At 39.9% G+C, this 70,247-nt stretch overlaps 7 protein-coding genes across 16 annotated transcripts in view; 3 read left to right on the top strand and 4 right to left on the bottom strand.

Moving 5' to 3' along the window:
- The window catches only part of LOC116250446 (cytochrome c biogenesis protein CCS1, chloroplastic), a 4,309-nt gene extending 1,338 nt beyond the window's left edge, over positions 1 to 2,971 (bottom strand). Inside the window, exons 1-5 of the mRNA XM_031624064.2 lie at positions 2,472 to 2,971; positions 1,592 to 1,811; positions 1,335 to 1,446; positions 527 to 799; positions 1 to 162 (exon numbers count right to left, since the gene is read on the bottom strand). The exon at positions 1 to 162 is cut by the window's left edge and continues 104 nt beyond it. Coding sequence (XP_031479924.1) covers positions 1 to 162; positions 527 to 799; positions 1,335 to 1,446; positions 1,592 to 1,811; positions 2,472 to 2,874 — 1,170 coding nt within the window. The 5' untranslated portion in view covers positions 2,875 to 2,971. The remainder of the gene's footprint in view (positions 163 to 526; positions 800 to 1,334; positions 1,447 to 1,591; positions 1,812 to 2,471) is intronic.
- A 7,918-nt stretch (positions 2,972 to 10,889) lies between these two features.
- Positions 10,890 to 12,423, bottom strand: LOC116251620 (probable galacturonosyltransferase-like 1). The gene has a single exon (XM_031625988.2). It carries the CDS (start codon positions 12,221 to 12,223, stop codon positions 11,177 to 11,179), a length of 1,047 nt encoding a protein of 348 aa, XP_031481848.1. The 5' UTR covers positions 12,224 to 12,423; the 3' UTR covers positions 10,890 to 11,176.
- Positions 12,424 to 25,813: 13,390 nt separating this feature from the next.
- On the bottom strand, positions 25,814 to 27,524 carry LOC116249759 (uncharacterized). 2 transcript variants are annotated; one of them, XM_031623010.1, is made up of 2 exons: positions 27,196 to 27,524; positions 25,814 to 26,682 (listed from the first exon to the last, which is right to left on the bottom strand). In XM_031623010.1, the coding sequence occupies exon 2, from the start codon at positions 26,650 to 26,652 to the stop codon at positions 25,984 to 25,986; it is 669 nt and encodes a 222-aa protein (XP_031478870.1). In that variant the 5' UTR covers positions 26,653 to 26,682; positions 27,196 to 27,524; the 3' UTR covers positions 25,814 to 25,983. The 2 variants fall into 2 exon arrangements, with proteins under 2 accessions (XP_031478870.1, XP_031478873.1); XM_031623013.2 differs by lacking the exon at positions 27,196 to 27,524 and adding an exon at positions 26,866 to 27,170.
- An 8,972-nt stretch (positions 27,525 to 36,496) lies between these two features.
- Positions 36,497 to 38,118, top strand: LOC116250204 (elongation of fatty acids protein 3-like). Its single transcript, XM_031623698.2, has one exon. The coding sequence runs from the start codon at positions 37,002 to 37,004 to the stop codon at positions 37,896 to 37,898; it is 897 nt and encodes a 298-aa protein (XP_031479558.1). The 5' UTR covers positions 36,497 to 37,001; the 3' UTR covers positions 37,899 to 38,118.
- Positions 38,119 to 41,589: 3,471 nt separating this feature from the next.
- On the top strand, positions 41,590 to 46,821 carry LOC116250203 (probable 1-acyl-sn-glycerol-3-phosphate acyltransferase 5). 8 transcript variants are annotated; one of them, XM_031623693.2, is made up of 5 exons: positions 41,628 to 41,742; positions 42,585 to 42,662; positions 42,812 to 43,771; positions 45,251 to 45,381; positions 46,317 to 46,821. In XM_031623693.2, exons 3-5 carry the CDS (start codon positions 43,071 to 43,073, stop codon positions 46,736 to 46,738), a joined length of 1,254 nt encoding a protein of 417 aa, XP_031479553.1. In that variant the 5' UTR covers positions 41,628 to 41,742; positions 42,585 to 42,662; positions 42,812 to 43,070; the 3' UTR covers positions 46,739 to 46,821. The 8 variants fall into 8 exon arrangements, with proteins under 8 accessions (XP_049932858.1, XP_031479553.1, XP_049932856.1 ...); XM_050076899.1 differs by lacking the exon at positions 42,585 to 42,662 and having other exon boundaries at positions 41,634 to 41,742; positions 42,812 to 42,876; positions 43,077 to 43,771; XM_031623694.2 differs by having other exon boundaries at positions 41,665 to 41,742; positions 42,592 to 42,662.
- A 2,538-nt stretch (positions 46,822 to 49,359) lies between these two features.
- Positions 49,360 to 51,011, top strand: LOC116250205 (pathogenesis-related thaumatin-like protein 3.5). Of its 2 annotated transcripts, XM_050076903.1 has the most exons (3): positions 49,360 to 49,928; positions 50,033 to 50,130; positions 50,230 to 51,011. In XM_050076903.1, the coding sequence occupies exons 2-3, from the start codon at positions 50,076 to 50,078 to the stop codon at positions 50,904 to 50,906; spliced, it is 732 nt and encodes a 243-aa protein (XP_049932860.1). In that variant the 5' UTR covers positions 49,360 to 49,928; positions 50,033 to 50,075; the 3' UTR covers positions 50,907 to 51,011. The 2 variants fall into 2 exon arrangements, with proteins under 2 accessions (XP_049932860.1, XP_031479559.2); XM_031623699.2 differs by having other exon boundaries at positions 49,360 to 50,130.
- Positions 51,012 to 55,860: 4,849 nt separating this feature from the next.
- Positions 55,861 to 65,615, bottom strand: LOC116250202 (uncharacterized). The gene is made up of 17 exons (XM_031623691.2): positions 65,141 to 65,615; positions 63,810 to 64,160; positions 63,570 to 63,710; positions 62,256 to 62,388; positions 61,618 to 61,731; positions 61,423 to 61,496; positions 61,273 to 61,347; positions 60,298 to 60,390; positions 60,079 to 60,139; positions 59,642 to 59,974; positions 58,481 to 58,607; positions 58,295 to 58,394; positions 58,008 to 58,077; positions 57,743 to 57,895; positions 57,406 to 57,501; positions 56,911 to 57,227; positions 55,861 to 56,427 (listed from the first exon to the last, which is right to left on the bottom strand). The coding sequence occupies exons 1-17, from the start codon at positions 65,222 to 65,224 to the stop codon at positions 56,218 to 56,220; spliced, it is 2,532 nt and encodes an 843-aa protein (XP_031479551.1). The 5' UTR covers positions 65,225 to 65,615; the 3' UTR covers positions 55,861 to 56,217.
- Positions 65,616 to 70,247: the final 4,632 nt, after the last annotated feature.

Here is a 70,247-nt window from a genome sequence, read left to right as displayed (position 1 = left end):
TCCTTCATTATTCTTTGAGACTTGCAAAGCAGAGAAGCCCCAATCTGTCTGATAGATTGTAAAACCACCAAATCTCAGTGGGTCATTCACACTGATTGTTTTCCTCATCACTTCTTTACCCGCCAAGTCAAAGAGAGAGAGGTCAGTGTAAAATTGTGAAACCTGAACAAGGCCAACAACGTCGCAACCACATCATTCAATATAGTGAAGCACCACAAACAAGATATAGATCACTAATCAACGATAGAAAAATATCTGAAGGAGTGTCAGCTGGTTATGCATCTACTACCCTCCATGTCTCTGAGAAAGAGAATAATATACTATATTGTAACAATTATGTAGATCTTGGTAACAAACCAGTGAGGACCTAAAAGGATGTGGACAGATTATCACATAGACCTTCATATGGCTGATCTAACATGTCCAGTTCCTCTAATCTAAGCAGCATGGCGGAGTGGTTATGGAACACGAATCATGAATGATGCCATGCCTAGGAAAAATTCGATGAACGAAAGTATTGGCATACCTCACCACTGTCATAATAGTCCATATAGAACTTGTTCACGTGAACTTCTGTGTTAAAAAATCGTGTGGGATTTGAAAGAAAACCAGTTGGGTTCATTACATCTCCTACAACGAAGTTGAGTCCTTGAGGAACAGTAACTGAGCCTCTGTAACTGCCAACAGCACTAAGGGTCCCTCCTGCCATAATAAGCAGCATTGCAATATGGACACCTATGGGTGCAAATCGACCAGCCAAACCCTTGAAAGCATATAAAGATGGCCCTTTCAAGAACACCTGCACAGCTTAGTTCTTCAAATAGTTAGTTAACCATGTAAAGATTAAATTTTAAGCATGATTTTGAAATGTCAATTGAAACCAAGAAGGTCAATCTGATTCTTAAAGCCAAACTCCTTTGAATTACATAAGCCATAGGGCCAAAAGCATCAACTATCATGATTTAGTGTTGTAAGATGCATCTGTCATTGATTTGATGGTTCCGAGCACAAAATTAGCAAACATATCAAGCTACAGTACAATAATAGTGATATGGTCTAATGGGTGGTTAACCGTTATGGCGACTCTCAGACATGATTGTGAAATGTGAATTGAAATCAACAAGTTCAATCTGATTCTTCAAGGCAAACTACTTTTGAATTATATAAACCCACAGGGCCAAGAGTCCTAAGTATCATGTTTAATATTTGGAGATGTGCTGAAAATGTGTCAGTGATTTGATGGTCCCAAGCACAAAAACAATGAATGCATCGAGTTACATTACAATAACAATGCACATTTATGCATTTGCAGCAATAACAAGTAACCCCTATACCTCGTATCCTGCACTCATCAGAATAACTCCCAAATCTTGAATGGATGCTCTCGGTAGAGTGTCCGAAAACTCCTGCTTACGAATAGCTTCAGCTGAGCTCATGAAGGACCATCTGCACATGATACCAGGGTATCAGCTATGTCAAACTCGTATGTTCTCTAAAACGAAGTGCAAAATCAAAAATCATTTCTTTCAGATCCCTACATGTTTGTGAAGACTGTGCAGATTATAAAGTGTAAGGATGTAGACGGGAACACCTTCGTGCAACTTTGACCAAAGGAATTTGTGTTGTATAGGTGCACGCCATGAGTGATGCAGCCAGGAGAGCCAGCATTCCTAGAAAAAGAGGGGATGAATACACATGGTCGAAACCAAGGCCTAATACCCATCTCCAGGTCAAGAACCCCATTACAGGACTATCTTCTGGAAAATTCTGGAAATAGAATTCTGGCTTCTCGCCCTGATCTATGACAGTGCCTGCAGACGCAAAGCACAAAAATGAACACGTGCAATAATTAACTAGTTTCAGTTTGCAAGACATGAGAAATGGTATAAGAAGATGATAGCATGCAATAGTTGAGGGTCTAGGCAGGCAAGCACAGTGACGTGGTCACTAAGTTTGGTGGCTTCAGTTGACGATTTTGATTTCTTTTCCATAATTCCAGTGACTACTTTTAGTGAAGATGGAAGGTGCTAAAAAATTACCAAGGCAGAGAATGTACATTGTTTGTGTATGCTGAACGTAAGTTTTTTCTTTCTTTCTTAGTGCTATCTAATGGAGCATTTTCACATGAAATTAATCTCCTCAGACACAATGTATTGGGTTCAAAATGTTCATTGCGAGGCTTTCCTTGTAGCCGCGGTATGAGAAGAGTCACGGAAAGTTGGAGGAAATATCTGAACTACATAAACTGGAGAAACTACTGCTGTTACCAGTTACCAAATTGCTTGATAGGATGACATACCAACTGCAAAAGCCACTTTTGGAAATCCATATCTTTTGGAGTTAAAGCAACACAAGCAAGATAGAAACAAAGGGAAACCGATTACTATATCTGTACAGCACAAGGCCATTAACAGACAGAGTCGGTTTTAAGACTGCGTCAACGATAAAAAGACGAGCAAACTAAAACGTACCAACAGCCATGAGGGCAGCGATGGAAAACATTTCTCCAATTGCCAACGGGAGGTTGGACAGGAGAGCCAGCACCTTTCTCGGCACCTTCTTCGCGAACCCAGGAATCGGAATTCCAGAGCCTTGCTTCGGATTGGCCCCAATTTCTCCATCTCCGGCGTTAGCTTCGGAGAGCGAGGGCGCGGGCGGAGGCGCGTTCTTGAGGATTATCTTACTGGGTGCACGTCCATTTGTTGTTCCATCGGTTTCTTTCGGGGTTTTGAGTTGAGACCACACGGGAGTCGTGAATGGCGCTGCTGTCCTCTGGTTAGGGCGGTTTAAATGAATGATTGGCTTGAAGGTGGAAGGAAGAAGAGGAAGAGCTCGGGTTCTAAGGACGAAAAAAGGTTTTGAGGTGCACGCCATTAACGAACCTCGAGCTCCCACCACCCACCGATTGACGCTTTTAGGAGGGCAGCGGGAAAAGGGGAGGAGGGGGATAAGGTTGGAGGATATTTTCGCTTTCAGATGCTAAATCACATTTCTAAGTGGATCTAATATCTGCACCCTCCACATTATCGATGGACGGTAGGCTTAGCGCCACTTTCTTTTAGCCGACTCAAGTGAAACTGACGTGTATGGTGCAACCCGGCGGCAAGGCATCTTACATTTCAAGAATGGAATGGATTTGTTTCACTAAATCTGAGATCCACAATGTATTCGTGGATTTATGGTCAGATTCCTCCGACCCAACGTTGAGTCCAGGAGTCTTAAAAGTTGAAAAAAAAATCAGGACAATACCAACCAAGCCTCTTTTTTTCCTTTTTTTTTTTTCTTTTGGTTTTCGCTTTGAGATTGATCATCCCATCAAAAGTTTCCTCGTTGATGTAGAACTTGTAAGCAAGATTCCAAAAAAAAAAAAAAAAGTAAACATCAGAAGGAGAATTTTGTTAAAAAGGGCGAAAATCTCTCCTTGACGATCGACACTCTTTTTCAGCCTGAAAAATTTTCAGAACTAATTCTTTTCACCAACACGAGCAAGTAATTGCCTACATGTTTGATCAAAAATTTCAATAAGACATAGCCTTTTCTTCCTTCGACATTCTAATCAAGGAAAAGATAAAAACAATTTCATTCTAACTAGAGAGAAAGGAAAAAGATATTTACTCTTTCCTACGCACAAGATGCCCATGCAACCACCAAAATCACAGTTTTGACCTACCGTCCTAATACTCAAAATAAGACAACACTGAGTCTTCAGTTTCCGCTCAGCCAGTGCCTTTTTAAAGTTGCCGGAAGAAGTTGCAGTTTACTTCTCGATCCGATCAAAGTGCTGGATTTGGTTCTACAATAGTTGTAATTAATCAAATATATGGAAATTATGTCCGCTCCTGCTTCTGATAAAATTAAAAAGGAACAAGCCGCATGTCGGTTTTGCTATAAGAGATTATACAGGTTTCTTCTTTATTAAGGTGGACTCAACACCCCCCGCATGAAGAGGATTAGCATCAATAAGCCATGGACCCGAAATGAGATGCAGACCATGAGATCCACATCAACTACTCAAACCAATGTCATAACATAAGCAATTCTATACTTTTGCATCAACTAACGTGCACTCTGCGTTTCGAACCCGTGATCTCCCATCAACTCGATTAATTTAACCACATAAAATCGAGTTGTCCAAAATCTTTTATGCACACCGACGAACTCCTTCGCCCATTAAATGCAATGGAAGAAGAACCAAGTTGTTTGCGATCTAGAACCGAACATGAAGCTGCCTAATTTCTATGTTTTGCGATCCCCTGCAACTCCACGAATTCATGCAGGAGTTTCAATATAGACAAAACGCATTTTTGTTAATCTTTTTTAAAATGTTTCTAATTGATCTTCAAGGATAAAAATTTGTCAAACGAAGCTATTTTATTTCACAAAATAACAAAAATACCTGAAATAGAGAGAGAGATGAACGAGTCAAGAGGACTCAGCAGGACTTCACTTCTTTTAAGAAGGTCCATGCTACAAAAAAAACTTACTAAATATTTCATGGTAACAGGCCTTTCGGGTGAGCGAGAGGTATTAATCCCACTGCCCGAAAAAGGCCCGAAGGCCCCCCCCATTTCCCCTGCCTCCGGGGTTCTAAGCTGTGTCGGTGTCAGCGATAGCAATGGTGCACCCTTCAGCTTGGATGTACCGTCTTAAGACACATGAACATAGCGCCTACGAGAATCGAACTAGAGACCTGCCTTAATACGGCCCCTAACTCGACCAGCTATTGAAGGTCTTTCGTTTAAAAATGATCGTAGCAAGCCTATTAAGGAGCACGTACATACAAAGGAGTTACCAAATATTTGGTCGTATAAGAAAACAAGCTTGACTTTGAAGGACTTTGATTAACAATTGTGTGTGTGATATATATATATATATATATATAGAGTACAATATCTCAGAAGAAGGGATGAAAAGTCAGGCGACATTAGCGGAGTAATTGCTAAGGTGGTCGGACTCAGGAAGGACTGATTGTCTATCTAAGCTACCGACCTCAATCATCCTCTTTGGCGTGACTCGATCTGCTTCTTCTTCCCATCCCACTTGTGCGGACATACGTCCACGTTTCTTTCATGCGGCCTACAAAGAAATCAATTTCCATCATCTCAATTCCTTTGAAAATTTCAACCACCATTGATCAACCAAAATAATTCTCCTTCAGGAAAGAAAAAGGAATCCAGAGAAAGAGATCAGCCACACACTCCTCGGCTAGAGACAGCAGATTAGATTGATTAATGTCCAGTAGTAGATAACTAACTTACTCATATATACCTACCCGCTTCTTGCTAGATCTTCATCATGATCAGATTAAATTGTCAAGAGGATCACCGGGGAGTTGCTTATGAGAACGAGAGAAGGGTGGAACGCAAATCCGGCGCGTGTTCTTCGTTGCTGTCCCCCTATTGCTAGATCTTCATCATGATCAGTTGAAATTGGCAAGAGGGTTTACCAGACGATCGTCGGTAATAATTCTTACCGATGTTTATAAAACGTCGTTGCAGATTATCACCTATGTGTAAATAGTCACCGTTAATGTTATTACCGACGTTCAAAGTCAGTAAGAATCTATTCAGCTACGTTTAGCACATGGCGATGAAGAAGATTTACAGCGGCGGTGATCGTTTTTACCAACAAACCGTTTACCAATGTATAGAGAAAACGTTGGTAAATTCTTTATCGGACACTTGGACCACATTTACTAACGTTTTCTTGCGGTCAATAATGTACTTATTTTTTTTCCATAGTGTCAACACTACGGGAAAGAGCGAGCGGCGAGAAAGGTCCATGAGTGTCGGTAGCGGCGGAGGGTCATTGTCATCAAACAGTCGCATACTCTGTTCATGAATCACTTGGTTGCGAACAGTGGACACTTCGCTAGTCACTAGTCACGTCAAGCCAAGCTCTAATTAGCCTTCGGCTATCAATGTCATTTTCCTCTATGTGCGTGTGACTTCGTGTTTGATGACTACTCTGCTTAGGCACCGGTCCTGCGACGTTTACTGTGAGCTCCCTAGCTTTGATAAAAAGAAATCTAAATGGGGAAAAGAAATAACAGATAATAATAAGATACATAAATCATTTAATCTTAAGCTTATTGTGAAGATACAGTCATAATATTAATAACTTATGTCTTCCATATTTTATACGCCGAGTGTTTTCATGGAGATCATTCCTCAAATTACCAAAACCGCGCCCAGGCTTCTCTAGAAGATAATCACCAAGGTTATTATCTCAGATAGCAGCTGTCCAAATACGAAGCAGTAATGATCCTTGCTGGTCATGTGCAAATACAACTCTCGATGCAGTGGCTTTTCTGTATATTGGATCCTAATTCCTATATGAGATATATTTGAAGAGTGAAGCTCTAGAAAAGTATAGTGTAGCGAAGTGATTAACCTTATTCAAGGTAAGTTTCAACTGAAACCAGACATCCTCTTTTGTTTCATTACCATTCTGGTTCAATCCGATGGATAAGAAAATGCCAAACCTATGGCTAGAATCCATTGCTCTAGTCTATAGTACTTGGAAAAATTTGAACCGAAAATGACTGGTGCGTGACTTGTATGGCCATGGATCTTTTAATTAAAGAAGAAGATGTGGACCCTAGCTAGCACTCCAAAATGTTTAGCTAGGCCTTAATAACCATACGATCTATAACAATGTGGACATATATTGCAGCAGCTCCATGGATTTACGAATTAGTTCCAAGTCAGTAATGTATGTACCATATTATTTGGAAGGAGCTTCCCAATTCCATGGTCATTTTGCTTTCCCGGAGTTCCATCATCAGTTGCTTGATCTAAGGCCCCAGTCGTCAGTACCTCAACAAGAAAAGTCAAAACAAGCATAAAAGATGTGCTTCCCATTCCACCCACATTAAAGATATTTTTCAAATTGATGGTGACTGGTCTTCTCTTCTTTAAAAGGGCTTGTCGCCTTTCTCTTGCATCAAATAATTGGAGAAAAATTTATCAAAGTCCCGCCCCATTTTGGTGGGGAGGAGGACTGCTCCTGCAGTTCACAAGAAATGCAGCCAAAGTTGCTGAACTTGGTCGCGTTTGGTGTGATAGAGATCGTTGCAGTTTGTGAACATGGTCATGCACAGTCATGAATCTGTTCGCTGATCATAGCAATATGGTGATGGCATTATACTGTCAGTATCTTCTTTCTATTTTTTGTTGTTTGATGTTTTTCAAACGATTCCTCTGCCTCGATCGGCACAGTAAATTAACCCAATTCTCTCCATTCATAAATCTACCAGCAAAAAGTCTACTGAAAGGAAGGAAGAGCGTCGGTCTTTACAGGTAAAAGAAAGCTTTTAAAATCTGAACAATTATTGAGCTTCTTTTTTCCGTCGATCATGACATGTTATACTAGGAGGGGGACAAGAGGAATATAGGACAGTTGATAAACGAAGTCGGCGATATATCACCGAGTCCGTCATCGTTTAGCGTCTAATTCATATGCATTTAAAATGATTTTAGACCTGGGATATACTTCTCGTTACCTAGGTTTTGCTGCAGTTTTCTGGAGCGCCATTAATTTAGAAATGCCTCCTCTGGCACTAAGGGAATTACTTTGATTGACAACTTTCAAAATCAAACGACAGCCGATGTTCACACTCCCTTTAGCCAAATTCTCTCCCCTTTTTGCAAATCAAGCTGTAAAGACTACTCCATGCTTTGCTTTAAAATGACTACACCATGGTTATATGTATATAATAATTGACATGTTCAAGTTTTACATATATACGTGGTACCTTACTTAAATTTATCGCTCCACCAGTATTAAAAGCCTCAGCTTAAGTCTTAGTTCTGTCATTCTGCATTCCCATGTGAATGATTCTGTGGCCACGACTCATACCATGGAACAGTTTTCTTCAATAGAAATAATAGATGTTTGCGAAGGAATCGTGTCTAGGTTTTGGGAATGCAAAATGCTCACAATACCATTATTTATTGTGATGCGTTTCTTAATCTGAGTGGATAAAATTTCTATTCTTTCATTAAACTGAAGGTCATTAACTACGTGGGTGGAGTTCTTCTTGGCAGGAAGAATCATTAACTAAAAAAAATAGTTTATATTACGGCAACAGTTATTATGCAACAGAGCTGCATGCTCATAGTCGAGCTGCACACCTGAAGGCAGAGCCCATTGTAATATAATTTAAGTCTCATCATGATTATCTCAGCTAGATTACAGGCGTTTGATCCCTCCCAACCCAATTTGAATATGAGGTTTATGACAAGGGTGTCGGAACCACGAGTTCCTCTATTTTTTTTTTTTTTCTCTCTTTTTAGATCAGCTCGTTGCAGAAACTCTCTTAAACTATTGCTATTATCATTTAAGAAACTCCTGATAAAGTACTATTATTGCACAGTAAAATATTAAAACTAGAACATAAGAATCGAGATGCGAGCAGCCAGGCGATGGAGGCATTGCTAAAAAGATGGAGAAGAAAGCGCCGGCCCGCGGGTGGGGAACCCCTGCGCGTCCTCATGTGTTCGCGAGCAGCAGCTGATTCATGTGCAAATCTCTGAGCTTCACATGGGCAGCGCGCCAAGTGTTCGACCTAATCGCCGCTATAGGCCAAAGATCTGGGATCCCACGAGTCAATATATATCGTCCCCCTGCCCCTGCTCTGCACCGACACTTTCACTTAGACCAGAGTCCAGCACACCATGACGTCCCTGCCTCCTTCGGAGTCCGTTCAGTTCTGTGATCACACCCCGACCCGGCCATCCACTCAATGATGTTGTATGTTGTAGCACAATAATGGTCCATCGTAGGTGTAACCATTAAAAAAAGAAAAAAAATAAAGGAAAAAAAACTTTATGTATAGTTTTAATTGGTTGGTGCATTAATGTTGAGATGGACTTTATTATTATTTTTTTTTTCTGAACCACGACCATGTTCATGAATATATAATAAAAAAGAACTTTGCAGATTCAGCCATTAATCTGAAGAAAAAAATTAAATCCGGCACTTGTTAACTCTACAAAACGAACTTGGAATAAGCTGCTTTGGCCCGTTCTGGGATACGTCGCCATAGGATTGAAACCTAAACGGATTGAGTTGGGTTTGTCAAGAACCTGGTCCATCTTGGACAAAGAAGTAACGGACAAGTACATGAGATCGATCGACCTGACCTCGACACGGGTGGTTCGGATCTAACATATATGGTTCACGACGGGCCTTGTTTTTCTGCTGTCCTCCATATGTGTGGCCGTGGTCCGAGACCGTGTCCGTTTCAGCCCGGACCACTGTGTGCCCAAGTCCCTTCGGATATGAATGATTTGTAAGGTAGCACTCCGGAGTGCTTGGCAAAGGTTTTAGACCCAGATCCAAATTTAGAATAAGTCACCATCGGTTTTAAACTTTTACAGTCAAATCAAGATCCGATCCATTTCAGGAGAGGCGTTCAGTCATGACAAATGAGACAGCAGTCCGGTACAATGAGCTAAGCATTAGGTCACAAAGCGGTTCCACTCTCAGCCTAGGCTCAACAGAATAGGCCCAGTGGGACCAAACCGGGCTCACCGGCGCCCTTTGGTGGGTTCATAAAGTTTCGCACCTGCCATGACTTGGCTATGTCTATCGCTTTGCTTTGCGATTCGAATATCAAGTCTAGAGGCGGCCAGCGAATGGTGCTGCACTGCAAGAAGGTACATTTTCATGGATCTGTTGGTGGTTTGGTAAAAGGGGTACCGCCCTCATTCTTATCTACTTGATTCGTCCTTCCAAACTCCCACGTAACTTTTGAGGGCTACAGAAGGAGTTGGCCTTTCTTTTCATTAGCAAGCCCTTCACCTAACTCATGAGAGGTAGAAACTTAACAAGGAAAAAAATGCCACCAACTTTATATTTCGGTTTCCTGATAAATTAACCTATCTTTTATTGGGGACATTAACATACTTTTATGATGCATTGATGTCAGACCCCCCCACATGTATTTCATGAAATTTGTGAGCTTTATGTTATTTCCTCTTATCTGACTTGCAATTATTGATAGCTATGTTTAGTTTTTTATTGTATAATTTTACCATGATTGGCGTTATGCGGAGCCGACGGAAAAGAGACTCGAAGCGATTGAAAGAAAATTAAAGACGAGCCCAGTTCGAATTGACCCATGAAAACGAAGCAGGACCACCATCTGGGTCCACCTGCGTAAGTCGCTTAAAATTTTTGGACGGAACCATTTGGTTCATCGATGCCCTCCGGCCAACTTGAACCATCAAATAGCTACTCAATCCATCTCTATTCCAAGTGAAAACGAAACTCATCGACCGTAAGTTCCTTCTCCGGCCGGCTCCGGTGATCCATTTGTCTGATGATCACTAGCGCCATTCCAACTCTAAATCTCGGCGAAAGATGACGCTAGTTAAGTTTAACTAGCCGAGTGGAATCCCATCTTGTTCGAGGGCGCAGAACTTCGATGTAAGCGGAGGAATCTGATTACAAATTTTCCATGACAGAGGAGTAACACCTAACCATATATGGGTGCGCAGCAAGGAAAGGTTGGTCCGGACAGCAGGTGGAGGTTATATGGCACCTTCTTACTCCACTGGACATGAACAGTTTTCTTGCTCGAAAAGCAATTTGGTATTTACCAAAGTTAGAGAAGCAAGATAGGAAGCAGGGAGTTTAAATTAACCTGACCATTAAAGATTGGTCGACCGGGTTTAAACGAGTGACGTGCAGCAAGAATCTTGGTAGAACGTGAGAAAGTAATTGCAGAGGGAACCATGTCTCCTGCTGTTCTTATTCTTAACACATGAAGCTGTAAAATTTATGTTGGTTGTCAGTCGAAAGAGAACTCTTTTTAGTGTGATCAACATGAACATTGCTACAATAATTCAAAATTTAAAAGGTTGGGAGTTCAAATTTACAAGAAGAAGCGGAAGGAAAATACAGGAACTTTCTCTTGCAGTAAACAATGGCCAAAATGGAATATACACACATATGAAAGCCTCTCGCATGAGCTCGGAGGTCTTCTCTCCATTTTTTTACATATTAAACAGAAGTTTATTGTCCCCCATATTTCCTTTCATTTTGGAGTTTCAAAAGTTAATATGTGAAAAAAAAAAGAAGCAGAAATTTCCCAGAAAAAAAAAAAAAAAAAAAAAAGTAGTAGTAGTAGTAGTACCCTCAACTCAGACGGCCGAGCGGTGGCTCATGGCTACGAGTCCAAGACGAAGGGGGTTTGGAAGAGATCGTAGGGAGCCCAGAGCGCGTCGAGTGGGCACGGCCTGTTGGCGTCGAGCCGCGCCCACGGCTTCCCCTTCCCGCTCCAGTGTAGGAGGCTGACCCGGCCGGGGTGTAGATTCCGGCACAGACCCCTGAGGTTGTCCCCTCCCAGCCCGTGCTGGTTCCACCGGTGATCCACCGGCGCTATCCGCCCCGCGAACACCAGCAGGAAGGGCGGCAGAGACCCCAGCTCGTAGATCCTCATACGCTTCTGCATCTCCATCCACTCCTCGATCCGCGCCGTGTATTCGCCCTCCCGCCAGCGCCGGAGGTCGATCACCATCACTCCCGTGTTGAAATAGCAGGCGTTGCGGCCGGCGAACGTCAGGGACAGCGTTGGGCTGGACCAGAAGGCCGGGGTGAAGTAATTGGTGAAGTTGGCGTTGCAGTATTCGGGCGCTGCCAGGACGGAGCTCTCGCCGAGCGGCGTCGCCCACAACTTGGCGATGTCGTCCACCAGAACCAGATCGGAGTCGAGGTAGACGACGCGGGAGACGCACGCGGGGAGCAGCCCCGCCAGGTAGATCCTCGCGTAGTTTAGAGGCCTGTCCAGAGCCGGCCGGATCGACGCCGAGATTCGACCCGCCACCACCGCTGCGTCGAAATGGTACACTCGGAACCGTAGGTAGGGGAACGTAGAGGTAATCGCGCGGCGGAGCTCCGCCTCCTCGTTCTCATCACCGGCGGTAATAAAATGAAAAGCTACGTTTTCAGGACAGGCAGAGTGCTGGACGATAGAAAGGATAGCAGCCATGGAACCACGAAGATACTCTGCATCCAGTGTCATCGCGATATGGGTCAGCCCATCGTCGCAGACATCACCGCCACCTCCGCCGAGAACCGCACAACTTGGCGAGTTATAGAATTGAGAGGCTTCCCTAAACTTGGTTGACACATGGGCAGGAGCAGCAGCAGCGGCGGCAGAGTATTGTGCCAATAGACAGAGCACCACCAATGCGGTTATGGCGACCTTTATCATCGCCGCCACTCCCCAAAGCTCTCCCTTCCCTGACTCACAGTAATCTTTTTATCTATCTTCTCCGCGTGTTTTTGAGCTCTGCCTTTCTCTCCTTCCCCTGCACCTCCCCACTCTCGGAATCGCTTCAATAATGAGAGGATGGAGAGTTGGCGGCGAGAGGGCGCTGGGGATTCACCGATGCCGCACGGCTTCATCTGGGGCTCTTAAATAAGGAGGCGCTTTCGCTTCTTCCGAATTCTGCATGTGCAGGGAAATGACGAAAACATCCTTAGTAGAAAGAGAGAAGAACGCGGTTTAGAGCGACGGTGCCGAGCTTTGACTCAAAACGAAAACTGTGTGTGTGTGGGTGTGAAAATGAGGAGGGAAAATAGAACGCGTAGAGGAAAAAGAGGAGAAAAAAGGGGAAAAGAAAAGATGCACAAACTTCGCAAGATTGTTCAATAGTTCTTACATTTTTTTTTTCTCATTTATCCTCGCATTTTCCCTTTTCTTTTTTTTTTTTGGGGATTTGGTTGTCTAATGACGTCAGATGACGCCAGCTTGCCGGTTGCTCAGTAAAGCAAAGCAAACCCCAAATCTACAAATTTGGATTTGGTTCAAGATCCATTGAGATTTGGACCCGGTTGGTTCCCGTATCACTTTCCCTCATGTGATGCCTGGCTTTTTGTTTGATGATGAAGGCAAAAGGCGTCCCCTTTCTTTCTAGAGAGATTGCTTCCCTCCTTCCTTCCGTTGCCCCATCGTTTTCCCCCTTTTGTTTCTTCACTTAATGAAGATAGATGGTTGGTTGGATTGGGATCGAGCTTCCCCTTCCACATCTCCCATCTTTTTTTTTTTTCTTTTTTCGGGTTGAGGCTTTGAAAAGGTAGAGTTGCCACTTGTCTGCAATTTTAGTCGTGGGATCTCCGGATATGATGAAACTACTGATGCTGGTTAGATTTTTTGCTCATTATGCAGCAGTTAAGATGTCATGCTCTTCCGGTTCCAACCATCCATCCAAACCCATTTATTTAACAACTTCTATCCTTCTTCTTATCTTCGTTTCTTTTTTTTTTTTTTTCCCTTCAACTGCTCTGTATCATCTGAACCGTCCATCTACCATTTGGACGGCTGGAGCTGTGGTTGCTTTTTCTCTCAAGTTGGTCACAGAATTTAATGGAGGGCCTTCCATTTTCCCTAATTTTTTGGGGCATGCTGCCTGTTTGCAGCAAGCTGAATTCCCCTGCTGTTGCCATCTTCCATTCCCCTCGATCAAGCTGATCAATGCCAACAATCAAGACGTGTTTGGGCATGGGAAAAAAATGATTAGTTCAAGAAAAATTGAGTGAATTCATGAAATCTGCTCATGAGACGTGTGTGCTTCAGGTTTTCTAACTTTTGTTCGCCTTCGCATGTAAGTAGAGAGTTTTATTTGTCCAGTCTTTAACCAAATGAAATGAAAAACTTATGTTGTTTGACTAATATTCCATAGCCTTTTATTTTCTTGTTCCTTACACAAGGAACGGACCTAAAATGTAGGACTGAGTCGCATACTCACCAGTTGAAAACTCTCAGCTGTGAAGTTGTGAAAGATTCACAAACAATGTGATGAAAGGTGACTGTAGTTGCAATTCAGCAAATGACGGACATCCTTGAGGTGTGATGATGAGATCTCGTTTTCTAAAGTATATGTATATGGGCAGAAGTTGGCGATCTCATTACCCACAAATTTTCTCTTAAAAAAATGAAGATCAGAAAGCGACGCTGGTGTAAGAACTCAGGATACATGTGCTCGTTGGACCCACAATTTTGTTTCAGAAAAGAAGTTATTGATTGATTTTTTTGGGAAAAAATTGTGTCAAGTATTAACTTTTTTGCACTCAATCATATGAATGGTCTTCATGTTTATGAACTGTTGGGTGTAGTCAGTGGAGTCAGAAAATTTTAGTTTAAAATTTTTAAGAGACACCAATGTATAAACAAGAAAAATTGCACAAAAATATCTATATAAAATAAGAAGTTTTTTTAGGTTCGCCTGGGCAATTAGCCAATTACCTACAGGTAGCTCGCACCTGCCTCTGCCTTACCTATGCTTGTTTTCGTTAATCAAGTCTATCTTCTCGAGAAGATATTATAGTTTTCATTTTTTAAGATTAGACGTGGTGTGGGAAGAAAAATAATGGTTGCCGGTTATTACAGAAGTGCTGTCATTCATTGGTTTTAACTGAAACTTCACTTTCTGCAATAGCGACAGAGGGAGGCCTTTGTTATCCAGTTTGGGGGAGAAAACGAAGCCCCTTCATCAAATCTGTGTTCTTCAACAAAGAAGATAACCTTCCTACTTCTACACCGAGGCAGACAGATCCTGCGGTCTCCTTAAATCATTCCCCACGAAGACAATGACGATGACAATACCACCATGCTTTTTAGCTTCATTCATGGAAATGTCGGCACCGTCACATTAAGTAGTCATGGCACTCGCCCACCCTAATCCATCTCCCCTCTTTAGCAACTAAATACACACATACACTCTATTTTTACTGTCAAATATTTCATATAAATAAGCTTTTAATTGAACAAAACCATAAAATTATGCTAAGAAGTTGTTTGAAACTGCTATTATTTCTGAAATTCGTTTTTTTTTTCACTTTTCGTGAATTAGTAAAATATTACTGGTAGTGCGGATCACTTGAAATATTATTTGTTTTCTAAGAGAATGCTACCAAGTATCATCAGAAGTGGCGGGAGTTTCTGTCTTTCCTTATACTTTGAGGGTCTAAGATTGCTTCAGAACTTGAGTATAATGCAGAACACCCATCAATTGAACTGTGGTATATTTACATTTACAACTCAAAGGAATGAATAGCACTTACAAGAAATTGAACTGACTAACTTGACTTTCAACACTCCACCAATCAAACAAATTACTTTACACCCATCATGGCTACCCCTTCTTAATTAACATATTTGAAATTTCAAAATCTATCCCAGGTTATATTATTTCTTCTTTTCTCTCTTCGCCGGGGAGAGTGTGAGAGACAGGGACTACATGTATTGTGTCAGACCCAATTGGCTCGGCGATATTATAATCTTTGACTGTTTTCAAGTCTCACATCCTCCTTTTTCCAAACGCGTCTCAGAGGATATAAATGTTTCAATAATTATTTCAACTGTTCAAGGAGATTGTGTTCGCCTAGTACAGACAAAAACCAGGCAGAGGATGAGGAAGATCAGGACCAGAAAAGATACGAAAGGAGTGAATATCTCCGCAGAAGCTTCCCTCGAGGATACATGCCTCTTCATATATGCCGCTGTCTGTACTCCTCTCCTCGATAAGTTACTGCTGCATGCCCTACCCATCTCCGTTACGTCTACTGCACGATATCCATCTACCAAGATTGGCCACTCAAAGTTTCTGCAAACGAAAGTTTGTGCTTCTTTTGATTATGATCAGTTGATTGCTATACCCTAATTAATCCTGATGCATTAGAATTATAACTGCCAACTGGTCTTTGCTTTAATTTCACTTTTTCAAATCATGTTGGCCTGCAACTGGAGGCAGGTTGCTGTTCATGCATCCTGCCATGCAGATCGATGCTGTGTAGAAGGAGAAAAATACAAGAAGCCATTTTGGATAGTTTTCCTTTACTTGGACTACGAATTCAAGTTGAGTTGGGATAAGAAGCAGAAAATGCTGAACGACCCTTTGTCACATTGCATAGGAATGAATCATTCACTAGGTTTAGTGGATAAGAAGATACAAAAATAAAATAGAATATATCATGTTAGACTCCATGCTGGGTTGTATTCATATGCCCACTTTTGAATGGCACGTTCTTGCAAGGGGGAGGTAATCCATATCCTAAAGCTGTTCTAGCAGCCAAGCCGCCAGCCACGGTGCATATTCAAACTAATCAACTAAATCTGATATGAATTTAAACCATTGTTGTCGAATATGTAAGTGGTAAACCGGTTCAATTTAAGGGTAGCACATGTCATACCCTACTCATTTTGGTTACTTTGTGAAATATTTTGAAGTTTTTTTATGTATTGGAGTTATTTTTATACCTTTTTGCCCTTGTTTTTTTTTAAAAAAAAATTAAAAGCTGTATATAGTAGTCCTTTGTTTGGCTCATAACCAAATTAGCAAAATGTGGCAGCCTACCATCTTTTATTTTGGTAACAGTGCTGACTCAAACCCAATTCATGTAGAGTTTCAAAGTAAATGTTTATATATATATAATCTGTCAGGCCATCAGTTCAGTTGATAAAATTATTAGACTCATCAGCTTTAACATGGTTAAAAAGAAATTTACATGTCAAATTTTAACTAGAGTTGTCTCTTGTCAGAGGAGAACGTTCGGTCATCCCCTGCCACAGGAAGAGGAAGTTTCCTCATTCTGCAAAGTCAGCTGCCAAATTCTGCCGACAACGTTCTTTCATATCATTGTAGCGGCCAAGATGATTGACGCCCAGGCCACTTGGTGGCGCTATAACTTGATTTTGATAGCTGTTGATTTTTCTCCCTCTACGGACACTTAATATATGTATATATATATATATACCTAAAATTGTCTTTTTCAACTTTATGTCTTTGAGAAAAAAGAAGAAATTACTGTTCAATTTCATTCACTGCCAACCTTGAAGCACGAGCCATCGCCCACGCAAGTAATAGAACAGTGAATCGTGTTATCGCTAGATCACAGCATACTGTTAAAAAGAAATTGGTTCTTTGAATCGAATGGTCCGGGCCGTCGACTCCCATCAATTGGCCAATTCATCGTCTCAGTTGAATCGCTTGTGAATAGATAATAAATAAATAAATACAAAAGTTATATTATTTAAACTTGATTGTAATTAATAATAGTCTTTAAAAACTGCTTCTCTCTCTCTCTCATACATGTAACATATGGCCTAATTCATAAACAATTATAAACAAAACTATTCAATTCAACCAATTCTCTGAATGTTTTCGCTGGCCGTTCCTATTCAAAACTACTACTGTGCATACACCAAACCCGACCTAATCAAAATCGGGTCTTCCCTTTCTCTTGTACCGTTGTACGTACCTTCTTCATCCTTCGTTTCTTTCCCTTGTCAAAAATATAATGGCCCACATGCTTGCAGATATGCACTCTCATATTGTTTATTATTTGTTTGCATTGAATGACAATTTCAGTGACAGCGAAACTTTTTCTTTTCAAAAACTTCGTTAGCGATGACTTCGGCCGGTCACAAGAATAAATATTTTAACATGACCAACCCACCTTCCCTTTTTTTTTTTTTTTCCTTTTTACGCATCACAAAAGTTCAAGTTGGTTGTAGCAATGGAAGCACAACTTGTCTAAAAAATGAAAGTATGAATTAACATTTGTAATGTTTCTCGAACAACTTCAGTACTTGTTTTAATCATAATTTATTCTTTAGTTTGTAAATGGGGCAAGCAGTCTGCCTAAAAAGGTTCTAAAAACTAATACTACTACGAATACCTAGTATGGTCTTGGAAAAAATGAAGAGCGAGTCTCTTTTGGCTTCCCCATCTGCTTTGGCACTCCAAAAGTTGAACTGCAGTCCACCTTTCAGGTTACAAAACTCTCGTAGCTCATCAGCCCTCAAGCGCTTAACCATCTTACAAGCAATGACTTTTAAATTGGAAATCAAACACAAAGATCTCGGTCTTCAAACTCCCAATATATTTAATACAAAAAATAAACTTCTCATCTGATTCGCAGAAGACTCTGTTTACTTAGTAGGAAGAAAATTTACATACTTGCAGGAGTTAATTTATTCCAAACATGAGTAGGCAATGTCACTATATCAGGCATTCATCAAGAAGTGAAAAAAATTCAATGCTTTCTTTTATTATAGCAAAAAGGTGGGCTCCTAGACGATCAAAATTCTCAAATTAAAAAGAAAACAAAAGAAGGTATGGATTCTCTCTGGCCTTGGAAAGAGAAGACCGCCTCTATCATTCACACATCTTAGATGCCCTTCCACTTGATTCGGATCATTCTCGAACAGGCTGGACTGCAATATGTGAACCCCACCTACGCTCCTCCCATCATCATATTCTTTTCCACCGCTCCGTGTGAACTCGCAACGAGATTTTTTCCTTTTGCACTTGTATAGAACTCTCAAACGCGTCTTAGATGGCGTGCCTCTGTCTTCAAAAACTAGGCGTCTAATTTATATTAAGTTCATGTTATATCCATCGATCTAGCAGCTTTCATCTTTATTGGCCTCTTCACTCAATTAATATCATGGTGGCCTTACATTACATTACATTCCAGACAACCTTCTCGATTCAATCCAAGGAAAAGGAAGGATGGTTCTCCGCCCTTTTAGACACCGGCATTGCAATAGTACAGTAGAAACTCGAAAATAAAAGTAGAAAAATCCTCCCTCCTGACATACAGCAAAAGAGAGAAGAAAGTAAGAAATGGAACCTTAAAAAGTAAGATCTTAGTAACTTGCTCTGGATTTTAGAACACTTAAATTGGCAAAGAAGCATGCTATTGCAGGGAAATCTTGGAAAAAATGTTTAGAAAAAGTGATGGTGGGGAATGGTTGAAAGTCCATAGTCACAAAAAACTTTCTACCCTTTTATTAAACTAAACGGTGAAGGGTTTGTGGGCATGCGTCCCGTATGGTTTTGGGAAAAACAGTTATCGAGAATGAGTTTATATAAGAAATCCCATGCAAGCTTCTCCGCTTTTTTAATAAGAAAATATATCTGGACACATTCTGCTTCTTTGTGGAAATGGGCATTATCCAAATCATTTCTCTATCAAAATCCTTTATATATATATTGGTGGATTGATTCTTAACGTACCAGTCGCATGCATTGCATGTACGAGTCTAAATTAATTAAGGTTAGTAGACTGCCTAAAACTAAAAGATTCGCTCTTAAAAGGACTTGAAGGATAAGATTTGCACTAGATCAAAAAACTCTGAATCTTCTGCTACTCTTTGGCGTTCACTTTCAGCCCGAACAAACCCTTCCGAGTTCCAGCAGGAGCCCTGATAAACTGACAGAACCGCCATGGGAAACCTTTCAGCAGGGCCGCAGATGCTGATCCCAAAGAATAACCATAGGCGACGTCTGTGTTGTATGGCATTCTGCGATTAACATTTAATTGCTTCTGGGTTTGCGTGTACCAGTAGAAACACCTTTCCCTTCTCCATCAATTGGCTGGCACGGAAAGGAAAAGGCCTGCTCCCTTCTCCACTCTATCGAAAAGGCTGCTCCTTTTTGTTCTTGTTCAAGTGAAGTATCCAAAACCTGCAACGAAGGCTCTGGCACCCATCCAGTGTACTTTCTAAGCAGTTCAATTTGATCTGTTGCTATCTTTCTTTTTTGCCAGGCTTTCGATGGAATCACGGCATCGTTCCACCGTCTGTGATGCCCACGCCGACCAGCGTAGTAATAATTTCTCGTGCAGGAAATATTTTCTATATTGAAAAACTTATTGTGCGGCGGTCGTCGACAGATCGGGCAAAGCTGGCCCGGCCCGGCTGACCCTTACATCGATAGAATCTCATATTGATCGAACAGAACACGACGAAACAGCCATTTTACTTTTCAAAACGAAATAAAGTGAAATAAATTACTGTCGTAGGGTTCCTTGAAAACTTATTGTAACTTCAAAACGTTAGTTTGTGTTTGATGACGCAATGAAAGGAACGACGTTTTGTTTGGATGACAAAATAAAACGCATCCTTCTTTTTTCCCTGTAAATAACTCGAATGAGGCCAATAATTCTTGTCCCAGGGGAAGCACCCCTTTTGTCAAAACTGGATTTTTCGTCAACATAGTTTTGACCATACTCAAATACTATACTTAAGAGCATCACCCAAACACACTTCAATTTTTCAGACCTTTGGTTTAGTCTGACAAATGGAACAATTTGTAACTGTTGAACGACTTTGCCCAAAAGTTGAGAAAAAATCATAAAACGCTTTTAAAGTATTCCATTTACCAAGCGAACATTTAAGGTCATGTTGGTAGTACATAATGTTTAAGAAACACGCCTTATTGTTTTGTACCGTAAGGTCATGTTCGTAGCGCCTAGACTTGTAGGCCGGTATGCTCCATTGCGTGAACTATATAATATAGCTCGTCACTGTAACGTAGTTCACTACGCTAAAAGAAGCTAAATTTACTTTCAAGCTCAAATGTTTACGGAGAATGAATATCATTTTCCTAACCGGCATTCCAGGCACGCCAGCCCCGTCTCCCCTTTTCCATGGGATGGCCAGTTTCGTGGGAAAATTGTTTTCTCCCATAGGAGAGGCGATGGCACCTCCTTTCCCTGAAAGGGAGAGTCGTCGTTGATTAATCTGGCGCCACTGAAGTTCTTCCACAGGTGCATGCCCCGTCTCAGGTGAAGAACACAACCCCTTTCTCACATGGAAGGGAGAGCTATTTCTAGAAAAATGCAGAAACTGATTCCTCATTTTCCATGACGTCTATGAAGTTGCAAACCTTTCCCCCGGAGGCTGAAAACAAATGCCTATACCTTAAGATCCTAAGATAGTGACTATTATTTTCGAGCAAAGGCAGGCTATTTTCATGGAAATTTTGAACTACCTCCTATTTTTTCGATGCAATTCGGCGGGAATTCTGCGTGCCCATACATTTTACTGAGCATAAAATAGGATAGATGAGGATACAAGATATTTCACGGAAACGGCTAGCCAGAGAATCAGTTTTGCATCAACCCGTATATGTCCCCATTTACATCGAAATGCGCCAACAAAAAATAATACCTCGTTCTACGTATGTATATAATTTTATGAGTCATAATGTGCTGGCATGATCTATGTTAAATTGTTTAATTGACAGCCCCTCAAATAATATGAAATTCAATCCATGTTTGATTGCCCGAACCGTGCGCCATGTTTTTCTTTCGAAACTTGCCTCTACGACAGGCCCCAACGCGTGATTAGTTGCCTTTTACTCCGAGACTTTTACTTTCAAGACTTAAAACTTTATACAAGCCCTAAACCTTCTAACCGTTTGTTTGATTGCCTTGTGTTTAGAAAAAAAACAACATTTACAGGTGAAGCGGAAGCTATTCATGCAATCAAACAAGGCCTCAAAGGTAAGCATGCAAGGCTAAAGCTCACGAGGAAACGGCAATGAATTTGTTATTGATTCGAAACAGCCTCTTAACAGTTACATAACCAAATCTGCCTAACCCACGTGACAGTCCAAGAGACATGCGGAGGGTCGTAGCAATGACCAGCGGAGGTGAAGGCTTCACCTGAAAAGCAAAACATGCCAAAGGATATGCCTGACTTGCAAAGATCGTCCGATCGTTTGCAAACCTACCTTGTGAAGAACGCAGAGGTTTTTTTTTTGCAAATTCAAACACCAATCGGTTCTTCTATTTGTGATCAACCGAAAACATGTTACACGAACTACCCTCACCAAGAAATTGTAATGTGGTGTTCGCAGCTATATTTGGGATTTCTGAAAATCAAGCATCTATCCACCTTTAACCATATAGAATTGAGACATAACAAATGCTGTATCGCATGGTGCTCCACGAGCTCCACACATAAAGAACCATATCCGATGCCAAACACATTCACAACGAGCAGAAGATGATAAAAGGGAAATGAAGAAGACAGCCACATCCCAGCTGGAACAAAGAATGCGTCTTGCATCTGTTAACGGGGATCAGGACCTCACAAAAAGAAGGTAAACTATAAAAGAAGATCTTAAGGGCAACAAAGGTTTGGTCAACACTAGCGCTGGACAACGCTACCTGTAATCCACTTGGCCGCCAGAGAGAAATGACAGGAGAGAAAAAGAAAAAGGCCGTGCAGTAAGTGCACCAAATAACCGAGAAAACTGCGCCGCACGAGGACTAAAACGCACAGATAAGGTGCAGACCAGCAATCACGCTTTATATCAGTTTATGCCAAACACGTACACAGATATTGGTTCTTCACTTCAACTTGAAGACCTTCAAGTTTGTTGCTCTAACATCTATTATATGCTCTGCTCAAATTGTCACAACAAAGGTCAAACGGAAAACAGCTTGAAACAAGCATCGGACTTAAAAACTTTGAAACGCTTTTGTTAAATCATTTCATCATGGGAAAAAAGAAAAGGTGCAGTTGGATTACTTAGCCTGAATAAATGAAACTAAGCGAAGTTCCGCCACTTCCGCCCATATGGACAGGTTTTCATAAATAGAAGCACTAGCCCAAGCCAAAGCAACACGGAGGCAAATGAAAAAGTAAAACTACAAGGTTGGATGTACCAAAGGCAACAAGCAACAATTCCAGGCAAGTTGATGGTGCTACAACTTGTCTGGAAGGAGCGACACCTCGATTGTGAACCAACCACTTGACCATGGTCACCTTGAGTTGTCCAGTAACAAACTTAACAAGGTAGGGTGACTACAAAAAGAAGGATCCCATTAGGCCATCCAGCCATCCCCCTTGAAAGGTCACATGGCCTAGGTCCATAAATCAAGGATCCCCATTCCATATAAAAGACTAGCACAAGTTTACACCCAAAAGGTTTGCATACATCAAAAGCATTACACAGAAAGTAAATCAAAGAGGGAAAAAACCATCAAGTCAAATCAACAGCCATTGAAACAAATAAGATTTTAGCTTGCAAAAGTAGAACAACCACACAAAAGGAATTGAACGTGAACAGTCGTCCTCAGCATATATATATATATAGAGAGAGAGAGAGAGAGACAGAGAGAGAGAGAGTAACCAAAGCTGGGGGAATTGAACACCAGCAATCATCCTCAGCAATCTAAGTTGAAAAGGCTGAAGAAATCATGGCATAAGAAACAGTGTTTTCAACAATAAATAGATAGACGGATGGATGAATAGAGATGCTAGCAACAACCGCTGTAGATATTTTGTAGGATAAACAATACACTAAACGCACATGGAATGTATAACAGCGCAAGTTAAACTTAAAAGGAGACTGATACCTCAGTGAAGGATGGGAACGTGGCACATGAAATAAACAGGCTGATGAATCATGAATTAGTTTATCAAAGGAAGAAATAAACTGAGATCAGCTTATTCTCCATCGTGCACCCTCACACCCACGCACCTCCCCTAAAAATAGGAGAGGCCAGTAAAATTAGACCACCAGCTCTTTACAATAGGACAATAAAAACTCGAAAAGGAAAGTAGAAAAAACCCTCTCCAAACCTATGTCACATGGGTGCAAGTGCGAGTGCTGGTGTGGGTGCGGGATGTAGCAAGTTCCCAAAAAAAAAATGGATACGGATGCAACAAGGGCATATATATATATATATATATATATATATATAATCTGTTATATAAGTAAATTTTATTTGTTTATATTTTTATTTTTTTTTTAATCAAGGTTACCATAATTTCATAAAATTCAAAATTTTATTAAATAAAAAAGGGGAGGAGAGAGAAGAGGGAAAAAGGAAAACGGTGAAGATAGAACCTAAAAAAAAAGGAAAAGAACAAGAGAAAAAGAATGGGTGTGATCAGCAGCACCCAAGTCGGATGTGGTGTCTGGCCGCACCCCGCACTCGAGTTATCGCCACCATTTTTGGTGCACCTGTGTGACTTAGCTCCTATTATACAACAGAATAGAAGAAGAAATTGAACCTTAAAAAAGTAAGATCTTAGTAACATACTCAGAGATTTTGAAAGAGTTAAATTGGCAAAGAAGCATGGTACTGCAGGGAAACCTTCGATAACTACATCTACAAAAGTGATGATGGGGAATAGTTGAAACAAGAAAACACCATAAAGAAGCACAGAGGAGACAATATGGTGAGATACCTATGTCACACGGACTCTTCAAAAAAAGGCCAGCACCTGCATCGACTCGCTCCAATCGCACCCTATTTTATTCCCTTTCAAAATCCTTTTCCCTCTTTTTTTTTTCTTCTCTCTCTCCCTCCCTTTCCTTATTTATAGTAATGAAAGTAAAAGAAGAGACAAATTAAGCTAAGAAACAACCATATATATATATATATATATATATATCCTTGCCGCAACCCCACACCCAAAACTTTGGGATCTGTTGCACCTGCACCCCGCATCCATGTGACATAGGCAGATACATGCAATGCAACCATGTTCAGATGTGCACATGGGATGTGTGTATGGACACAACCCTAAGAAAGCACCTAAAACTTACCTAACAGTGGTGAGTGCGGCTACTAACCAAGTTGGGAAGGCTAAACTTGGAAACAATCGGTTGATTGACAGGAAATACTTGACAAACAAGAAGGAAACAGGAGGAAGGAATAATAGCTAGATAAGGGTACCATTTAGATGCACCAACGTTATAAACAATAAGAGAGCCAGAAATTTAGGCTAAACTTGAAATGTTTAAGGTCAAGAAAATAATGATCAGCTGTAGAAGAAACAGCCAGCAGCAGATAACTGCAGTTCCTTAGTAGAAGCTATGTTTCAGAGTCAACAGCTCAGCCATCAAAGCTACCTTCAAACCTTGCTTGGATATATAGATGAAGTGATGAACATATCGTGTACAAGCACAAGTAGAGCAAATAAACCATTATCAATTTTGCTTAAAACATAAAAGTCTAGCTTTTTAGTTACTCGTTTTTAGTATTCAATGCATTGCCTTGTGATGTTTTCTTTCATACTGCATTCATAAACTCGCAACTAACTTATTATTTTAAATCATTTAGTTCAGCAGCTAACAAGCATGGCAAATCACCTTTTTGCAATTAACTAAGTGTACCTAATTTTAGTGCTATGATTCAAATCATATGTAATATTTTGTAATGCGCTGATGATTATTTTCAACCACTCCTTTATTATATAAAAACAGTTGCATCATGCTAGCTTCTAAACTGTTGTTAGTCTTTAGAAGCATGCAAAAAGGATACAATATTGAAATGCCAAGGTAAATCAACATCTCCTACAACTTCAAGTTCAGGACATGATTTTTCTTTATTTCCATTTTTAGAAAAACAGTTTGTGATGTGCAAGGTCGAAATGTGGAACGTTTGGTGAAAGACAAGGCCACCCCACACTTTTTCCCAGCTTGAATCTACAGCCTAGTAAAAATACCCAGCCAATCTTCTTGATCAATAATAACTGCTTATCATTTTCTCAAACATGCTTCACCTCCTTACAAGCTATTATTACAGGCTATTATAGGAAGTTAGCAAATTTTTATTTTTCCTAGTAAAAAGTTTTGGCTTGTTCAGAACAAAAGATGCCTCCAAAGTCCAAGCAGTCACCTTATAGCAATCTTAAATGTGAACAATTAGTTCTTTTTAATTTTTTGAAAAAATGAAAAGCTCATGGTTATTAAAAAAGGTACTGCCTCAGCAGACTGCACCAGAGTCAGTAGACATAAGACAGGACTAACCGTATGTGCTAGGTAGACATAAGACAGGACTAACCGTATGTGCTATGTAGACATAAGACAGGACTAACCGTATGTGCTATGTACACATAAACCATGAGACAAGAGAATAGACGATTCAATTTATTAGAATCATGTGAACTCACAGCCTCGATCACAGTAAAGCTTCGGAGAATAAAATCCATAAATAGCGGCCCCTATTTTCCTATCAAGACTCAGATATACAGCAAAGCCTTGGTAGATGATCTGAATAGTGTATAATAATTTATTTAGAAGATTTGGAAGCAAACTTAAACTTACAGCAAGGTCGACTAAAAATTTACAATTGCATCACAAGAATTACATGTACATTTCCAGAAATCTTCCACCTTAAAGCTGCACATGAAACCAGCATGATGCATACTAGAAGGAGCTAGAAGAAGAGAAAGAAAATAACCACCAAAAAACCAACCAATAGTAGGTACTTCTGTAACATGTTATCCTGCGGTGCATGAGTTGAAGGCGGATGATATCCATGAGCATGACCTCCATGAAACGGGTTAGAGAACCCATAAGGGAAACCAGTAGCGGCACCATAGGCATCAGGAAATCCATGCATCTGAAAACCAAAGAGTGATGGAAATAGTCCAAACCCAGCAGAGAAAGTGAAATTCCCAAATCTCGTGGTCGCCATAGGTGCTCCCATGAACCCAAAGGGCTGCTGAGTAAAATGGTTGGGTTCCGAAGCCGGTGCCGTTTCTGGCCTCTGGCCAGCAGGACGGCTTGGAATTTCCATACCAGGAATAGACTTAGACCTAGGATCTGATGATGCTTTGCCTCTACCATAAAGAGGAACCAACTTATCCTCCTGCACTAGCGCCTTGCAAACAGGGCAATCAGAATGCGAATGAACACGAAGCCATCTATAGAGGCAAGGCCAGCAGAACAGATGACCGCACAGGGTCACAATTGGATCTTGGGCTAACTCCAAGCATATATTACATTCAAAACTCCCAGCATCACCATTTCCGCTACCACTGGAACTCGAAGCGTTTTGCGATGGTTTTCCCGAAGTTTCGCCTTTGGATCCACCAAAATCCATCTTGTGCCCAAAATTACTTGCGGTTGCGGGCTGAAACCCATAAAAGCATGCGAATTAATCAGAAGGCCCAATGCTAAACGGGAAAAGAGCCCCAAATCCAAAAGGAATTAAATAAAACTGGGATTCTGAACTAGATCGGTGTTTCTATGAAGACCGATAGTAAAAAAAAGAGCACACATAAACATTCTGGGAGTCAAGTATGCAGCCACATACACGTATCGGAAAGAGATGCCTGAACACATGAACCGATAACGCTTGTAGTTCTCCCCAAGAAAAGATAAAACAAAAATGCCACTAAAATTAAAGAACAAGATCGCAGATTCATCAGAACGCCCAGAAAACGAAAGAAACAAGACCCTAATCCACAACCAACCAATTATAATATTCACATCCAATAAACGAAAACCTCGACACTGGCAGGTAATTTAGGAAAAATAAATCCTACAAAATCCATCAGAGAGGTCCCCTTAAAAAGGAAATAACAACCCAAGAAAAAAGCAAAACAAAAGAAAAGATTTGCCCACCCCAGGAGATGAAACCAACCTGCTCTTCACGTGCCAGATCCGATGGCAAGGCGATCTCCTTTATCGACAGAGGGTAAAACGCTCGACGACGAGAAGAGGAATAAGAAGAAAACCCTAAAAATTGCAAGAGAAAAAAGGCGTAGAAAAGGAAAGGAGAAGAAGGTTCCCTGCCCTTAACCCCCCTCCTCCTCCCCTCTTTGTCTCTCTGCTCTTCCCCCGAACAGGGCCACCACGCTGGGAAATGGTCCGCCTGTCCTTCTGCGAAATTCCCTGGAAACCCTCCTCCTACAGCGACGGCGAATAAAATAGGTCCTGTCCTGCAAATACAAGTCAAAAACCTTAATTCTCTTTATGTCAAATCCAACGCCTTTGCTTTGGTATCTATCTCGGGGTTATATTAGCGTAGGCTTGCATTAAGCTGACTTCCTTTTTAAAATAATTCAATTTATTAAAATTGAATATATATATATATATTATATTATATCTGTGTATAAATTTTATATATATATATATATATATTATACTTATATCATATGTCATCCGTCGGCTAACTTTGTCAATTCAGCCTTGTGAATTCTATACATGGAAGTCCCGAACGTGGTCCCTACATGGTTTGTCAGGGTGTACACTAAAAATTGTGCAACAAGGATGAAAATGACTAAAATACTCTTATTAAAATGATAAAAAAAAGTTAACCGAGGTAAAAAAAAAAAAGCATTGTTAAACAGTGAATATCTAAAATATTTACTTTTTTATAAAATTTCAAAAATGCCTCCAACCCACTTTGATGTGTATTCCTTGAATCCTGTGACATAGTGTCTTTCTCCATGTTTTTGTCAGCAGGTCAGTGAGTTTCTCTTTCTCACTCTTATATATATATATGTATATATATACACCAAGCTTTTAAGGTTTTATCAGCCAAATATGCATATGTTGACCTTCATATTTGAACATAATTTTCCTTTTAATTGTTTTTTCTTCCCCCCACCCCAAAAAAAAAAAAAAAAAAACTAGGCATTTAACCCTTGGAGTAACAGGTGACTTTAGAGGAATGCACACATGCATCAAATGAAGGAAAATCAAATGAACAACTTTTCACTAACCTTTATATCTTACCTTTAAGTGTTTTCAATTTTTAAATTGTTTTAAATGTCATCAATTTTATTTATATACGTTGCTTATAGAATTGGTTACGATTTCGGTCGGTTCGCTCCTATTTGCCCATCATGATGTAACTAACCATCCAGCATCTCCACACGAAGATCCATTTGGATCCCTTGGTCTCATGGGTCTCAGCTCGTGGAGAGCAACAATATCATAACTTGCTTGGTGTGTTTGCCAGGTAAAACAATGGCAAACATGACAGCAATTGTTGTCAAAAAAATTAATTCATGAGAGGATTCGCACAATGGGTTGGATGGAGTTGATAAGCAGCCAGTCTCTATTTCAACCTCTCGAAATATCAACCTCTAGCACTACAAAACCAGAGAAGGTTCCAGTATGCAATCTCTCTTGTCGAGATGAAATTTATCTCAATCAACCAATTTAAATCGATCGTCTTCAAAATTTATCCCAATCAAACTGATTTAAATCGAATCTGCGGCAAACCAATTCAATTTACCAGCTGACTGTCACACCTTGTCGGAGGTTGAGTGGGGTCTAGTATCCTAACCAAGTGCTTTCCGTAAATAATTGCTTGCTAAAGTACAAAAGAAAGCACATGATGACAGTGATCACAATTTAAACCTACTTACTTGTAGATCCTGCCTCCTATACCTTCCTCATATTCTTGACTACCTTTGCTGCTTAATTAGTATTTGCTCCTGTAATAAAAGGTACTCCTCCCAAAAGCTGTGATTGCATGTTTCTTTTATTAATCTATGTTTATTGATGTGGCATATACGTACTTTAATTTGCTTAGGAAAAATGTTTATGCGAGCTTGGTACTTACATGTTTAGTTATGTTTCCTTGCGGTAATACCGAAGGGACCAGGAAAGCAATTCAAAGTATGTTTTCTAGCAAAATAAAATATTGATGGATGCATGTAAAAGTTTAGAACGTGTGCATATAATTTTTCGGATTATCTAAGATTGTTTAGGATGTACGTTGCTTTGGACCTACCAAATGTGCTAATTTTTTAATATTTATATAGGGGCCAGAAATTGCCCTCGGCTTAGAATGGACTTGACTTATGGTATATTCTTCAACTTAAATGCTGCATTTATCACAGTTTGCAACCCATAGAAAATTCGCAGCTCAAAAAAGTAAAACACGAAAACATGGCACTATGAGATTTGAACCTTGGATTCCTTGAGTGTGATCTTGTCCCCTCAGTTCCCTATTCCCCTTAAGCAATCAATATGCTAATTTGCTCAATACTAAAAGTCAAATGAATTTTAGAAGCTGTGTCTTGCAAGTAAAAGGTAACGAGGTGCATAGTTTTGAGAGCTGTATAATAAAATAACTTAAATAGGCACTACTAGGGCTTATCTTAAATGTATTTCTAAAAAATTGGCCATGAATTTAGGATGTTCATTATGTCTTAAATTCATTGATCTCAATTCGAAGGAAGGAATGACCTGAATCATATCACGAATCTTAAGATACAAGAATTATAAAGCTATATGGCAATCCATGTATCTTTCAATCAAAGGAAAAAGATATATATATATATATATATATATATATATATGTTATAAATCAACGTATCCGAGATCTTAAAAACCTTAAGGTTCTATAATCTCAAATCACCTCAGATCCTAGGGCAGTCAAACTCCTTCCTCTAATAAAAGAATGTAAATTGCAAACCGGTTTGTTAGTTCTTATAATTCCGCCTTGGCTCTCAATGTCGCATCATAATGCAATTGCAAACCTGCAAGAATTACACACATCTAAACAACAAAGGACGAGACAGATTTAACAGCAAAGCAAACTCATAACTAGACTCAGATCGGCAGATAACCGGGTTGGGTCAGCTAGTTGACTCGACTACTCTTTAAAATAACCATAATGTAAATCATGGCATCTGAATCGGGTGAGCCAAGTCCGAGTGAAGTTGCGTTGGGCCAAGCTATCAAGAGTGAATCGGGCCGAGTCAGGAGCGAGCCGGGCCAACCTTGTTTCATGGCCAGGTTTTGTAGCTGTCTGAGTTGACTCGGACGATTCCTCGAACGATTCCGGAGACAACCTTGCGAGTTTGCTGTGCTCATGGCTTATGTCACTTTCCACACATGAGCGTGCACGTGCAGGCACACGCATACACTGCCGACTTGCTGATTTAGGGCAGCCACATGCCTGAAAAGTTTGGCAAGAGGCCATCCATATTGTCTAATATTCTAATTTATTTAATTTGTTCTCTTTCTTTTTCTTAAGCTTGAGATTACCCATTTTTTTTATTGGGCGTGCATTGGTCTATTTAAAAGTGTTTAAAACTTTCATAGAAGACACAGATCATTTTGGATCATAAATCGAGTTTTCCTTATAGAACAGTGCGAGAATCTTCAAACTTCTAGATGTAAGTTTCTGTCAAGAATTCCGGCGGTTTCCTTAGTTTCTAAGATATTTCGATTGCCGTGCACTTGCAAAATTTTGTAGGCATTTCTCTCTCTCTAAAAAAGATTATGAACTGTTACAACTCATTTTAGATTTAGTGCCCATTAAAGCATCAAAAGGCAGAAGAAACAACGCCTCCTGATGAACGGGTGCACCATACGTGGTGGGGTTTGTTGGCGCATTGACACTATATCAGCTTCATTTTTTTCACGGGCAACGACGCAGCTTGAGAGAGAGAGCCTCAACACCTTATATTGTTTGAAAAAAACAAAAACAAGAACAACATCACTTAAAAAGACTTAAACAAACTCATCCTAAGCAGTTGGTTGAAATATTTTCCGTGTATATTGTGTTAGGAAAAAAAATGACCAAGTTCTTTCTAGTTCGGGATCATGAACTAGTGATATCTTAGGCATTTAAATATGCTCTTAGTTCCTCAGATGCTCAATTTAAAAGCTTGTGAACCATCAGAAAAGGCAGTTTTATCCCACGGGTGCACCCATATGTACATATAGAAACCAGAAGATGTATACCGTTACCATCACTCTTGAATAACATCCAAAAGAGCTGTTTAGGACCAACCCCTTATCCCCTTAGTGTATGGGACTATAATCACCTTAAATTTTTTTTTTAAAGATTGTGTTATTTTATCCAAGGGTGAAACCCAAATTTAGACGCAAGATTCAAAGTTCAAGGGCCAACTTTCAGATCAAAATTAGATCCAAAACTTGAGTTCAGATCCAAATTAAGCATTGCAGACCCAAATTCGAATCGCATTCAAAACGACAAAATTTGAACATCGCGCGTACACGGACCTTCCTTTGTTTTAAAAACCCATTTCTCGTTCCAAAACATGTTTTAAACCTAAGTCGCACGCTCGAATGAGTCGACAACTGACTAAACCAAAATCAGATTTGGAGCGAGTTCGGAGTCATTCAAAATGGAGTCGGCCGCCCGTTTTTTAACAAAACTTTTCTTTTACACATTTTAAATAAAAAATGTTTTCTATATAAACAATATTTTTTTATTTCATTTTATTAGATTTCATCTGATTTTATTTAAATTTTTTTAAAAAAGGGAGGGGTATCGTCGCGTAGCGAGCAACAGCGCCCGGCGTTGGGTAGATGCGCGTGGCACGCACGTCTTCCCCATACTGGGCACTGTTGCGCCTGGTGCGCAACAGCGCCCGGGCAGGGGCCTACAACAGTGCAGCCCCTCAGATGAAAATATTGAAAAATTCAAAAAAATTCAAATTTTAGGTTTTGACTTCAAAAACCTTTATAAATACCCTCACAATCCTTTTTCTTGAACATGGGCTAACCCTTGAGGGATTTCTAATGTTTAGATTTACTTCTCTTTTTATTTTTTTCTTCGTTCATTCTTATTTTTCTTTTTCTTTTTCAACTTGGAGCAAGGTTCAATTATTCAAATGGTGAAGCGATATTTCGTTTTATGCTTCAATCATGTTATCTCATTTCTTGAATATAGTATTGTCTTACTTTTCATATTCCTTTCTTCCTCTACCCACGGCCAAAGGAGATAGCTCTCATTCTCTATTTTAGAGTCAAGAGGTCATGCTCAAGTGCACCGTGAGCATGAGTAAATGAGATGATCTTTCATTTTCATGTTTGAGTCATGTTATTTCATTTATTGAAAATAGTATTGTCTTGCTTCCCTTTTTTCTCTCTTCTTCATTTCCTTATGGTTAAAGGAGATAGCTCTCACCTCTATTTTAGAGTCAAGAGGCTACGATCAAATGCACCGAGAGCATGAGAAGTTGAGATGATATTTCTTTTTATAGTTGAATCATGTTTTCCCTCTTAATTGAATCTCTCTGTCTCTTCTTCCTTCCTTGAATATTGTCTATATTTTATCCATGCATAGTTGCTTGGTTTTTTATTTATATGTGAATGTATGGCGAGAATGATAGTATGGTTTGTAAATTTTTGCCTTTATATTAATTTTTGAGGTTGAGACTTGTCCAACCTAGAGAAAATCATCACAAAATATGTATATTTTAATATTCATTTGCATGTCATTTTGCTCAATAGTTTTCTTTTTAATCATTCGATTAAGAACCTTAATGAGCACCTTATCGTGTGGTTTGAATTTCTTTCATACCCAACGGTGGAGGAAACATATTCCATTGTAACCAATGAAATAATAACATTCTATGTTTATATAAATCATATTTTTCAAAACATTTTGAAAAGACATATTCTAATGCGGCCTTAGATACTTAGCATAGACTCTTACATGAGTCCAAACTCTCTTCCGGCCTACATAAAACTTGAAGTCGGTTGTTTTCATTTCTTGATTTTTATTCTCATGAAGACATGTACGTATATACGTGTTATATATGTATATATGCACATGATTATTTCTTTTTGTTATTATCTTTTTATGATTTAACATATCATTATGCAAACTCTCATATACGTATATATAAATATATATACGTGTATTCCATTTTTAAAATATCTCTTTCTTTCTAAGATGATCTTCTTTTCTCTACTTGATTTAAACCTCATTTTCATAAGCTTTCATATATGTATCTATACGTATATATATATACATACATATGTATATATAAATATGTATATGAATATGTATCTCTCTTTCTTTTAAATCTTTGATCTTGTGATTTTCAAGATCTTTTTCTCTCTCTTCTTCTCTATATTTTCTTATGATCAAATATCTCATCTTGTGCATCCTTGTGGATATTTTTCTTCTCCAAGATCATTTTCATTTACCGACTTCACTAAGACCATAAATCAAGTAATGACCCAATATTGGATTCATGCTTGATGGTCTACAACTTCAATCCATTTTCAAAAACTTTTCCTTCTTATATATGATATTTATCAAAACAAAAATCTTAAATGTATGTTATGGTAGGAATGTTTCTAAATAAATGTTATGGTAGGAATGTTCCATTCTCTTTTAATCATATATGCTTCATTCTTTTTTAATCATATTGGATCAATGCATCCATGCATTCACCTCCACTTAATATCATCAATAAACACAATCACATCTTTAAAAAAACTTAAGCAAGATGCGATGAAACTCTAAGTAGGTGGTAATCAAATTATGGCAAAATCTCAAACCTACTTAAAGTCTTAAAAGAACACTAAAATAACCCCAAAATGAATTCTCAAGTTTTTCAAATGATATTTACAACTTTCGCTAAAATATTTCACATTCTCAAATGATTCTTCAAGAACCTCTTCAAAAGTTTGAAACATCAAATTTTCAATATTTTTCTACACCGCATATAGAATCAAAAGGTGTTTAAAGTTAAAACAAAAAAAAATGTGCTTAAAGTTAAAACGAAATGCATCAATAACAAACATAGTCCTTGGGTTGATTACTCCTGGTAAAAACGCTGAGAACAGTCGATCCTCGTACCGACAGGCGAGTCCCTTTCTTTCTTATTTCAAAAACAAAACCTTTTTTTTTTAGCACTCCAAAACCAGCCAAAAAATTTTGGGATGCGATCAGGAACCTACTTTAGTGTATCGGGATGTCTCTCCTGCTGCACTTTAACTTGTTTGTCGGTGGCTCTCATTTTATAACACAAAAAAGTTGGTGTTTCGAATATTCAAAACGAAAAACTGGCTGCCTACTAGTCCCGCCTGTTTGCACCGTCCCGTTCAAGGACAAAGAGTGGGTGCAGCAATTTAAGAAGTACAATAATTGATTGCAATCCCAAAGAAACTGATACCCATGCTGAACCACCAGTCTGCATGCATGATGATGTGGTCGTGTGGCCCATCAATTAACAGTACCTGCTCCAACTTGACTTGCTTTGCGACAAATTAGTAAGAAATTTTTTAGCTTTCAACACTTAAAAAAGGCATCATCACTGCCAAAGGCCTGAGGGAACAGTCATTTGAAAGAATGAAATGTTCGAACCATTGAAACGTTTTATATTGCAATAAAGATTTTTCAAGAATCGTAGTTGGAAAGCACAGGTTTACTTGAAATTCTGAGGAAAAAAAAAACATCAAAATATTCTAATTAAAAACAATAAAATTTGACGACGGCATTGGAGCATGTAGAAATTTCACTTCTGCTACCAAGCGCCTGCTGAATATCACCGCCACAAGAACATGACAAAGAAAATAAACTGAAAAATGTTGGCATGGTAAGACAAATTGTAGCTGTCATAAAACGACCCAACATCAGTTTTTTCTTGGTCTAAAATGGTTGGCATAATCAAAGTGGGACCTCTGCATCCCCAATTCTATCAGGAAAGCAACTGTCGCTGTTTGCTTTTCGTATGAGACCCAAAACCCGAGAATACAATCAAGCTGCAGCAAGGTCTACCAATATTTCATGACAATCTTGGTGTTGAACTTACATGAACTTGTATGCTTGGAATTATTTTGGATCTGAAATATTGAAGACAACTTTCCTGTCGGTTTATCTGGATTTCAGACTAGGGTTTTGTGTCTCGTTTTCATCAATAACTTGTTTTAGGTGTTCTCGGGTTAAAGGTCGAGAGATATATTTAGTTATTATTGATCAGTTTTCTCTGTTTCTGCAACTTAAGTATTAATTTTTCATTGTTCATATGTTTCAACACACGGATATCGTATTAGCATCATATTTACAAGACCATCTGATCACATGAATGTGGTACCACAGCTATAAGTTCATCTGGAGCTTTAAAGAGGGATATATCATATTAAAGCAGTGGAGTCATGCATGGATAATAGCAGTCGCTGCCCTGCCTTATGGTTATGGATGCTTCACTCCCTTTTCTTTTCTCACAACAGTAGGTGACATGAGCTGTGTCCACGATGATGTGATTGAAATTTGAAACAACCCATAAAAACTTGTCAAGTTGATGGCAACTTGGATGCCGATAGCTTTGGCTTGCACGTAGGAGCAATTGCATAGCTTCAAACATGCACCCATTTGGTCATGTTCAAAACTTTATATCCAGCAGAGAGTTTTGACTCTGACATTTTCCTTTGCCTTCTTCTCCCGTCATCACCATCGTTGTCATTTCCGTCATCTCCTTAAAGATGAACTGATTAAAGTACATGAAAATGTTCATGAATCTGATTGTCTAAGGCGAGTCTGAATCCCGCTGCTATCCGAACTTAATGTCAGGTTTCTTAAAAGGGGACTTGTTGATAAAGAGATCTGGTTCAGTTTAATTGTGATGGTTTGAAAGAGGAGTTGGTGATCGACATTAGACCAATAAATACAAATCTAACTTCCAAGGAAACTCGTCGATAATATTTTCACCATATCTTAAGTTGGCATTCCATTAATGTTTAACAAATTTTGGGACACTCATCACGTGTCCATATTGCCAAATAACACCTTAATATGTTTGATGAAATTTCACCGCATGGATGTGATTTGTGTGATTAGCTTGACAGGACAAGTTTGATATGTGGCCTTTCCAGGTTGGTGCCTATTAAATCAAGAATATAAAAGATATCTGCCCGGTGAAATTACATGACTGCTACATCTGAAAAGGACTTGATCGCTTCCACAGAAATATGTAACTATATCTCTTAGGAATTTCATACTGCTTTACTGTAATCCCTTGAAAGAAACATCTATGTCCTAAAAACCCTCGCGGTAAACCCGAACCCCGCTGGTTGAAACTGACCAACCGAGGCCGGTGCCTCCCAGAAAAGAACTGTAGGCCGGCTTGCCGCGGCGGAGGAGGGGCCCAAGTGGGTACCAGTCCATTTCCTGCTGTCTTGATTCCCAATACATTCTAGCATGTCTCCGTCTCACTTTCTTGACTGCCTTAACATCAAAGCAAACTCTGACCGCCTGAAGGCAGCCAGTTCCTGAGAGAGCCCCGATGAGCTCTGGCTCTCCAGCTCACCGTCAAAGCAGCCATTCACATGTAGGGTGGCAGCTCAGATCCCCAGTCCCATCTAACGGCAAGGGCTTCCATTGGATTCCCTAGATTGAGCACCACCCACGTGTTGCACCCAGACATTTAGCTTCCGATCTGAGTTCGGACCACCGTCGCCTCCTCCGAGCCCGGCGGGTTCGGGAGGTTTCAACCTTTTTGCTGACCGAGAAGGCGAGGAGGGACGGAGGCGTCTCCCTTTCAACAAAGTTCCTGCAACTCCTCTACAAAAGGACGAAGAAGTCAGAAGACAGCCACATATAAAAAGGGCAGCCGAAGAAAGGAACGTTGGCAGCAGACAGACCCCGGCGGAGGCGGAAGAAAGTAAGTTTTTGCATCCCTCTCTTGAATTGTTGATGAATTGAGTCTGCAAAAAGAGGAGATGGTGGGCATGGCGATTCAGAGATTGCAATATTACTTGGCGGAGCACCCAGCGATTGTAAACTTCAGGTGGAGTCATATCCATTCATGGGGATCGACGTGGTTGTTTCTGTTCTCATCCATAGGCATCTACCTCGCTTCTGCCCTGCTCCTGAGCCTCGTCCTGATCAAGCGCAGGCGCCCCGTCCCTCTTGGCCTCCTCCCTGCGCTGCACAGCCTCGCCATCGCCGTTGTCTCCGCTGCCATCTTCATCGGGATCAGCCTTTCGACGGTAGCGGAGATTCGCGATACCCGGTGGTTATGGCGACGGAGCAAGACCCCGATTCAATGGCTCCTTTGCTTTCCTCTTGGTACGCGACCGTCGGGCCGCGTCTTCTTCTGGTCTTACATGTTCTACATTTCCCGGTTCCTCCTCCCGCTGCGCACCTTCTTCTCCATCCTCCGGCGGCGGCCGCTCACCTTCTTCCGCCTCTTTCACTGTTCCATCCTCATCTTTATGTCCTTCCTGTGGCTTGAGTTCTCCCAATCGTTTCAGGTGGTCGCCATACTCTCCACCACGTTGATCTATTCCATTATGTATGGGTACCGCTTTTGGACCAGCGTCGGGTGGCCGGTGTCCTGCTTTCCGGTGGTCGTGAATTGCCAGATTCTTCTATTGGGATGCTACCTCGCTGCCCATATCGGCGTTCTGCTCCTGCATTTCAGGAAGGAAGGGTGCAATGGGATCGGGGCGTGGGTGTTCAATTCCTTCCTCAACGGTACTCTCCTGCTTCTCTTTCTCAATTTCTACATCCGGAAACATCTGAAAGGGAGCAGAATGGTTGAGGACGATGACCACCCTTCTCCGTCGAGCAACAACGGGGAGTCCTGTGAGTTGGAAGGGAAGAAAGAAAGCTAGCAGAGGAGACTGTTGCCTGCCTCTGATATGCGAACAGTTGTGGGTTAGCAAATGATCTGTCCTTGCAGAGGCTGTTGAGAGTTTACTTTTTGTGTAGTTTTACTTTTCATTTTTCTTATTTTCACTTTCTTTGTGAGCAATACAGAACCAGATTATGTCAGAATTTTGGGGAGAAAAAATAATCCCTAATTTGTATAAAATAGAATTTACTTTCTTGCTTGCTCAAGCTTTTTCATCAAGCGGTTACTTCCTGTCAGAGTAGGGAATTTCCCTTTCTGTTTCATATAATGACCAAATCGAACATCCAGCAAGGATAGATAATGCATAAATGCTGATTTATCGAGAGGTTTTCATCATTATCTCTTGAGCACCAATACATAAATTAGGCAAGCAAGGCATGTAAATCATGCATTTGAAAAGAAGGTAGCAGAGGACACTGTTTTCTGCCTCCGTATGCAAATCAAATCAAATTTACATTCTTAACATTCTTCGTTTGCTCAAGCTTTTTCATCAAATGGTTTCTTCTTGATGGAGTCATGAAATTCTGTTTCTGGTTCATGTAATGACCAAATCAAACATCCAATAAGGACAGTTGATGCACAAAAGCTGATCTATCAGGTGGTTCTAATCATATCTCTTGACCACCACTGCAATCACGCCATTTGAAATAAGATGGTAAAAGGTAAAGCTGAGGCCGCTCATCCACCTACATAGCGTCCTTTGAACCGGCTACCTCTGCAATTCTTGCCGTTGCAGCCGTGACTGTAATTTTGATATTGATATACCATATGGGAAGACTGACGCTTTTCTCTGTTTTAAGTAGTAGACCAGATGTCGGCATAAGTTATTTCCTTTTAAAACCATTTTGGCCAGACATAACGCCTTTGGCAGCCAACTGCTTTGAAACTGCCAAACCATCTAAATGACGTCTGAAAGAATAAATTTGTTGTGCACTGGAATGTTAGGGACCAATGCAAAGTAAGAAGAAAATGGATGAGAAAAATACGCATATTATTATAAAACTGTACAAGGGAACATGGAAACTCGAGAGATACTGAACTCTAGAAAAGCAGAGCGGTGGAAAAGACTACCAATTTATTTTCTTTAACATATGCACTAAACACTTCGATCATGGTAATCTGATTCAACATCGAGAAGTAAGACCATGTCTGGAAGACTAGCGGCTTGCTTTGATTGTTCTTGATGTACAATTATAGAGAGATCAGTTGCTCTAAAAGGGGTCTAGCGGAAGGATCATGTGAGAAGATTGAGCTGCTTATTGATCATCCGGGGCGATTAAAGACAGAAGCTTTTCTCGAGTTGGGAATGTTTACACTGTTTCTTGAACCAGAAGCACTGTAAAGTTGCTTAACAATGGTAACCAGATTAGCAGACAACTGAGAATATTTTTCGATTCATGTCCACTGGCAGCCAATCAATTTCTTAAATACGATGGAGATGTAGGAAGTTATTTTTAGGGAATGAATTGTCTGAACAAACTGCAAGAACCATAACTATAATGTCAGTAACCCAAACAGTAAGAGAGTAGAAAAGGTAAGAAAACGGCGGAAGGGTTTCAAGAATTAGAACATAAAATCCAAAGAAGGCGTATAATGGCAGTTCACATCTGCAAAAGAAGTGAAATGGTTCTTACCGTAACTTCGGAATGACCAGTAGATATATCAATTGAGCCCTACTTGGTGACTGGTTGTTGGGAATCAGAATCGTCGTTAAGCTTTTAGATAAGCAGTCTCCACGGACAGAAACCATTGAAGGACATGTTATTATTTTGACAGTTAGGAGAGAGTGACCGACATGATAAAGACACAAAGTTGCGGTTCTAAGCACACGGATGCAACTCCATTATCAATCAATTGGAAGGGTTTAACCTTTCTGGTGGAACTGTAAGCAAATGAAGAGCCAAACCATGGAATCCGGTGCCACATTTGTCCCTCTTTCTGTAAACCATTTAGTTAATCTCTTCCAACAGATAAAGAAGTTCCTGCTTTCTTCCACAATGAGGAATTGAGGATGACAAGTGTAGGCCTACTACCACCACTAAAGATCTGATGCACTCCTAGCTCCACCCTCATCAAGCGGCTGTGATATTCCAAACTGGTGGCACTACCAGATCAGTGGTACCTGCGGTTAACTACAGGCTGCAGACGTCTTCGTTGGCTGAGCCTTTTGCCTCCTAGTGTCTTCCAGTTGGATTCCTCTCATCATCGAGTCATTTTCATCGGCTTTGTCTGCTCACAAATTACAATCTGATCTGTTAGATTGTGTTTGATGGTTTTTGACAAATTGTTGTTTTCTCTGCGATAAGTTCGAACATATTTTGAACAATGGCTCAGAGTCATGAGATAAATTTGAATCTCAGACGTAGAACAGGAAGAATATCTTTCGGGAATACAAAGACCGCCAGTACTAATCCAAAACCAAACAGTAAATTAGATTCCACTTGTACATTTCCAAAAGACACAACAAGAAATGCAGCCGCCATCTTTCAATCTGCGGCACCATTTTCAATCTCGAACAGCGCAAGTTTACCAATCCGCATGATGAATTAAACAAAAAGAGATCTCTGGTGGGAGGTGACCATCAGCCGCCTTCAAACTTGGTGAAAATCTTGGAAGCGGGCTCCTTTCAAGACTTTGACCTCTTCACAAGCTACAAATTAGCATTTCGATGACACCCTTTCAAAGCAACGCTTCATGGCAAAAAAAAAAAAAAAAACCTGGTTCATTTTAATCTGTTCTTGAAATCTGGTTTTGTGTCTGAATGACGAGGCGTAGGCATCGTTTCTGACCCGATTCAGACTTGAGAACTAAAATTATATTTATATATTAAATTATATTAAAAATTATTTTTTTGTAATCCTGCTAGGCCTCAAGCCTACTTTATCCTCATGCTCCGGTTTACTTATATATAAAATATTTAGTAATTTTGGATCGGTTGAATATCAGTAAAAAATAAGCAAAAAAATCATCTTCAAAAAAAAAAAAATTAAAGACTAGACATAAGAAAACTTGTTTTGAAAGAGTTAACTAAAACGGCGCATGGCAATCCAAAAAGTTAGTTAAAAATTCTTTATCGGGTACGCTATTCATAGTATTTTATTGCCAAAGCTTGAAGGTAGGAATTCAATGTGTTTATTAAGAAAAATACAATTACATGCTAAATATATTTAACCGCTTAATAAAGACTAGTTTGGTCATATTATTAGATATTTATTTATATGTACATATTTATGCCCGATAATAAAGACAATTGTGCGTTAAAAAATATTTTTTTATTTTGTACAGTTAAAAACGGTCACAAAATGTGCATTAGCAACAATACGTACTTACTTACTTAACTACGGGTTTTAGTGATAGAGTGCACATCTCTTGGCTTATACAAAAACAAGTTTTAAGAGTGTTTCGATGTCATCATAATCAGAAATTCAATTTTGATAAAAACTTGAATTTGTAGAAGGGGAGTAAAAAACCTCGGTCCTCTATGCTGCGATTTTATTGGGTATATCGAATTGAGATTACCTTTTTTTCTTTTTTTCTAAAGCAAAGGGAATAATTGGTGCCTTGATGCGTCCTCAAAATTTTCTAAAGTCGAAATAAAGACGATGAAATGATGTAAAAATGAAAAGACCAGGAGAGCAGCCACTCTGTCTCGCTCGGACCCTTACCCGGATCCGAACCCAATATGGATACTGGATAGGAAACTCGGCCCTCGCCGACGTGATGAAAGAAGTCCCGATTGGCAGGGAAGACACGTCTCATCAGCCCATCTCTCTCTCTCTCGCCGGCCAGCTTGTCGTCCACGTCCAGCTGAAGGGATCATCCCGGTGAGTTGCCTTCTGTTCGACCTTCTTGGGCTTTGCAATTGAAAAAACTTTTCCGTTAACCATATGGAGAAAATCCCGTGGTTTGCCATCCTATTCCGCGTCTCCCCTGTGTCTCCCAACATGTTAGGCGGGTCGAAAAGCGGGAAAGTTTCCCCTTTCTCTGCCGGCAAATCGATTTCCGGCGACTTTTTCGCGGAGGTGGAGATTTCCCTTTCTCTGTCTGGACGCTTCAGAGAAGAAAATCACTGTTCTATCTCCTTACAAAGGGATTTACGTGGAGAAAGCCTATGTTTTGCTTCGCCTATTCTTTTTTCGTTTTTCGCACGGTTTGGAACACACGACCCCGATCTGGTCGAGAAAATATGTGATGATTTCTTTGAATTCATTAGCCAATCTCTTCATCCTGATCTCCACATTTTTTTAAAGTAAGAACTAGTTTGCGCAGGTGGAAAAGAGGGAATGCTATTTGGGGAAAAAATTACCATGGAAATAAGAAATGATATTCACGGGTTCATATTTTGCTTTTTTAAATTATTGATTCTTGGTATAAAGTATAAACTGTAAGGCTTCTTCGAACATTCCTTTCCACCTTATTTTAAGCTGTTAATGATTCGGTTCGCTGTGGATATGCGAGTCGAGAGTTGGTGGCTGGTTTCTTTATCTGATGAATAAGTCGGGTTTGGTTCCCGCTTATTTCGGGATCCGGATCCTATGGACCTCATTTCATATATGAACATTTCGTTGCTGTTCCCTTCGTCTGGTTAAGCAATGGATCCTCTGTCCGGGTTTAGAATGAGTTGTTGGTTATATTTCGGATCTGGAATGCAACTGATCTGATTCAGGTTGAAGTCCTGGACGGCGGCCAACCACCGAAGAAGAACAAGGCTGTATCTCTGCTAAAAAATTTTGAAGTCTTGCAGGTGCTAATTTGGTCAAGGACTTTTGTTGCTTTGCTTACTTTTATTATTAATGGAGGAATGGAACTATTGAGCTGAAGTCACTGTTGTTGCATGTCTAGTCCATTTTTGGTAGATCGATTTCATTTGTATGGTCCAATTGTATCTTGCAGATAATTTGTCACTTTAGGAGGCCTCCACTGGTTTCAACTGCAGTGGCTGCTTGCATGTACCATGCGTGAGTACACAACTGGCAGTCGTTTGCTTGTCAATTTCACTACGGTGACTTGGGGCTTGTATCTGCTGTAGCAGAACCCCGTTAGTAGGTTTAACAAATAAGCAGTGCCGATCTAATTAATATTCAAGTGAGATCTGGTAAGGAGCGAGATATGCCAATTATTGGTCATTTACCTCAACATTTAACCGGTGGGAATGCAGAAACAGTTGGCTGACCAGTTGGGTGTTGCTTCTCCTACTGAAGGTGCCTTGGACGGATGTGAAACGTACACTAATGAGATGAATAGTTTAGCTGATGGTGAGACTGAAACTTCTTCTATACTGCAGACAGACCATTCTCAAGTAATGCTTAATCTGAGTTCTAGGCATCGACCTTTGTCTCCATTGAGGATTTTGAGGGGTATTTGCTGCCTCGTCGTTCTACTTTCGACAGCATTTATGATGCTGGTTTGCTTAAGTCCTGTCGCATATGTCCTGCCAAGATTGTTTAGTGTGCGCTGCAGTAGGAGGATGACATCCTTTTTCTTCAGCAAGTGGTTGTCATTATGGCCTTTTCTGTTCGAGAAAATAAACAAGACTAAAGTTGTGTGGTCAGGGGAAATTGTTCCTCCAGGAGAACGGGTATTGCTTCTTTGTAACCATAGAACTGAGGTTGATTGGATGTACTTATGGAACTTTGCGATAAGAAAAGGCCGCCTGGGATATATCAAATATATACTCAAGAACAGCTTGATGAAATTACCAATATTTGGTTGGGGTTTCCACATTTTTGATTTCATACCAGTCGAAAGAAAATGGGAACATGATGAGCTTCTTATCCGAGAAATGCTGTCAACTTTTCTTGATCCCTTGGATCCCCTCTGGTTGATCGTTTTCCCTGAGGGAACTGATTACACGTAAATCTCTATCAGACTTATCCTTGTTTGAACTGTTTTTGCTGCAATATCTAATGCATTAGATATGCTTTATTGGACCGAGATATTTGTATTTTTCAGGTAATATCTATCAATATAAGCTTCAATATTGATCTTCAAGTCACGCTTTTGATCATTATAAATGCATCTCAACTGAATGATGACACTTCTAATCTGGTTCCATTGGTTTTCTGATGATGACCTTAACATGTGGCTTTATAAATCACTTTACGACTTGTATCTTTTTGTTGTTAAATGTTGCTTTTCTACTTTGATATTTCTGGTCTTTGCTACATATGTTGATGCAATAATTATGAAGTGACAGCCTTGTTTGTAGTTTCTTAGTCTTTTTCCTGTTCTAACTTTTTGTTATCATTTCTCTTTTGTTTATTTACAATATAACTGTAAATTTACTTAATTATGGGGCAAAGTGCCCGTGGTATATTTTTCAATTGTTATTATTTGTCGTTGCTTGGTTAAACTAATTTGTTTTTCAAGTTTTAAATAGTTTATTACCTTTGTTTCCTCCTTGATCTGTTTGATTTGATTTACCCACAAAAGTGTTAAGACATTAACATATCCGCCCTTCATGGTTATACATTCAGCCCTTTGATGACAGGTGATTCTGCTTATCGGAACTAGGTGTCTTAATGCTTGTTACTTTGTGGTCTGTATATTCATACTGTGGTGGCCAATATTTTTTTCAATTTTTCGAAAACTTAGGCAATTTGCCTATGAATTGGTAATTTTTCCTTCTGAATAAAAAAAAAATTTACTTAGCAGGAAACTTCCTTTCTTCTCGGTTCAAATTTTAGGTGCTTCCAGAGTATGCCTCAAATCCCATATTCTGAAAGAAAAATTGAACTTTGCTACTACCACCAATTTTGAAATATGTAGAAAAGAAAAGTAAACAGAAACATCGGAAAAAGTTAAATTGGATCAGAACATAATATTAAAAAAAATTGTAGGAAGGAAAAGAAACTCATCCTTCGCTTAGGTAGCCCCTTCAGGTGATGCTAGTGCAGTGTTTCTCTGTCAGAACTTCTGGCCTGTCTTGGCTGATCAGAAATGCAGGCGAATTCTGAATGCCATTGATGCATTTAAGCTATCATTTATCTGGGATTCAGAAAACACCGAGACCTTTAAGGACTTGACCCTCACATTCATGCTGATAGCCACACACCCACATTCGCAACACTTTTCTTCTGCACTTATTTGATTCTCTTCTGGTGCCTATTTATGATTGTAGACGTTCACTGTAAATATATAGCTTTGCATCATGAAGTCGACCTTCTTCCTCTCTTCTTTTAATAAACTTAGTCCCATGAATCATTGGCTTTTCCTTAGTTATTTCTTGAAGGTGTGCTGCATGATTCTGTGTTAGGGTATTTATTTTGTGGGAACTGGTTTTAGTTACATCGGCTCGTATGGTTCCATTTTATAATTTTTTGTCATTCCCAGTGAGCAGAAATGTTTAAGGAGCCAACAGCATGCAAAGGAGAATGGTTTGCCTATACTTAAACATGTGCTTCTTCCCAAAACAAAGGGTTTCTCAGTCTGCACAGAGCTTCTTAGGAACTCCTTGGACAAAGGTTACGTTTCTTTGAACTGTTGTTTTCCTCATGGAACAGTTTTGCATAATTATCTTTATTCGTGGCACAAAGTTTCTATTTTATTTTCCCTTTGTTGCTTCTTTATGTTTATTATTTCTTATGATGAATGTATTTTTCTTTCATATGCTGTTTGTTCTTAGCAGATTAATGCCATTGCCACCTTTCAGCTGTCAATGTCTTGTTTCACTTCAGGCTGCTGTCATATATTTTGCTTCTGTATTTTCTTTCAGATCTTTAGTTAGTTGCTGCTCTAGATACTAGATCTAGAAGAAGGGAGTAGATACTAAATCTAGAAGAAGGGAGAATGTAAAGGATAGTGATTGAGAGCTTAGCAATCTGATCTTGATGCTTCTAGATCTGCTGCTTAAATGTGTAAAGTCGTATTGCTTAGCTATGAGATTTGTTAAAATTCTGATGGTTATATTTCTTGCATGAATGTGCACAGCTCCAGTTCCTTTGTCAGTTGGAATTTGGGTATATGAAGGAATAAAGATTCTGCATTTTCTTTAGAAAGAGTTTTTTTTTTCCCCTATGCTCTCTGCTTTAAAGTTTAAACCATTGCCTTGTTTCTTACCAAGCCAATTTTATAATGGTGGTTACCAGCCTTTCATGTTTTTGCTTGGCTATAAACAGTTACTGTGTGCTTTGATCGGTTTGAGGAATCACAACTCGCGAGTCCCATATGTCCTCCGGCCTCTCCAATTCAGATATGCCCACTTTCCAGCATCCCCCTTATCTAGTATATCTAAATTAAGTTAAATGACTAATTGTGTCCTCTCTCCTATCAACTGTGTTTCAAGTAATGTAAAATAACACAACTCTAAACTGCTTGCACTGTGTACCACCTGAATATTACGTTAGTTTTTCTTTGTATTAAATGTAAACTCTGTGTACTAATTCGAGGATGGCTGCAGTTTATGATGTAACTATCGGTTACAAGCATCGGTGCCCGTCCTTCATGGATAATGTTTTCGGTGTGGAGCCTTCTGAAGTTCATATACATGTTCGCCACTTCCCGCTGCAAGCAATCCCAACATCAGAGTCTGAAGCTGCTGATTGGTTGCTCAATCTGTTCCAGCAGAAGGACAGCCTACTTTCAGACTTTCATTCAAAAGGACATTTCCCGAACCAAACCGTGGAAGTTGATCTCTCTGTGCCTAGGTGCTTGGTGAACTTTGCTTTTGTCATCATTGTGACGACCGTATGTACATTCCTGACCTGTTTATCCCCTTGGTTTAAACTCTATGTTGTATTGAGCTGTAGCTACCTTACGTCGGCAACATATTTCAACATCCGGCCTGTCCCATTGTTTGGTGGCAAGAACTGGACGTCATGACTATGGCTGTATGTTGGGCAGCTCGCATGCGGAGTTTTCCAATCACCATATGAATGGCAGAGAGGAGCTTTCTGTCTTTTACATCTCTTCATTTTTCAGGTTTTCCAGTCTATCAATAGTGGTCAGATTCGCACTCTGTTTTGGTTTCTTTGTTCCCATTAAAAACGAAAGTTAACAATTGTGGATGAAAAACGAAGTTGAAAGTCCATATTTGTGATTACTGATGCCAGAAGGAACTCATCTGTCTTGTGTTAAAAAAAAAAGTAAAATATTGTTGTTCTTTCTTAAAAAAATGGCAAAAAAGTTGCAGGAAGCCAGGTAACCAGAAAGCTGTACTAGACGCGCCTTTAGCCATGGGAGGCCGAGAGCGACCTCTGGAGAAAGATAGCAGGCCTGAAAATTCTTGATGCACTCATGCGGTTTGTTTTATAAAAGAACATGCTTGAAACATCGGATACACAAACCCTTGAGGGAAGTGATCCATTTTCCTCTTATGTATGCATAGTGTTACAGAGAGGGAAAAGTGATCGACAGTCCTCTTATGTACAAGCAAACAACGGGACATAGAGAGAGAGAGAGAGAGAGAGAGAGATCTTTGTTCTTTTTTAATCTGAACACAAGTGGGCGCCATGTAAAAGCTAACTGTGCAGAATGTTGGGAATGGGGCTGAGCAACTTTATTCACCTTTACCATCGTCAGGTTTTGAATGCAATTAAGAGATCAACTCACTTACACGTAGCAATTTGTGAGATTCGTAATTCGCTTAACATAGCAACGGGTTGTAGGTCAAGCATCTGGACGTAAGTAGACTTCGGAAAGCCATAGATGATGAACAAGGTCGATTTGTCCAAAATATCGGATGCATTTTTAATTAAAAAAAAAAAAAACCCTGGCAAACATTTCTCTTCGAGCCATACGGAATCCTCAGAATATGGGAGGGATATCGTCGTTTTCTTTCCATAGTCCTCGTCAGTGTCACATCTCTATTGTTTCGTGCAAGTAATCCTGGAAATTTCGAACAATCTTTCTGTCTATGATAGAGCGAAAAAGAGAGGCATATTCTTGACAAGAAATCGCTGACGCTCCTAAGTAAATATGTCTCACGGATATATTTCTCGATGTAGCAAACTTCAAAGCAAATCAAACGATTTCAAGGCAGATCACATAATCGCATCAGAAACCTAACTTAAGATTGTCTTTTGAATTTTTGCAAGTGCATAACTCTTTTTTCCCACTCTTTTTTCCCAAGTGCCCAACTCCAGGTTTGTATCATCTTATAGTTGCTAAGAGTTCTTGTTTTAGCTTTTCATATTAAAATATTACACTTCCAATTGATGTGGAGTACACACACACACACACACACATATATATATATATATATATATATAACACCAATGGTAAGTCTGACTACCTAGAGTCATCTACTTCATTCACTAGAGTCATCTAATTTATTTGATGGATAGTTGAAAGAAAAATGAGGAGAAAAAGAAGATGGGTGAATTTATAATCTAGTATTAGATTTCTCCTATTTATCCTTGTTTTTCTTTCCAACAGTGTCACAAATATCATTTTTGGATTTTTAACGGCGGGATTTTCCTCAGGTTTTTAACAGCAAAGTTTTTTTTTTTTTTTGGAAAATCTCGAGAAAAATTTGGAAATTTAAAAAAAAAATATGTATAAATGAAATAAATGAGAAATTAATAGGAAAACATAAATAAAACTATATAAAAATGATAAGAGGAATGTAAATTTAGTTTAAGTTTACATCTAAATCCATGATAATATCAATGTTAAAAAATATCAAAAAAATGGGAGAAGGTGTGATGATAAGGCGACAAATATTTTTCCCTTTTTTTCAAAATATCATGATTTTTCCCAGTTTTTTCATTTTTCTTATTTTTGACATTCATATCAGGATATTTCAAAAATATCACAATATATGTGACACTATCTATCCATGAGGGGGCTAGATAACTCTAGACAGCCAGAGTCACTATTCGCTCACTCTTTTATATATCTTACCTTGGAACAAATTCCAACGGATTGTCAAGGGTTTTCTTTCTTAAAAGCTCTCATATCATGAAAATTGCGGGGAGGGCAGTTGCAGGCACTGCAATTAGATTAGTCGTTGGTCCACTAGATCTGTAGATGCACACCCAAACATCATGGGCTTCTCTAAATTATGAGGTTCATGCCAAGATCATTGGGGGCCGGCATACGGAATCATACAAATGGCGGGGGCCGGCTTCTGGATGCTGGCCGGGAGGCGTGAACGGATTTAAGAAAGGCGAGGGATTGGTGCATGCAGTCGGCCCACAGGAGCTTTATACATATCCCTCTCACGTGTGGCCAAGAAACTGCTTCAGCGTTCTTGCATGTGCTAAAATGAAGCTATCGCAGTGCTTTTCAAACACGAGAGCCTGCAGAGCTTGTGGCGCCGGCTTAATGCTTTAGCTGCCCAGCAACTAACCCCATCTATTTCTTGTCCACCTCTTATTCCTCCACTCCTAACGCGATTATGCGAGCCTTAAATCCTTTACATAAATATACTTTGAAGTTTGAATTCTTGAAAGATACATAGATGTTTCATTACCCAATATAGTTTTGTGTGCATAAATTTAGAAATAATGAAAGATGACAGATGACCAACATTATATGCTCTATAAAAGATGACAGATGACCAACATTATAATGAAAGATGACAGATGTTTCCTTTTAAGCAGTCGCTTTGATGCCCTCTGGTCTCGACCAACTAGTCTGAGTGAAAATGCAATTGCATAGAGTTAAATTTTCAGAATCAAACTGATAACGATTATAATAATCAACAAGCTGCATCCGTTGCAAGTTTATCTATCCCTGTAACTGGGCTTGGATCAAATCCAGGTCTGCTGAATCTGATATGCTTTAGAAACTCCCCATCTCAATAAACCACTACACCTACAATTTCACGGGTAGAGAGAAAGATAGAGTAGGTAAGATGTGGGAGAAAGAGTGTAATTTTCTTTCAAATTCCAAGGGGGAAAAAAAGGAACTTCATAGCCAGATTTCAATTGGGTTCTCATCAAGAAGTCAGTTACCAGGAGTTATATGAGATAAGGTAATGAGAGATGGATTTACGGGGCACGTTTTGCAGTTTTGGCAAATGGACTCAAGGAAAAAGAATCAGAATTCAGCAGTGAATCTTTTACTGGTAAATTAATGTGATTTTAATTATAGTAGCTAGATGGACATATTGCCAGATAATGCTCAGAATTTACTGCTAAACGTCATATAAATGCATCATTTGACAACCAGACTCTTCCACCGCCCTCCCTCTGTGCCAAAAGAGAGAGCTGCAATGGAGACTCTCCCTCAATCCGTCATGTTGGTGCTGCTTGTCATTTCTTCTTTAGGTATGACATAGGGTTGGTAGTTTTTTTTTCTCTGTTTTGGTTCTCTTATTTCACTAGTTCATGTTTAGCCTCATAGTTGTTTCTTTGTTATGTTATCAGGCAGAACTGCCTCTGCAACGGTGTTTACGCTGTCGAACAAGTGCCCGTATACCGTTTGGCCGGGAAGTCTAGCCGCCAATGGAGCTGACATACTCGGCGGTGGTGGATTTGTCTTACCTTCTGGGGAGTCGGTTGCACTGACAGCGTCCCCGGGCTGGTCCGGCCGCTTCTGGGCACGGACTGGCTGCACGTTTGATGCATCTGGGAACGGAAATTGCACTACTGGTGATTGTGGCCGCCTGGCTTGTGCCGGCAGCGGCGGAGCGCCACCAGTCACATTGGCGGAGTTCACCATCGGCAGCCCGAAGGACTTCTATGATGTGAGTCTGGTGGATGGTTACAACATTGGGATGGGTGTGCAAGCCATTGGAGGATCCGGTGACTGCCAATACGCAGGCTGTTTGGCAGACCTGCGCGAGACTTGCCCTGCAGAGCTGCAGATTCTGGAAAATGGTGAGGTCGTGGCTTGCAAGAGTGCATGCTTCGCCTTTAACACGCCGGAGTACTGCTGCACCGGTGATCACTCGACCCCGGCGACGTGCCCCCCGACTCAGTATTCGGCCTTGTTCAAGAATGCTTGCCCCCGGGCTTACAGTTATGCCTACGACGACGCGTCGAGCACATGCACATGTAGTGGTGCAGACTATGCCATCACCTTCTGCCCTCAGGGCGTATAGTCCCCCTGCGAATCTGTGTGTTTGCTATAATCACCTCTCATGTGAGAGCTGTGATATATTTATGAAATTTTACTGCAAGCGGTTGCTTCTGTTCTCAGGAATCTCATGGAAAGTTTTGTTGTCCATTAATGATAATATTAGCTGCTGCAATTGTTGCTTGGGAAGCTGGAAATTTCAGAAATACAACCGGTTTTGGTATGATTTAGATGCAAATTAGTTAGGATGGGTACAGCTCTTTTAACAAAGAGTATGAGGGAAGGGATCACACCTCCTTAACCAGTCCCAGCTGGGCCTTAAACTGCTTCAGTTAGAAGGAAACCTGACCAACAACAGGCTTGAACTTGTCATCATTTTAAATGTTAACCAATACAGATTTGCAGGCTCATGCAAGATTTAATGAAGCAAATGCTGCATCCAATCCTTCGGACTCAACAAGTTGGCTGTAATAATTATATTAGATCCAACACCACCCCTGGCCTTAGTCATGGGTCACTGGGTCAATAGAGGTAGACTAGTAGAGATATTATTGAATCTTGATATATTCATGGAGGAGCTAGATTTAGCCAAGTATTTCGTCCTTGCGTGGTAGGACTAACAGTTGAAATGGAAAGCAATGTTTGTGGAAGATAAGCATCCGCTTTCCAGGAAAAAGGAAGCTTGTACTTCCATGGCATGGCGTTCCTCTGACGTCCAAGAACACCATTCAAACATGAGTGAATGCTTTGGTCACAGGTAGGACAAACAACCAATGTGCACGGGAAATGAAGGCAGCTATTGGTCGTTGTTCACGAGGATCACAGGACCTGTGTGTTGAGCGTCCTCGAGATCACAACTACACTTATTTTCTTTCAGAAAACTTCAAAATCAGAAAGCCCTTTGACCCTGTTTTGCTGTCGCAGGATTGGGATAACATTTAAGAATGACGCAATGTAGTGGATGTGCTGAAACGCAAGTTTCTAAACGAGAATTCATATGTTAATCTCAATTTCATATATATAATTGCAAGTAAATGGCTACAATTCTATGGACCAACTAATTATTGGGCCCAACTGGTCGGGAGCAGGCTAAGAGCCTGAAAAAATCAGATACAAAGGATTCCTGATTGAGTAAAAGCGGTCTGCTGTGTACAATGAATAAAAAAGGCGATTTAGTAATGCCTACTGGAAAAACATCAAACGTTGATGTTACAGTAGACTGAATCGATGTTGTTAAAGGCGATGAGATGAAGCAAGGCATTGACCTTTCACCAGAAAAGGTGTAAGCCTCACGGGGTTCAAGCGCAAGTAAATGCATAATATTAACAAATTTTCTGGGGTGTTACATTTGTAGTATTCTAATAGCTCCAAGAGTACAAGAGTTCAATATGTAATATCAACCATGTTTTTAAGTAGATGAGTAGCTGATTGGCAAAAACATAAAATGTAACTCCCAATAACCATAAGCAACGACAAACAACAACAGGTCCACCTTAGGTGATTTACTAGTGATTGTCAAAGCAATATGTTTGGTAGCCCTAAGAGTAGTTATAATTCAATCATAAAGATGCACAAAGAGAACATCTGAATTGAAAGGGAAGTTAGAAATTGAGAGAATTATTGGCTAATCTCGAAGTGGAAAGAAAGTAATGCAAGATTTAATGTACTGAGCTCAAATAAACCACGTCCCAACAAAAACAAAGCGTGGACTACCTGATTAATCATATCTGAGCACATGCATCACATTGTGAATATGGTTAGATAAAGAAGAGCTCTTTAGATATGAGAGTCAAACCATTAAGGGAACCAGATATAAGCAAGGCATCGAATCCCTCTGCAAACCTGTTCCTCCCATTTGATAAATCTCCAAACTAAGAAAGCAACCATCGTTGCAGAATAATAAAGAAAGCCATCAACTTTATACCTTTGTGTTCAACAAATATCCCCATACCGATGCCTTTTTGTTCGACAAAACCAACTCAGCGCACGAAGACTCTCAATAGATAAAATCAGACTCCGCGATCACAAACCTTTTCTACAGAAGGCACCCAACTAGACAACAAACTTGCAGAGTGTGCTTTGAATCTGCAGGGTAATAACTTCCACCATACAGATCAGTGAATGAAACATCTCGACATTCTCCAGTTTGGAAGAAAGATATCTTGACCCTGCAGATAAATTTGGAAAACCAAGGACTGCTTGCTACAGAGCACATAAACATGCCTGCCAATGGCCAAGCGTAAACTTATGTAAGCCAGAAAATTCTGATAAATAAACTGGATGTGTTGGAAAAGGCTGCAAATGAGCGTAAAACTCTGTTCCAGTTCAGGTCTGCAGAACATCAATGCCGACACTCGACATTCTAATAGGACAAAAATAAGGTAGGAGAGATCAGCTATGATGAGAAAGAAACGTGGTGATTGGAGAGCCAAATTGGGACCCAGTGAGTTGCCTCATTAGTAAAGTTGTTTTTTTTTCCTATTTTCAGCGACCCAAACATCAAGCAGCAAACAGGTCACGCAGAACCATGAGGAACATGCAATTTTCACAACCCAACAACAGTTCCTGCATATTGTACAAAATGGTATACTGTGGGGAAGCAGTCACACCCCCAGTAACATAATCACAAAGGGTTTGATCCAACAAAAGTGTTAATCGACAAAAGAAATATTTGGATTTTTAACTCAATTTTATCATCAAACTGGAGTGCGGGGAAACTCACAAGAAAAAACAGGACAACGAACAGAATTGAAGTATTCTGTCACTAAGCAAAGAGAGAAAATGAAAACCGATTGTTTCAGATGGTAAAACGGACAACAGAAGCCATGCGTGCACAACCGGCAAACTTCAACCATCTGCAAAAACCAATTGAAGTGGGAGTTTCATGATGTTCAAGAGACTCTAAGTGCAAGTAATCAGAAGTAGCGCAGGAAAAGAACAAGGTCCAAAAGAGAAAGTTGACTATGCAAGAATTTATTTCTGCATCTCAGGCTCAACAGACTAATGGAACACAGAAGGTGCAAGAAGAAAAGAACGATGATTCCTATCATCCTAAAACCTATCATTATATCTGATTCAAACAGAAACACCCCCTAGTTCGTAATACACCAAATTCTAACGTCACAATAGTCAATACAGAGCCTGCAACAACTGGTAGAGTGGCAGAGTCTCTTCCTAGGTCTAAAGTTTCTACCCACCAAGGCATATCTTATCGTACTCAAGAAAAACTAAGAACACAACGAATGTGCCCGATGTGCTTCCTATACTAAAAATAACTTGAACTGTACCAACCGTAAAATATTAAGCATGTAACATCAACAAACTGGGCAAAAACAATATTAGCAGACACAATGTCCAACCATCAAAACCTGTTACGACTGAACAAAGCGAGCAGCACAAACAACTCTCTGCAACCAAATGCATCACCAGCACAAAAAACACTTTTGCTGGCTCCTCATTCTTCTCCGGGTGCATCGGGGTGGCTTTCGCGCGTTAAGAGAAAAATTCAGCAGATTGATATAGCAACAAATAAAGGCAATAACATCATCACGTACAACACTAACCTCTGTCACCATACTTCTCCTTCACGCACGGCCTTGTAAATATTGTTCCCATAATGTCTTTTCACCGTAGCTTTTATTATCAATAACCAACAGGGAGGAGCATGCCCAGTAGGCCTCAACTTCACCACCCTTATTTCGAAGTACCGTGCACGTTATGCTACTCTAATTGCTCTGGCCAGCCGGTGGCCTTTGCGATTCCCCGCGCTTAATCTGTCGTCGCTCGACTGGACCTTTCCGCCTTGTAGACCTTCCAGAGGCAGATATTCATGTCTCCGGTATCGTCATGGAAACGATCCACCTGCGCGATCAAGACCGTCTCCTCCTGCGGGTTCCCCTTGCCGCTGTGCGTTCTGCAGCACTTCCTCGACCTGATTACGTCCATACATTGTTGGACTTATTCGGCTCCTTGTGCATCGACTGTCCCATGCTACCCTTGCGCAGAGGCGACAATGTTTTCCTCCTTTGGATTGGATGTTCTTTCGCTATTGCTACCTTCTCCCACCAACTCCTCGTTTTTCTCCGACCCTTGCATGGTCGTTTCCTCTCCGCCGCTTCCCGAATCCCATCTTACCCCATCTTCTACGACGCCTGAAGTGGGTGCTTCTCCTCGTTCTCGACCGCTCCAGAATTCGCTACAATGCCTTCTCCATTGTCCTCTTCATCTGCATCGTCGTTTTCTTCGAATTTTTCCTCTTCTTCGGAGCAGGACTGGTTTGAGTCTTGATCTTCTCATGCACAGGGGCCACAAATGACACGGCGTTGGGACTAGTGAGGACTGGTACCGTCGAGGGGGTCCTTTGGCATACTGTTTCCTGCTGGGTTTTCGGTCCCATGGTCGACATTTTGTCAACGGCCGTCAATGCTCGCAGCGTTATCACCATTATCATCGGCTTTAGTAGATCTGTAGATCGTCTTGCAACCTGTAATTCCATTGATCAGGGTTTCGTCACGCACTCCCTCCTTTGCTCTCCCTTCCGTTCCTTCCGCATGGGATTGAAGATGCATTTCTACGATCATAGAATCTGAGTTCCTATGGTTTTGACATACAATACACTGCACCGGCGGAGAACCAACTAACATAACGAGGGCCGGAACGCTTGACAAAAAGAAAATGCCACAACCGAATTCATTATATGCAAACATTATTCTCAACAGTTTTCCGGAATACCACCTCCTTAGTCCTAGTGAAAATATTACTCTCTTTACTGCTGAAGATCAGCTAACAAGAAAACATTAATTAACCGAAACTCTCAGTTGCATGTACAAAATATTTTTGCACCAACATTCACGATTCGTGCCTAACCATTCCAAATTTGTCATCTATAATTTTCTACTTTATTGATTGCAAAGTGCCATCATCAAAACAGGCCGGCGGTGAAAACGGTTTTTCTTGGCCAATCCATGACAGATCAACAGTGAAGAAAGGGCATCGTTTGTCATAATGAAGAAATTTCATTTGCTTCAATTACAAATTCATACATGAAACCTTTCAAGCTCGGTATTGGGCAAGTAGGTACTAGTCCCCAGCCTGCTCCTTAATAGGCCCAGGAAGCACACTAATTCCTGATAAAGCTCTTCCGCAATTTGGACTGTTCTTAAAAAGCCCAAATTAAATTAGACAACAAGCAATCCTCTCACTTTTGAGGGACTGTTTGGAATGAGCACTGCTGTATTAACAGAGTGCGACTATGCCTACGAACAAAATGTAAACCTACAGATATAATTTACAGACACCTAAAAGGTGTAGAGTAAAACAGAGGCTCCGGGCAGTTGTCATGAATAGAAACGCTTGAATCTTCGAAGCCACCATGGCCGCATCTCTCCAAATCCAGTACACTGCCCTTCACCTTCCTCCTCACCGCTGAACAGGGTCTGGTCTGAGCAATCTAGGAATGCACCACATGCTGCATTATAGGACTGACATGCTGAGTAACAAACTCTTAGGCGATTGTCACCATCCTTATCACACTTTTGAATTGATATCTACAGAAAAAAAAAAAAAAAAGTGCAAAGAGACGCCATATCAAAATCAAATATTCCATGTCTATGTGGTGGTAGCAAGCAAATCATCTAAAAACACAAAGTGGTCTCCTCAAAATATATGTTCTCCAACTTCAGTTGCACTCATGAAGAAAAACATTCAAATTGGCAACAAGGAAGGCTAAGAAGATCAATTTGCGAAAAATATGTCTATCCACTAATAATTTAAGGAAACAGGAAAAATGTTAAGTTTGAAAATGCCAATCTCATGTCCAGGATATAGAAAATGTTATTCTTGGAAGGATTGACGGCTAAGCAGGGTTTGACAATACTAATATAAAGGGGTCCATGTGTGAATCTGACAGGCAAATTGAAAAGCGGGAAGCAAGAAAATTTTACTTGGAAATAAATAACTAGAATAAACCATTTTTCTGCTTCTTCCATTAAATAACGCATTTTGATTCACTTCAAACAGGAGGCACCCACCCAACAAGCAAGTCGTTTTGCCGCAGCTGCACAGTATCCATCATCTAGTATGCTAAATATTGTCCTGCCACCAGGAATCAACCTGTTGTAGTTTGGGATAACCACAGCCGCTTCTAGCTGCTGCAGGATACTTGACTCGCTAGGAGCACAATGTTGACCAGTGGCATCTCGACCAAGCACATCTCCACATACTGAAAGGCTGGGAAGAAGGGTAGAACTATTCTGGCAAGTATAACCAGCATAATCGGAGCATCGAAATTCACATACACCATTATCGCACACACCACCATGCAGGCTGCACTGTTCATCACAAACAGCTGCATATTGAACAACCGAAAGAATTAAAAGCAGCACTTGAAAGCATCAATGGCATCAAAAGTATCATGGCGTTAAAATACCAGCTCAAGAATATGCAAACCACAAATGCATGTCTATATGCCACAAAGATATCAATAACACAGTTCTCATTTACAAGAATGAGATGGAACAACATACCAGTTGAGCAATCGATGCCAGTACGTCCCTTGGTGCACTCACAGACACCATGGGAGTTACACTTGCCATGACCACTGCAGTTGTTTGGACAAGTTCCTGTAAAGAGATGAAGTTGGTGGTTAAGGCTAAAAGCAGACATTAGAAGTACTTGATAGTAACTCCAGTTCATCCATGTGAGGTCTAATCACAAGAGTTAGCGGTCTAATCACAAGAATTAGCAAGAAAAATCTCCTCAAACTTAATTCTTTTTCATCATAAATTTTCTTTATCAGTATCCTTTCGAAAATTTCACAGGACCAGAATCCCATCTGCAAAGCTATTGCTTTTACCAACTTACTTTTTCTGCAATCATGGCCATGAAAACCGAGGAAACAATGGCATTTTCCATCAATACAGTCACCATTGAAGGAACATGAGCTTGGGCACTGACCAGTGATGGGCAATGCCATACTGTTACATAGTTCATGATAAGCAGGACAGATCAGTTCACCTGCATTGGCAAGACATTAACACCAATCACCAAGGTATGTCCAAAAGAAAACCAGAATAACGTGACAATGGTTGATATCAAGAAATCTTGACTGTAGACTGTAGAGTCTTACCATTAAAACCCGGGAATTGAACTGGCCCACCACCTTCAGGGCATACCTTCCAGACCCCATCAACAGCAACCTAAACAAAAGACTGGAACCATCAAGAGCTTGGAGTATTTACTAACACACATACAAAAATTGAAGATCAGTACATGGTGTCTAAATCTTAAAAACATGGTAGCATTAATTCCGCTAAATGATCCAGCTTAGATGACTAAATCATGCACTGCTTCATGAAACATTTATCCTTCAGATTGGAAGATGCATGCAACTCTTATTAGCAAAAAAGAGATCACCTCAAGGGATTTTTTTGTGCACCGATGCTGATAACAACCATTGCCTTGTGTCATGGAACCACGAACAAACCCAGTGCGCACCAAAGTTGATGACATGCATCTGAAGAGGCACGTATATCATCTCAAATTTGTTAGCCTACAAAAATTTCCATCTATGATGAGCACCACCACTCAAATATCACAAACCTGGAGTTCGGGCCCCGTACTTCACCCAACATCCTGTCAGGTGCTCTTGCACTTTTTGTGTCCGTGCATGAACCATCAGAGTAAGCGACAAAATATGTGCAATAATCAGCTAATGATGACTGGCCACCTGCATGAGCCAATAAGTTCCTTAGTATAAGAACACATAGAGCATCAGTAACCATGCTCTTCCTAACACTAGCAATAGATTCTTTAGAGAACCAACTCATAAAATGTGGTGTCCTTCATTTACGCTTCACTTGAAATTACTGATTCCCAGCTAAAATCATGAATGAACTGAGCCACTAAAATTGAAATCTAGGTTCACACAAGCTCGTGTAAGATCTGAAGAATTTTGAAGTGCCAAAAAATGCACACTAAATTTAATTGTATGTATACAACTGGTTCTAGGTCCCTCTCGACTAATGTGTTTGATGAGATCAACCATAAACTAAGAACTAGGACGCTCAATAGGTGCCACAGTAGCCAAGCTCATACTTGGCACTCATCAGACCTAGTGTGATCAAGCCATTTCTTATTGTCACATGGTAAATGGCACATACTGTCTCAATATTTTAGATTTTATATCTAATCAATTCATAAGTAGGAAGGAGCAGAAAGCAGGATAAATTGAAGAAAAGGGAACACTATATCAAAGGTTACTCATCTCTGAATCAAATTTAATGAGCTATAAAAATCATAACTATGATGAATTTTATTTACTTTAATAATTGAAGTCCAACATAATATATGGAATGTGATTTTGGACCTCATTTATAATCTACCTCTGCTCAGCATTTTTTGCGACCACCCGTCAAGGATCTAGTTTTGGTCCAGCCATACACCAAAACCCTATTGTGGCAAAAAGCTTCCACAACATAGAAACAGCCTTTTCCAGTCGAGAAAGCTTCCAGGCTGCATGCTGTTTTCCAAAATTTTAGCTATCTGATTCTAAAGCACTTGAAGCAACTACGCAGATTGGTATGACATTTAATTCGAATAATAGTTCTCTTCTTTCCCTTTATAATTAGGAGTAAGGTAGCACGTTCAACCATGTAAGGACACTGCTGCCATTGAATCTAACGCAAGAAAGAAAGGAACAGATAAACTAAAAAACCAATACAGAAGAGCAGGTTTCTGAAACCTGCAAATAAGCTTAAGTACCTTTATTAGGCTGTGGGAAATAGCGAGCCCAGACTGGCAAGTCCCCACCATAGCTAATAATAGGGCAATAACCTTCTGCTTCCCTGTTATACGTGCAGCCAGAAACCTGAGTTGTATTACACCGGTAAGCCCCTTTCCATTGATTGCAAGGAGAGGTTACAAATTCAGTTCCTTGATTGCGACCCCAATCAAGATGATCTGCCATGCTGTAATTTGCTTCATACCACCCACTATCTTCCAATAAAGCAAGTGTCATCTTTGAAACAACTGATCTTGTATCTACAGACCCAGTCATGATCTCATTCATCAGGAGTCTTTTCTCCCAATGAGACCCTACAGGTAAGCCCCCACGTGTACACAGTTTGAGATATCACTTTTAGGTGTCAATGCCACATATGAAAACAAAAGACACATAAAATAGAAAATGGGGGGGATACCTGACGTTCCCCTTCCTCCTCCATCTTCCAATTCCAGCCCAGTGAAATTTTCTGAAAATGCCTATTGGGGAGAGAAAAAATGTAGCATAGAAAAAGTATTCAATCACACGTAAAGTATAAAAAGGGGGACAAGGTGAGCTTTACCAAACCACAAACCAGTATAAAGAAGTAACGAACACGACATATGGAGACAATAACCAAGAGATAATATTAGTGTACCCCGTAATGGTATCTAGAATGCATCACAACACGTGGAAGGACAACACGTGTTACCACCCGCCCAAGCTTTTCATCCATCACTTGTGCTGTAACCTGGATATAGAATGCACCGAGGTAAGCACTTCATGTGATAAAAGATGGTAGAGGGCTACAATCAGAAGAAACCAAGGGAGTGCATCACATAAGTGAGGATGTAAGATGGTAAATAGCAAACAAAAATTTAGAATCTGTTGGTAGTAAGTGCTGGACACTTGAAGGTGGTCCAGATATTTTTCAGTAGTCTACAGTTTGATAATAAAGATATGGGTCTTCATATTGCCTTCTCATTTAATCATCAACAAACAAAGAAGGATCTTCAACCATCACAAATTATTTGAAGCACCTGAGACTTCAGAAACGAGTCATACTGAGAGGTTATTGAGCAGTTTCCCCCTTCAGCAGGTTGACTTTGGATTCTTAGAGATAAGAGAGTATTTATATCATCCATTATGACAAAAAATTTGACACCAGAAATTCTAATTTAAAGAAAATCATCGAGAAAAGAAGTACAATGATAAGAAAAGTTTGAGAACCTAAAAGCCCAATAAGATCAACAACTGGTCAAAGTAAAATTTAAAGCAGTAGCAGTGTAAGCTAACTTATGGGAAATAGAAGCAAAAGTTGTATAAGAAAAGCTGATACAAGCAACGAAACCAGAAAGAGAAGCAAGGATTTAACATGGTTTAACACAAGGGATGGAAAATGTTAACTCCGTGACCCATAGATTATCCTGTTCCACCTTCTGACAACATACATAGAAATTTAATTTTCTAAATTTGTATTAACTCTTCTACTGGGGAGGAATAAGTTTGCATAAACTTGACACAGATGAAGAATACACTGAGCCAGGGTTCACTAGCGATTAATTCGTGATTCTTAATCATTAAGAAGACCAACATGGTTCATCATAGCTTGCTTTAGAAAAAAAAGGAGCACCTGAGTACGTCTTCTTTTCCTCTCATCTCGAAAATGTGCAAAAGCATGGGGGTCAAAGCCTAGAACGTGCATGACCTGGATAATGCAATTAAACTTATTACAACTTGGAGAGCCTTAAAAGAAGGAAGAAGTCAAGTAAGTATTGCAAACCTCATGTATCAGTGTTGCTGAAAGTAACGTCTCCGCTTCAGCAGTCAAGTGACGAGGAGCAACATTTACATGACCTAGATATAATAGAACTATGATAAATAACTATTCATAACATGCTTGACAGCTTACAAACACCAAACAATAATAGTGAAAAGAAAAAGAAGAACCTGTAGAGCATTTGTCAAGTATTCTTACCAGCTATTGCACGGCCCCACTGATCACGTTCACATGCCACAGCCCAGGCAAGTGTGTTGCCTGTTGTTGGTCTTGTTGTAACCAAAAGAACTAAGTCAGCACCAGCAACTCCCTCTGCAAAAAAAAGAGCAACCCCCAAATTAAGTGACATGCAGAGAAGACATAAGCTGAGTCAAATAATAAGAAACTCCTATGTTCAATATAGTAAATCAAAAACCATAAATCTACATTCCAATGACTAATACACTAACAGGTGGAAAAAATGAGCAAACTCAAAATCATGAAAACCAAGGTTGTAGGAACTCGTTCTCAACAAATGGGAGATATCATTAACACAGAAGCATTCTCAAGTTAGCTGTTGAAATGGATGATATTGATATTCCAGTAAATTAGGATTTGTATTTCAATGCAGAAAATAGTCAAAAGAGCTTCCATTGATAATGCAATGATTGTTCAGTGTCAGCAGCATCAAAGAAAACAATCAACATCTACAGGTTAATAATACAGTTATGCATGGCTTAACTATGAACACCTGTATGTCAAATTTTTTAAAGCTCTATATGTTGCTTCTGGAATGTGGACAAAAAAGCCAAATACAGCAGAATTCTGTCATTAAAGCATATAATATAGTTAAACACCTTCAACGTATTCACGTGGAAGCTGCACCCCACCATCTTGACCACAAGCAGAATAACCACTGAGACGCAAGTTCCCCTTAACAGGTTCAACAGACAAGGCTCTTCTGAACCAATCAGCTGTCTGCCCCAATGCCTGTTCAAATAAGCACTGTCAAAAATGAACCCCACAAAGTAATCTGATATGGAGTCAACAGGTAGATAGTTCAATAAAGGTTACTTATTTCAATGGAGTATGGACTCTGAATGTTTGAAACTTATAAAATCTTGTTATACAAGAGAAAACTTGAGGGATAAATTGCCAAAAAACATAAAGCTTAACATCTGTATAGATTTTCCTTTGCTCTTTACTAGTTTAGTAGCAGTCAACTTGGTAGATAAAAATAGAGAACCATTTTAAATGTAAAATCTAAAACATGCTCCTGCTACCTCAATCTGGTAGCCACATAAGAAGTGAAGAAGTAGGCATAATTCAGAGCGACCGGCATTCAAGAGGAGTTCACAAGTTACATGAGTGCAAAAAATATTTGGTTCCAAGCGCTAAAGGCAGTTTAAATTGTAACATCTGTATCACTGTGCAGAGATCAAGATCTATGTCACATAAATGTCAGATGCGGATGCAGCATTTTTTCAATATACATACATAAGTATATATGTATGTCTAAGTCACAGTAATACGTGGGGGAGGCCCACATACCAGTAGCGGCATACCGGTACGGCAAAACCAGTACGGGGTACCACTGGGTAGATTTGGATCATTTCCGACACCAAAAAAAAACATTGTCATAGTCTATTTATGTTTTTTTTATGAGATTATATGTAGGAACTATGAAAGGAACATTGTCTTAATGATGTAATGATATCAATTTTGTTTTTCGAAATTAAGAACATACAATTATCGACATACTCCCGTACCAAGATTGGCGAAAACGCCGTACCCATACCCGCTTTCCCGTACCCATGCCAGCACCCTCACCTATGTGACATAGATGTACGTACATACAGACATACATATGAGATATATATATATATGTGTGTGTGTGTGTAATTGTTCGCAAACAACAAAACTATAAATTAATAAATTATGATTTTGTCAGTGACTCAACGAAAAAGAAATTTGTTTATTCCTGCACCTGAGCCACATCTGAGTCATGTCGACTCTGGTGCAGTACCTTTCTGATGAGCCCGTGTTACTTAGATCAAGATTTTAGAAACGTGGGAAGGCCAGGAAGCTTGAGATATAACAAGCTTTCCGTGAAGCTTGATCTGATACAGATCGTGTGCATGAGGGAAAAGATATGGCAGAAAGTTGTGCACCTTGCGCAGTCGATGTTTCTTGTCCTCCCCAGTTACATCATCAATTGTACAGTTATACCAGCAGTCACCAAACACTGGAGGATCTCCATGTGGGTTGCATGCTGGCATGCCAGGAACTAAAGATGCAGGTGGTTCACCAAGCTGAGGATGTTAAATCACAAATTAACATAACACGTAGTGAAAGAAGATCTTTTCACTAATGAATCAGCAACATTTTAAACTTTTAACCTTAAATATTACCTTCACAATATCACCAGCACCACGACAATCACGATCAGGGGAATGCCCGACCGCCTCATAGTTCAGATATATTCTTATGGGTTGCCTTAAATCTTGTTGAACTTCTGTTTCAGAAGCTTCAAGCAAACCCCTTCCTTTCCTGTGAATTTTCAAGTAACTAATTTCTTGGTATACTTGTGGAGTAACAGAATACTCTTTCCTTCCATAGCGACGCCTCTGATGCAATATTTCATCATGGATGCAAGAATGCGATAGGCCATTTTGAGCCCCTGATTCTGTGGCTAGGTGCTTTGACCAGCTCTCTTCTATTCTACAAACAGTGCCTTCAATGCATACCAAAACTAACAAAATCTGAAGCAGACAAAACACAAAATAATCAACATCCAAAACAGCCCACAGGACCTAGAAAAATAATATACACAGACGGTAACAAGTGCAACAATTCTGTCGAGAAATCAACAAATGAAAGTCCGATTTGCATGACAGGACCACTGGAAAGCATTTCATCAGAAGGTGTTAAAGCAAACCAGCATATCTTAAAGCATTTTAAAAAACATAGTCACTTTGTCCTTTTTACAGTGGCTACAACCGGCTACCATGTTAACGGAACCAGAAAGCCTAAATTTAATCAGCTCAAGCAACTGTTCCAAATCAAGGAAAGAGGAGACAATTTAGAGAGCAACACAAGGGAAGACAGGTTTTGAAATAGTTAAAATGCCTATTGAACATAAATTCCCAAATAGTGCAAGGATAAGAACGAAGCCTTCGTGGTTTGGTAACATTCCCTCCCCCTTCTTCTCTAGCACTCCAACCAAAATCCCAAAACCCTGTACACCACCAAACAAGAAGGGCGGATCTCTGAGAGGAGAATCCAGTAATTTCCGGGGCCTCGAACACACTATTTAGTTTCCACAAATTGGAACTAAAAATAGCTCAAATATCGGCCAGTGGTTTAGTTTCGAAAATGAAAGTCCCAAATCTCACAAAGAAGATGATGATAATCACGCCTCCTGACCTCTCAGAAGGAACATGGAAAACAACCAATACATACATTGCAGCTCCCTGCTCATCTTTTAGAACCCAAAAAGTGCCAAATCCAACCAATAATAATTTAAAACAATCAAGTGCTAATCTTAACGCGCAGTCCACTCCAACCACTCAAATGCAGAAAAGCCTCAAGCAACAAAGAACCACGAAACTCAACGAAATCGAAAACACGGAGAAACTAAGAAGACCCGGAAACCCCATGGACGGAGCACCACTTTGAAAAACAGCTGATCCAGCCAGAAACGCCGAAAAAAAAAATCAACACCACTCGACATAAATCTTGCCTTAAAAATGGAAACAACTAAGCAGCAAGATCTGTGACGGCCATTCTCCACCGACAGTAAGCACCGAACGAGCTTCACCGCCATCACGACCGCCCCAACTTCCGCATCCTCCTCCGAACCCACCCCCTTCCGACCCTCCGAACCCGCCTCTCCGATCTGTTCGGCACCAACTACCAGCGGCTCCTCCGAGCCCGCTCAGCACCACCATCCCACCAACCTCCCGCAAGCCGCCCCTGCTCCCAAGAACTCACCGACTGCGACCCCTGCCACGCCCGGCCGGACGATCCAACCTCGAGTCTCCGGCGACATCGACCGCGCCGAAAACCGACCACCCCGGAAAACCGCGCCTCCCCTTCTCCGGTAATGGGCAGCAGCACCAACCGAGAGAAAGAGAGAGAGAGAAAGGGCGAGAAGACCGTCCCCCTCAGTCTTTCACCTGACTTTTTTTTTGTAGACGAGAAATTGCATCACTGTAAAACCTGGAGTGGAATTTTGGAGTTTAAACTTAAAAAAGTTTCTCGGATTTTACGGGAATGGCCTTCCGCCGTGGTCGCAATTTCCTCCCGTTACCAACTTTTTTTTTTTTATTGCTAATTTATGAATAATGGCGTGGACTTCGTGCCCAAATATCTCATCCGCCATTAACTGCCGCTCCTTCCTCTTCTCTCCCGATACCCCAACGTCTCTCTCTGGGTAAATGCCTTGGCTACATTAACATGCTACAGGTCACAAGCTTTGAACATTTCAAAGTTGGATTTGGCTTTTAAATACATGAGATCTTGTGCATTGACTGTGTTTTCTTCTCTCTTTTTTCCTTTCTTTTTGGGGTTTTAAATTTAAGTGTTTTAGATTACTTAATTTAAATGTAAATTTAGGTTTCATCAATACTAAGTATGAGAAAAACTTAATTTTAGAAAAAAATCCTTGTTAAGTTATTCAAAAAGAACGTTTTAGATGCGTCACCCAAAGAAAAAAGATAAAATTTTAAAACGCTTTTGTTTTCATGAAGGCTCTAAAGTTTCAACTAACTAAGTTCATATGCGGGTGTCACCTAAACACCCTCGTATATTATTTTAAAGAAAGGTGTGCAAGGTTCTTTAATTAAAATACAGACATGTTAGGTGTGTTACCTTGATCTTTTCCTTTTCCGATGCAATCTTTTCCTTTTGTTATCGACGGAAATTGTAAAAGTTTTGTTTGGTTTCTCACAAGATTGGTGATCCTCCTTTTTACCATTTAAAATCTACCCAGCCTTTTGACCTTAGATTTATTCAACAAAAGCAGGCAATCAAATTTTTTTTTTTCCCGCTTTCAAGATTAGATGGAAGCCAGTTTTTAATTGGTAAACAGCAATGCCGCGAACTTTAGTCAATGCCAGGACGATTCGAACTCGTGACGTTCTCATCAAATTAGTGAAAACCCTGAATAAACCCAAGTGCGTGAGGTTACTGCATTCGGTGGTGGCCGTAAATTTGGATTATAATTGCAGGTCGACAACTACCCAAACCTCACCAATTTATATGAGCAATTGTCCACACAATCTCGCATCTGCCTCTGCCCTTGGAAACACTGGAACAATGGCTACACTAGCTCATTAGGACATTATATCAGAAGGATTTAGGACAATGATTCCAATGAATGATATGCTGGGAGGAAGGTTCCCTTACTTTATTACATATTTCAGATAATGATTAAGAGGATCGCACCGATCATGTTTTATGTTATTTACTGTTCCAATCAATGTCTTATTTAATGACCTAACTAAAATAGCTGTGTGTGGGGTTTTAAATTAATGGATGAAGACAAATTAAGAGCTTAAGATCATCCCGCTTGTATAAAAGGGGGAAATCCAAAATTTGAACTTTTTTTTTTTTTCTTGGGAGCGGCTGGGCCCAAGAAAAAATGAAAGATTTGGTGAGTTTGGTACTGCCTGTCAAACATCCCATGCAAAGTTGTTTGTGTCGGTGGAATATCGGGCAGTATTATTTCTATTTTTATTTTTCTTTTAATTTTTTTTGGGTACACCAGAAAAAAGGGTGGCCCACCTGCTGCTTCCAACGGCCACCGTGAATTTTATGCCTTAATAATCACGGGGGGCTTTGCAAAAAAAAGACAACCAATGAAATTTTGTCACCGGTCCTCGTTTTTTCCCAATATTTCTCAGGGAGCTCTTTTTCTTCGGGGATTTCTCCTAACCGCACAAGTTCTCCTTAATTGCTAGTCTGATTCTCATGGAAAAAGTTTTTCAGGCAAAAATTTTCTTTCTCTAGGACTTACATTGGAAAATAATTGCCGCATCGTGTTTTTCAGTTAAATAATGTTTAATGAAAATAATAAAGTTTTCTCCATGAAGGATAATTTCTATTTCATAAGGGCAATATTCACGGTGGGCACAGCAAATTAGCAAATCATAGATCAGCTTGACAGTTGTACCTCCTTCAAAAATAAACTCTGAGTTAAGACGTGAAAAAGATGGGTCAAGAGGAACCATTTTGAAAAGGAAAATGCTGCGAACAAATTAAATGCACCGGGGGGGATGAAAAGAGCAATGTTTGGTCCATCGAGTCTGGCAAAAAATTAAAAGCTTAATGCCCACGGAAACTCGATTTACCTTGGTAACAGGTTAGACTTGGAGTTGAAGTTAAGTAAAATTGAAAGTTCCATAACTTAAATTACTTCCTTCAACTTGAGAGAGTTGCATCTGCGGCTGTTTGCAATCCATAGGCCTTTATCTATTAAATGGTATGGGCCATCTCAAGTTCATGCAATTGTGTAGGATAAGATCATCGTCATTATTATTACCATTATTATTATAAATCGAAGACCTAGCCATTAATGAGAAAAAAAGAACAGATCAGATCAGAGCTGCGGCATGGCCGGACAGGCCAATCTAATTTTTAAAAAGTTTTAGTTGGTTCTTATACATATTAGTAAACGTTATTAACAAAAAAAAAAAAGACGTGCATGCAATTACTGGATTAGATTCCCGGTTATCGATGTGTCAAAACTTAAAGTGGATTGATCCTGATCCAGATCCAAGGAGTTTATTAAACAAACAACCCGAAACCGAGATCCATGCAAGCCAAATTCCCGGTGGTGTTATTGGGTTGGTTATGATATGAATCAGGTGCGGTTGTTCGGACCCAACCCATTGGGGCGCTGTCGTAATATTTGGAAGCTAGAGGGCGGTTTTCAGGAGAATCTAGCAACACGTATGAATTGGGGTGACTGAAGAGACTTAGGAGATTGGGGAAGAACATATCTCCATGGAAGCAATGGGGGATCTCATATATTTTTTGTTCTAGTGTTCCGCTCTCTTCGACTTATGATGCATATTATTTATTCTTAGTGGAGGTTGGAAGTTTTGGAATTAGTAATAGCTAAGGAAGATAGGTGCTCCATAATGAAGCCGGCCCCATTCCTTCACCTTTCCTTGTTTGTGTCCGCCACCACCACCACCACCTAATTTATTAATGCGCAACAACTGGTACCGTGTGAATGCAGCCAAAAGTCTAACTCCTTCGATCCAAACTCTGATAGTTGCAGCGTCTTTGGATCGAGGATGTCAGGAATGGAATTCTAAAAAAAGAAAGAGAAAAAGAAAACACTTCAAAACACATGAACTGGTGCAAGTCCCCATATGTATAAAATTATATGTGCACATATGTTTAAAGTTTGCTGGGTAGAGAAACCAGCTGTTGAGTCTTAAAAGAATGATTTTCTAAGCTCGGTCGCGGATGTATGTTCAATGAAAAGTTCAAGCTACCCATCGTTCAAGCTGTAAAAAACTGCAAACAGTTGACTTGTGAGTTCATTCATTTTTGGGTGAGCAGACGCACACAACCTACGGCTCGAATAAGACTCAAAGAGTCCCTCATTCCTCTGGATGTTGGGTCCTGTGTAAAACGTTAGTATTTCGGTAGAACACATTCAACGGTCCAAGAGAATAGCACCCATGTAAATCAAACAGCCGACATGTCCTTTACATAGCTGTCTGTTTGATCAGCTATGCTACACCTTTTATGACAATCGTTCATTCGCCAGACAAGATTGCATGAAAAGATGCTTGTGTTTCTAACCCTTGTTTTTCACACATGCACGTGCATGCACGCAAGCATTTGGTGTTATATATAGCATCATCTTAGCCTAAAAGTGAAGCTGAATTTGTCGGTTTGATGATCAAAATTTTCGTGATATAGAACGACTCAAATGACTTTCACTAACAATATGCATGGTTTAACATGAAAATTTCCATTCGAAACAACTACGTTTTAATATGTTATGAAACTGAATCCAAGTAAAATGTTTAAGCCGGTTTTCACACAAGTTTCCGGTCTAAACTTGAACTTCGTTCACTAAAACTATTGTTAATGCCTCCGCTGATTGGTTTCAAATGTATCAAGAACTTTAATAATCATAGACAGGGATTTGCTTAAAGCTTAAGCAAATCTTTAAGAAATGGCCATATCAAGACGTGCACTCATATCCGACCCCGTAAAAAGCAGCTTAGGAAAATGGGCAAACTTGTGCTTGAATTGCATGAAAAAAATGATTTAGGGCATACGTCATGCAATATAGTTGTTAGTTTTGGACAACAACTTGAGTTGATCAACTAATTGACCTCCAAAGTTTACATTTGCATGACAACAACATAATCTAATCTTTTTTCTTTTCCATATATGCATGTTGCTATCGCGATCAAATCAAGCAATATTGTATATAACCGATCCACAGTTTACATATAATGTCTGCAGCAAAGTTTTATAGTTTGGAGTATCATAATAAAAAAAAAATTAAGGCATATGCACATCAATGTACTATTTATGAGACAACGCAAAAATTTGGGATGAACTCTTGATAAAACGAAAGAACAAGGCCCACATGATGATTCTTTATCAAATCCTCCATGGGTCCGATCGAATCTATACTGTAGCAGAACTTGACTAAATCAACATCATTGGGTTTCAGATTTAATGACTTGTACATGCTTTAGATCTTTTAGAGGATCCTGAACACATATACAAACAATAATTAACAACTAAACTTAGTGCGTGAGTAAAGAACTGCCAGCATCAATGCTGTTGGTAAGGAAAAAAAGATACTTTTC

This window comes from Nymphaea colorata, chromosome 3 (genome assembly GCF_008831285.2).
Source record: "Nymphaea colorata isolate Beijing-Zhang1983 chromosome 3, ASM883128v2, whole genome shotgun sequence".
In the NCBI taxonomy this organism is placed as follows: domain Eukaryota; kingdom Viridiplantae; phylum Streptophyta; class Magnoliopsida; order Nymphaeales; family Nymphaeaceae; genus Nymphaea; species Nymphaea colorata.
The sequence above is the reverse complement of the archived record's forward strand: the minus strand, read 5'-3'. Positions and strand labels throughout refer to the sequence as shown.

What these genes read in the sequence shown, in the direction of transcription:
- LOC116251620 (XM_031625988.2), bottom strand. Translation starts at nt 12,223, where the DNA reads ATGATAAAGGTCGCCATAACCGCATTGGTGGTGCTCTGTCTATTGGCA.
- LOC116249759 (XM_031623010.1), bottom strand. Translation starts at nt 26,652, where the DNA reads ATGGATTTTGGTGGATCCAAAGGCGAAACTTCGGGAAAACCATCGCAA.
- LOC116250204 (XM_031623698.2), top strand. Translation starts at nt 37,002, where the DNA reads ATGGTGGGCATGGCGATTCAGAGATTGCAATATTACTTGGCGGAGCAC.
- LOC116250203 (XM_031623693.2), top strand. Translation starts at nt 43,071, where the DNA reads ATGCAGAAACAGTTGGCTGACCAGTTGGGTGTTGCTTCTCCTACTGAA. An exon ending in CCTGAGGGAACTGATTACAC is followed by an intron (nt 43,772 to 45,250) that starts GTAAATCTCTAT and finishes TGTCATTCCCAG; the next exon opens with TGAGCAGAAATGTTTAAGGA. An exon ending in TAGGAACTCCTTGGACAAAG is followed by an intron (nt 45,382 to 46,316) that starts GTTACGTTTCTT and finishes GGATGGCTGCAG; the next exon opens with TTTATGATGTAACTATCGGT.
- LOC116250205 (XM_031623699.2), top strand. Translation starts at nt 50,013, where the DNA reads ATGCATCATTTGACAACCAGACTCTTCCACCGCCCTCCCTCTGTGCCA. An exon ending in GCTTGTCATTTCTTCTTTAG is followed by an intron (nt 50,131 to 50,229) that starts GTATGACATAGG and finishes TTATGTTATCAG; the next exon opens with GCAGAACTGCCTCTGCAACG.
- LOC116250202 (XM_031623691.2), bottom strand. Translation starts at nt 65,224, where the DNA reads ATGGCGGTGAAGCTCGTTCGGTGCTTACTGTCGGTGGAGAATGGCCGT. An exon ending in CAGCAACACTGATACATGAG is followed by an intron (nt 61,348 to 61,422) that starts GTTTGCAATACT and finishes TGCATTATCCAG; the next exon opens with GTCATGCACGTTCTAGGCTT. An exon ending in TGGCATCGATTGCTCAACTG is followed by an intron (nt 57,228 to 57,405) that starts GTATGTTGTTCC and finishes TTCAATATGCAG; the next exon opens with CTGTTTGTGATGAACAGTGC.